This window comes from Kogia breviceps, chromosome 12 (assembly GCF_026419965.1).
Source record: "Kogia breviceps isolate mKogBre1 chromosome 12, mKogBre1 haplotype 1, whole genome shotgun sequence".
NCBI lineage: Eukaryota > Metazoa > Chordata > Mammalia > Artiodactyla > Physeteridae > Kogia > Kogia breviceps.
In genome coordinates, this window is record NC_081321.1 from 69,546,240 (window position 1) to 69,618,328 (window position 72,089).

Genomic DNA, 72,089 nt, shown 5'->3' on the forward strand with positions numbered 1-72,089 from the left:
AGATTCCTTCAAGTGTGTACAGTGGAAGTTTTTTTTTTTTTTTTCACTTATTTATAGAGCATTTTAAAAGTGAAAAAATTCAGGGGGAAAACTAGCAAAAGTTTGAAAATGTTATTGCTTAAAAGTAAGCATCAGCTTACGTTTTAAAATAAGCTTCAAATGCTATGCTTTTGCTAGATTTTCATCTCGAAACACTTTCTATTTGGTTGATCTTTATGTGGTGTTTCATATTTCCTGCCCCTAAGAAATGTTTTTGGGTGTATTGGTACATTACCTTGTGCAACACCATTACAAGTGTGTTTAAAGAAAAAAAAGAATAAAACAATCTAGCAGGTTAGCATATTAACATTTCGGTGTTAGAAATAGAAGCTCAAATTTCAAACTGTTGAATGGGTTTGGTGCTAGGAGGTCATTCATCCACTTCACAAAGATAGTACAAAATTGACAGCTTCGTATTAGGTGAACAAAATCATAGAATGCAAAGGAGACATAGTCTTCAGAATAAATCCTTTGTGTGGGTCCTTTCAAATGGTGCTGCACTATCATTTATATTAGATGAATTTTCTGACATTTTCCAGTTCACAAAGGTACATTCTCAAGTTTTCCTGAAGATGCCTCCATGTATTTCAAAGCTATTTTTAAATTTACATAATTAAAATAAAATAAAGGAATCTCATTTCCCCTCCATGTTTCTAATAGTTATGTTAAAACCTAAGGTATTTTAGTCTTTTCAAAAAATATTGCAGCCAGGGCTTCCCTGGTGGCGCAGTGGTTGAGAGTCCGGCTATCGATGCAGGGGACACGGGTTCGTGCCCCGGTCCGGGAAGATCCCACATGCCGCAGAGAGGCTGGGCCCGTGAGCCATGGCAGCTGAGCCTGTGCGTCCGGAGCCTGTGCTCCGCAACGGGAGAGGCCACAACAGTGAGAGGCCCGCATACCGCATTAAAAAAAAAAATTAATAAAAATTTAAAAAATAAAATAAAAATGGAAAAAAAATACCTGTGGTTTCTTCACAGAGGTTTCTAAATATATATATATATATATATATATATATATATATATATATATATTGCAGCCTTAATGCAAGATAATTTGTCTCCTCAGAGAGCTTTTGATACTTTTAAAAATTAATTATGGTACTCTGATATATTCTTATTATTTCAGGTTGAATACTTTGCTACAATTTCTGTTAACATCAAATAGTGAAGTATAAGATGGTGCAAAAAGGTGCTACGGAAGATATTCTACAGAGAGGAATAAATTAAAGTAAGTATTAGATTTTCTAAATGTTAATTTTTAGCTAAAATAACGGTCAGAAGTTTTTATGCTAATCATACAGTTTTTTCTCTTGTGAATCTTAAATTCAAAAGACAAATTGTAAGTGCCAAACAAACTGCATGACAGAAAATAATCTTCTAGAGTTGAGTGTGCCTGCGGTTATATCTGCAAGAGAGTCCAAAGACGAGATTGACATCAATGAAAAGAACCTATAGTCAAGTTTCAAAGCATAATGCATCTCTTTTTAGTTGAAAAAGTGAGACACAAGAGGAGATGGAGGGTATTTTCCCCACTATAATGAGAAATATGATGGAGAAAAACAATAAAGTGTTGATTATGTGTCATAAGTGACAAAGGTCACTATCAAAGGATGCGAGGACCCCAGAAATGTGGATACGAAAATATTTGGTGATCCTCCCAATTGGAGGATTAGGCATGTTTAACAAAACCTGTTAAACTCAAGCATGACCATATGACTTGCTTTGGCCAGGAAATGTGAGTGAGAGTGACATGTTCCATACCTAGTCTGAAGGTTGAAATGTGTCTTACTACATTTTCTTGTCACTGACAGCAATTCTGGAAGCATGCATCATAATAGAGTTTTCATCAGCCCATACCCTAGATAACTGTGATGAGCATAACCTCCTTGCTTGCCCACAATAGAGATGAAACATGTGTAAGAAATAAACTTTGCTGTTTTAAGTAAGTAAAAATTTCAGTTTGTCTTCACTGTACCATAGTTTATGCTATTCTGACTGATACATTAAGCCATGTGGCCTATGAGGTCATCATTGGAAGTTATAGAAGAGAAAGATGCTCCCTGGTGGCTTGAAGGATTCTGAAGGATAGTGGCACATTTAAGATACTTCATTAATTTCATCAGAAAAAAAAAATGTATCGGGACTGGATTTCTGTAATTCCATTGTGGATATCTGTCATTCAAGAAGTTCACAGACATATATCACTAGCACCACACAGTGCAAATATAACATAGACTTTATGGGGGAAAAACTTATAAGCAGAGAAGTAGTAGAAAACATGCAGGCCTGTGGTCCATACAGGTACATATAAAATGCTAGGGTCTTGAGGGAGCCCAACAGTTCATACCCTGAGTCTACATAAGAGAAATTCCCAGTGATAGACCTACTGATCTGAGTGGAGGAGTTTGAGAGAGAGCAAATTCCCCTCACATAGGAACTTCTAAAAGATTATCTACACTCAATCAAGAAATTTCAATCATGATGTCAACTCACTCATTTTTCTTCTGTGAGTACGAGTAAGAAGTAAGACAAGAGAGCAAGAGTATTTAGAGAAAAATCTCTTTTTATAGAAACTAATTGTAAGGGAAAAACCCTTTCTTCTTAAGGAACATTTTACTGTCTTAACCATTTGAGTTTAACCATAAGGTCATTGGTTATCCAGAAGTATGGCTGGATGTGTTAGAAGACATCAGTGATCTCTCAGAACAATCCTGATCCAGGCTTCTGGAGGCAACTCTCCAATGTCAGCCATGTTGATGGCATAGATTAAGGCCCTAAAAGATTTGAAATGAATAAAAATAGTGCACTGAGTAAAGTCATCCCAAGGCCACGTTTTACTCAGGACTAAAAATAAATTCTCTATTCCCTTTCCCTCCTAAGTTATGGCTGGTTATTTTGTGCAATATAGCCTATGAGACCATGAAATCAAAGTGACGTTACAATAAACCTCATGAAGACCTGCCATTTGATAACTTGCTGATACTGTCCCTTATCAAATTCCCAAGGACAAATTAAATATCAGAAATAACATTGTTTTTACTATAAAGGGAATTAAGGCCAAATATTAAATTATTTTACTTTGTGAATTCAGAGAAATTGAAAGCTAAAATCTACCCACCCCCACCCCCTACTTTGTATTGTGCTTAGTCTCATCTGGAAAGTTTCTCAAAACCAAGTGGAGGGACTTCCCTGCTGGCGCAGTGGTTGAGAGTCCACCCACCAATGCAGGGGACATGAGTTCAAGCCCTGGTGTGGGAGGCTTGAAGATCCCACATGCCACGGAGCAACTAAGCCCTTGTGCCACAACTCCTGAGCCTGCACTCTAGAGCCCGTGAGCCACAACTACTGAGCCTGCCTGCCACAACTACTGAAACCTGCATGCCTAGAACCCATGCTCCACAGCAAGAGAAGCCACTGCAATGAGAAGCCTGTGCAACACAACAGAGAGTAGCCCCCACTCGCCGCAAGTAAAGAAAGCCCACCTGCAGCAATGAAGACCCAATGCAGCCAAAAATAAATAAATAAATAAATTTATTTTTAAAAACAAGTGGAGTTGTGGCTTTTCTCAGCAGCTGCAGCCTGTGCTATCTCTCCCTCCAATTGCTTGTGGTTCCATGTCATGAATTTAATGCCAAGTATTTCACGGGCTGAACATTTAAAGATTCTAAAGAATTAATCATCCTCACAAGATTATCACTGCACTGAGCAACATCCACTAAATTCAGAAAACAAGCCAGTCTGCATTTCCTACCCCAGTCAGTCCAGACAGCAAAATGTTTTCCCCAGAATACAATTAGGGTTGCCACAGACTCACTGCTATGTCGGTGATAGAGGGTAGGCAGACAAAGCCTTTGGCTTTAGCCTCAGCAATATCTCAGTTAATCTATAACCATTGAATGGGATTTACGACTTTGAAGTTATCCATTGAGAGTAATATCCCAAGAGCAGTTCATTTCCATACTCTGCCTATATCATACTTTTGAAAAGGAACAAATCCTGTCATCTTCCCTCGGAAAGTGGCATTTAAGTCCCTACTGCTTTCTCAATTAGTCGAGACCTTCGTAGGCGTGGAGACACTGGTTTGCAGTTCTAATCTGTGGTGCATTTCCCCCCTCTTTACTGAGATCTTAATTTCTGTTTCCCTCTTTAACTCTTTTTGGCATTTCAGTACTGAGTAGAATGCAAATTCTTTGTGTGTGCATGTGTTCATTAAATAATTCAGAACTAGGAGAATTGCTGCTAAAAAAGTGGCCATCGCATCTTCAATTTGTTTCTGGATTTGTTTCAGCAGATTCTGAACTGAAGCTGCTGTAGAAACTTTTGAATCTGTTTCGCTAGAGAGGTGGCGAAAACCAATATCTCGACCATTCAGTCCTCATGATGTCTTTTCCTCAGTGTTCTAATGTTCTAGCCCTTGAGTGGGTTTTCACTGTTTTCTCCACACACTAGATGGAGAGAATTCCGGAGGGTTATTTCCAGATACTGTTCCTCTACTGGCTTCAGGAAGGCTCAGCTAATGTGTACAGTTAAACCTACCTAATTTTGACTCTTTCCTTACTATCCATGGTGAGCACTCTTTGCTGAGTCAGGTAGCCTTTTTTAGGTTTTTGGTCCAGTTATATTTTTATTAGCATTTTCTAGTCGAATCCATCTTGTTGTGTCCCCCCAGTGAGAGATTTGAAGCCATGAGTTTGGGGACTGCCAAAGGCATCAACTCTTCCAACATCGTGACCAGTTTCAGATTCTTGATTGGATAATCCTTCCCAGGAGATATTCTCCCATGTACATTATATTTAGCCAAATCTCAGACTTAAGCTAACATTGTCATCATTTCCATGTCTTTCCTTCAAGTCCGATTTCCACACATTTTTATAGTATATTTTCTTGAGACCCAAATATTACCTGGGTACTTTGCTATACTATACCACTTGGAATCTCAAAAAAAAAAATTATTTGATTATATTTAACTGACATTCAAGGTCTTCTTTTCTCAAATATGTTCATATTTTTTTTCATATAGATAGTACTCCAATTTTCAAAGGTGCATTCCCAATTTCTCTGATTATGGATATTATTAATACTGTTAAGAAGTCAACTTTAAATGTTTCTCTGGTTTTCCTTTTCTGTTTTGTTGTTTTGATGATCAAGTGCCTAAAACAGTGAATGCCTGGCACAGGGTTGTTCCTCAATTAGTGTTGACTGAATGAATGACTGATTATTTTTCAGCCTTTATTCAAGATTAGTCTCTCCATGGGTTTAGTCTAGATGGAGTCAAATTAAAGGCAACCAATGTACTGTCACTCTTCTAGGTCCACAGCTAAAATTTTCCACAAATACCAAGGCGGAAAGGGATGGGGTGGGAGGAATTGGGAGATTGGGACTGACATATATACACTACAATGTATAAAATAGATAACTAATGATAACCTACTGTGTAGCACAGGGAACTCTACTTAATGCACTGTGGTGTCCTAAATGGGAGGGAAATCCAAAAGGGAGGAGATATATGTATATGTATGGCTGATTCATTTTGCTGTTCAGTAGAAGCTAACACAACATCATAAAGCAACTATACTCCAATAAAAATTAATTAAAGAAAGAAAAGAGTGGAGAGACAATAAAACATAGTGGTTAAGAGTAAAAAACATTTTTTTTTTCCTCAGAATCACTGATATACAAGATACAATACAGCAAATAAGTGCTTTGCCTTCCTTATGGCTGTAAGGGAGTGAGTACAAAAAATTCTCTTTTCCCTAGATTCTTCAATCCAGCCATGCTTGTATTCTTGATGCTTGTTAAAGCTTCACGCCTTGCTTAAGGCCAGGGGATTGTCTATAGATATGGACACTCACCTCCATAAAAAAGGACACATACCTCAATATGGGCAAAGCCACCCACAAAGTCTTCATTCAGAAAGTGGCATTTAAGATTGTTTTTCTATTAATTTAGGCTCTGGGAAACACCAATTGCCAGCTCTAATTTAAGGTGGGTTTTTTTCCCCTTCTATATACAAATCTTAATTTTTGTTTCTTTTTTGAGCTCCTTGTTTTGGCTATCCAGGGCCAGGATAGTTGGAACCTAATAAAGTACCAACAACATTCAGAGCCACTCTCCTCAGCAAGCCAGAATCCTTAACTGTCTACATCCATTTGTCTATAAAATTGTCCCCTGCCTTGTTTATTCCCAATGATTGTTCCCTTTGCAACCAGGTAACACACTTATTCATTATATATTTTCCTTACCATACTGAAATTAAGCATTGTTTTACTATTCTGGAAAGAGGAAGAAAGAGTATAAGATAGGAGACTGGGAATACTTAGAGAAAATCCATAATGGAAACCAGGTTTAGGCAAGTGGATCCTATAGGATAATCCCCTTAGTTATGTCAGTATCTTGTTTGATCACCAAAATCCATCAAGTTTGCTTTATTTTCTCCATTTTTTAAAGATAAGGAATATGAGCTTTAAAACAGTAAGATAGTTTTGCAAAATCACACAGCCTATCATCAGCCATAGTTTCTAAGTCTCTTATTCTCTCACTACTGAAATGCTATCTGGATCTATAATTATATATAAGACCTCAATATCCCAAATACAATTCCAAAAAGCTTTTGAAATTCTGTTTATATCATCTCATCATTCTAGAGTTTTTCATGTAGGTGCTTTACCTTTAGATTATACAAACAAAGGCAAGGCTAGTATCACTAGAAACTGGAAAGAGAGCTTGCCACCCTCTCCCTACACCCTCTGCTTCGAGTGCTATTTTCAAATGAACTTGGGCTATTTTAAAGTTACGGTTTTTCACTTTGTACTTTGATATTAAACTATAGACTGCTCTGAATTATCATATTAAATGAAGGAGAGAAAAAGAAGAAAAACCAAAAGTATCTAGAACTGAAAAAAAAATAGGTACTAAAATATGAGGAAACAAAAATAATAGATTCTAGGTTGGGAGAGGATCCCTGAGATACCATGATTTGCTCCCTTTATACTCACTCTCTCCCTATTTTAACTTTCTCTTTTTTTTCTCATTTTTTCTCTCTTTACCCTGCCATATCAAGCTCCATAATGCACAAAATAACTATAGGAAACACGTGGAAATTCTAGAAGGATTTTGATGACATGTAGATAGCAAGGTGAATATAGATACAAAAATTAGATATAGTTTGGGATGTGCTTCTTTGTGAATCTCAGGGTGCAATTTGTTTTCAGGTAATTGGGCTCTCATATGCTTTATTAGAGGAAAACCCAACATCTCCCTCTTGAATTTCCCTCCTCTCTCTAACTATCTAAGGGCTAGTAATCTAGAAAGGATTTAGTTCCAACTTCTAGACCCAAGAGGGAGACTACTAGTTTGGAATGATTCTCCATTGATCTGGCCCCTCCACACTGAATTGAAGCTGACATTCGATACTATTCTGTTGCTGAGATGAGACCAACTTGACCCAGATCCCTATACAGGCCATGTGGCTCTTTGACAGAGAGCAGCATTATTCCTCAGTCTCAACTTGACCAAAGATACTAGATGCTTGTGCTCCTATGATTTCAGTCCTTATTACTGACTTCTTCAAGTTCATACACCTTAAAAATTCTGAACCACCATACTCTACTTCTCTTGGGGGTTCCACGTAATATTTGTCATCTTGTAAGGAAAATATAGTGTTACACTTTGTCTCGACAAAGGGGCTATTCACTCACCTCCTGAGGAGCTACAATAGGGGATATAACAAGAAATGAAAAAAATTAAAATAAATTATTACCCAAGCCTGTGCAATATGTGAATATATGTCTTCTTTGTAGCCTAATAAAATTTTAATAGAAGTGGAAGTAAAATGAATACACCCACTTCAATGAGGAATATGTCTGAGGAAAGTAGAATGATGGAGTGGCACATGTAAAGGTCAAAAACTGGGAAAGGGGGCTTCCCTGGTGGCGCAGTGGTTGAGAATCCGCCTGCCGATGCAGGGGACACGGGTTCGTGCCCTGGTCCGGGAAGATCCCACATGCCGCGGAGCAACTAAGCCCGTGAGCCATGGCCGCTAGGCCTGCGCGTCCGGAGCCTGTGCTCCGCAACGGGAGAGGCCACAGCAGTGAGAGGCCCGCATACCACAAAAAAAAAAAAAAAAAAAAAAAAAAAAAAAAAAAACTGGGAAAGGATTTCAGCAAACTGGGCATCAGCTATACAAGAAACTTCAACAAAAACTCAACAATAGAAGCTTAAGAACCATAAAACCGTTATTGGAAATGGTGGAAGAAAAGAATGCTGCTAATGACAAGGATTCCCTCGCAGGCCTTTCTAAGGGAGCTAACTTCAAGAATTCCAAGATAATATATGCTTCTAAGGGAAATCTGTATGTTTTCCGCCTTGCAGAAAAAAATTGTCTGTTTTCAGTGATTTCAAACTGAATTTTGAGGGTTTTTTTTTTTCATTTTTGTAGGTAAAAAGAAAACTAGAAATTTATTCTTTGATGAGGCTTTTTGTTACATTGGAAATTAGTTTTAATTTTTGGTAATAACCTAAACTCATTAAGAACTGAGTATATTAAATGGGAGGGATATTTAAGCTGTATAATACTGGTTTGGGTGAAAAATGATCTGTAACTCTATTTGGGAAATGGGTGATGGTAATAGCTGTACAACAATATAAATGTACGTAATTTCACTGAACTGTACACTTAAAAATGGTTAAGATAGTCAGTTTTATGTTATGTGTATTTTACCACAATAAAAATAAAATAAAATGAAATGATCTATAACTATAAATTAAGGACCAAGTAACTGACAAACTGGTTCTGGCAGTATTTTATGTCTATAGTCCTAGTATGTTTGCTTTTATAAAGATTTTGACTTTATAGTTACTCCTCATAAAGACAGATAATTTTACCAAAAAAAAAAAAAAAAGAAACATAATGTTTAACACCCCAAGAGCTAAAAAAAATTCATTCAATGGTTTAACTTTTGGAAACAAATTTTTAAACTAATAAATAAAAAGATGTGAAAATATACTTTTTGAAAAATTAAAGTGTGACTTTCATACAAGTCTAACATGAAAATCTGTCAAAGATTATACTCAGTTTTATTATTCAAGAGGTAGCCAGTAGGACAAGACTAATTAAAAGAAGAATTTGAGAACCAAGGGTTTATATAGTTAGTCAACAGAATGCTGAAATGAATTGTCTAATGGATACAAAACTGGCTTATGTCCTATAAGGCCACAAAACTGTAACATTGTGTTTATATATTTCTACCAAAGAAAAATCTAAAGTTCACATGTAACAGTTAACAGTTTTCAGGACTCAAATAAAATATTAAATATTATGTCAAGCACAGTGTTTTCTCTTATAAAATTAAATAAGTTTTGGGTAAGCCTGTTTTCTAGACCTTAAAATATATGCAAAATTTGTAAGGAGGAAAGTCCATTCACCTGTTACATTTCAAATTTGGATAATTTTTCTTAACAAAAAAGCAAAGCACAAAGAGAAGTTCTGTAGAGAAGAATTAACATTAGGTTAACAGTTTAATTTGAGATTTATTTTTCTCTTTATAATTGAACTGAGATACTAAGAAAGAACAAGGATGTTTATTATAAGTAGCAACACATCGTTTTTGCCAAATGCAAGCACAGATTTTAAGAAGACATTAACTCAAATAGAAATAGCGTTCAACTCTATGACATAAATCACAACAATATCCTTTTGACCCACCTTCCAGAGAAATGGAAATAAAAACAAAAATAAACAAATGGGACCTAATGAAACTTAAAAGCTTTTGCATGGCAAAGGATACCATAAACAAGACCAAAAGACAACCCGCAGAGTGGGAGAAAATAGTTGCAAATGAAGCAACTGACAAAGGATTAATCTACAAAATGTATAAGCAACTCATGCAGGTCAATAACAAAAAAACAAACAACCCAATCCAAAAATGGGCAGAAGAGCTAGACATTTCTCCAAAGAAGATATACAGATTGCCAACAAACACATGAAAGAATGCTGAACATCATTAATCATTAGAGAAATGCAAATCAAAACTACAATGAGATATCATCTCACACCCGTCAGAATGGCCATCATCAAGAACTCTAGAAACAATAAATGCTGGAGAGGGTGTGGAGAAAAGGGAACACTCTTTCACTGTTGGTGTGAATGTAAATTGATACAGCCAGTTTGGAGAACAGTATGGAGGTTCCTTAGAAAACTACAAATAGAACTACCATACGACCCAGCAATCCCACTACTGGGCATATACCCTGAGAAAAGCATAATTCAAAAAGAGTCATGTACCAAAATGTTCATTGCAGCTCTGTTTACAATAGCCAGGACATGGAAGCAACCTAAGTGTCCATCAACAGATGAATGGATAAAGAAGATGTGGCACATATATACAATGGAATATTACTCAGCCATAAAATGAAACGAAACTGAGTCATTTGTAGTGAGATGGATGGACCTGGAGTCTGTCATACAGAGTGAAGTAAGTCAGAAGGAGAAAAACAAATACCGTATGCTAACACATATATATGGAATCTAAGAAAAAAAACGTCATGAAGAGACTAGGGGTAGAACGGGAATAAAACACAGACCTACTAGAACATGGCCTTGAGGATATGGGGAAGGGGAAGGGTAGGCTGTGACAAAGTGAGAAAGTGGCATGGACATATATACACTACTAAACGTAGGATGGATAGCTAGTGGGAAGCAGCCGCATCTCACAGGGAGATCAACTAGGTGGTTTGTGACCACATAGAGGGGTGGGATAGGGAGGGTGGGAGGGAGGGAGACGCAAGAGGGAGGAAATATGGGAACGTATGTATACGTATAACTGATTCACTTTGTTGTAAAGCAGAAACTAACACACCATTGTAAAGCAATTATACTCCAATAAAGATGTTAAAAAAAAAAAAAGAGCGTTCAATTCAGAATAGCACATATTCAATTCAAGCACTGGAAGTAAAAGAAGGCTAAAATTAGAAGGATATGGATAACTTTACTTTTTTAAAGTGGATGTCACTCAGTAAAGCCTTTTTTGTTTAATTCTCAAAGTTTCCCTTAGAGGTTTGCCCCATACAGAAAATCATTCAATATCAATTTGGCTCATCAGGATATAAGATTCAGCGTACAGGGAGCAGACAACCATGTCTTTAATTTGGTAGTTCCATGTCAGGAAATAGTTTTTTTCCCTTTTATATTTTTGTTTTCATTCCACTGAAGACTCATTTTAAATAATTACAATACCAGCCTCAGCACACAAGTAGGACCAGCTAGCCAGTCATGAACATATGTGGGCATGACTTATATGTGTTTTATAACTTACCATCACTTATTTAACAGAGTAACAGAGTACTGTGTTTTTCTCAGTGGGTTTTATAAAATATTTTCAGTCTTTATCCCTAGGGCAAAGTATGTCTTTATCCACAGGATCATCCAAATATTTGTCCACAGAAAAGTGAGCACAATTTGAAAGCAAAATGAAATTTGAGAATGTAAGCATCAAACAATCATCATTGAAAAGTAATTCTTTAATAAAAGAAAAAGTTCTAGAATAATTAGCAACATACTTATATATATAGTGACAACTCATTGCCATAAACTTACATAAAATAATTTTAAAGTATCAGTGTATTTATTTAATAAAGATATATCAAGTTTCTCAGCAGCATTTGATCTGTAATAGACATATTGCTAGACATTTAGCTGTGTATATAGAAAATTCATTAGTACAAATTACTGCTCACATATCATCAATTACATGAAGGGTCATATAAAATATTTGAGTTAAAACTTTTAAGCATATACTTAATAGTTTCCTCCCATTTCCCCTAAGCCAACTATTCATATAATTAAATAACAAATACAAAATATATACTATCATTATTATAGCCTACATCCTCCACTTACTAACTGTATTGTTTCACCTTAAGCAAATTATTTATCCCCCTCATGCTTCATTTGCCCATCTGTGTAGTGAGATGATGTTAATAGTACCTACCTAATAACAGTGGTGTGAAGTTAAAATGATTTAACAATACATATAAAACGCTTAGTAAAGAGTCCAGTATGCTGTAATCACACAAAAATATTAGGTGATTGTATTATAATTGTAATTATTATTAATAGTAATAGAAGTAGCATGTTCTTCTTTAAAGTCTCCTATTCACATTGATCAAACTGGAACATTGAACTTGTTCAAGAACATTGAACTTGTTCTCTTAGTCCAGTTCTTTTGATAGGATTACAGAAATTCAAAGCCATTGGTGATACAGGGTAGAAAAGTGATTTTGGTTGATTTATTTTCTAGAAGAAGGATGTGTGTGTGTGTGTGTGTGTGTGTGTGTGTGTGTAAACCAAAGCACATATGTATTTGAAATTTGTATCACTGGTACCATCTTAGCTTTACTTTTTTGTCTTTCCTCTGTTAGCTAAAAAGAAACTTGTCTTTAAATGAAGTTCTCAACTATGTACTCTGCAGTGTACATCCCACACTACCAAGTTAAGTGCTCTGGAAATCCTATGAGGCCTATATCTAACCTAGAACAATTTTTTTATCAAATAAGGAAGAACAAATTCACATTAAGGTATGCATTTCCTAACTTAAATCGCTGGCATATTTAACACATCTTGTTAGAAAGAAATATTTTGTTACAGAATATGTTTCTATTAAACCACCTAACTGATATATCTATTTTGTTTTACTTTTAAAAATAAATATTAGTATTATATTTTAATAATAATAATTACTACAATTGATTAAGTGCCTACTCTGTGAAAATTCCTAAGTCTTATGTATTTTGTAATATCGTACCAATTTTACAAATGAGAAAATTGTGACTTAGAGAGGCATAGAACTTGACAAAATCCACCTGAAAGTAAAAAGTAGAGCAAGGAATTTACATCATATCAGAATGTATCCAAAGCCTAAGAATTGTCTGCACTAATATTAAGAATGAACTAATTTGGGAAGGGGGGAGATATATGTTCTATGAAAGAAAAAGAATGGCCAAGAGGGGTTAAATCTACTCTATAGTGATAAGTGCTCTATTTATTTTTTTTTTCTTTAGATACAAAATGTTCCTGTAGGGGAATAGGATATTTAAAATATTTTATTGCAAATTTACTTTTAGTTCTACTCAATGTAAGAAAAAATTAGTATAATACGAAGTTTTAACAGTCTGTATGATTTTTTTAACATTGACAGATCAGAGAGTCTCAGAGACTACAGGTATTATTTTTAATCATTTGTAACATTAAAGCTACTCAGCATCTGGAAAAAAACTTGGTTATAAAATAATGTATATATCTGCATGGTTAGTACATCTGCCACTGAGTTGTTCTGTGGGTTTTTTTTAATCACAGCTGGAAAAAATATATAAAATATTTCCATTAATATTAAAATTCCTACTTTATACATTTGGGATGTATCAGTCTACACACTAAAAATAGATTGTTAAGATGAAAAAAATCAAGGAAAAAACCTGATAATAAATATTCAGTTATCTCTGTGTCAAGTCTAAGGATTACTTTCATGTCTTAGTTATCCAATGAGATTCCCATACATTGCCATTGGTTCTGCAATAGAAAATAAATAATTATGAATGAACTTAATAAATTTCTAGAATTTCAGTTATCTACATCTAAACTTTGAATCTATCCAATATATAAGTAAATGTTTCTGGAAAGAATCACAAAGAGGAATCTAATACGAAGTTGAAAGGTTGAAAAAATGCAGTCTCCCAATGTTGTATCTACATTATGTTTCTCCCTAGTGTTCTATTGCTGCTGTAACAAATTGTCATGTACTTGGTGATTTCAAAATTACAAACACGTATTTTCGTACAGTTCTGTAGGTTGGAAGTCCAACACAGGTCTCATTGGGCTAAGATGAAGGTGTCGACATAATTGCATTCCATTCTATAGTCTCTAGGGGAGAATCTATTTCCTTGCATTTTCCAGCTTCTAGAGGCTGACCACAGTCCTTGGCTAGAGTCCCCTCCCTCCATCTTCAAAGCCTGCAACCTTGCATCTCTAGCAACATTCTTCGTAGATACATCACTATCTGATTCTCTTCTGCTGCCTCCCTCTTGCACTGATAATGACTGTTGTGATTATAGGGGGTCCACCAGGATAGTCTATCTTAAGGTCAACAGGTTAGCAATCTGAAATCCATCTGCAATCTTTATTCTTCTTTGTCATGTAAACTAGCATATTTATAAGTTCCACAGTAATCTCTGGAGGCAGCTATTCCTCTGCTTACCAAACTCCCCCACTGTTTTTACTGCATTCTCTTTAAAATTATCAGCTACATTATTTCAGCAATATATTTACATCTTCAAGAAACTCTTGTGAAGAAGATACTATTCACTGGCTTAGCAAACAAAAATCCCCAAACCCCATTCTCCTTGAAGGCTCCACTGTGGAGAATGACATAGTTTGAACTTGCTTCCCCAGCCAGAATCCTGGCTAGGAGTGGCTATGTGACAGAGTTATGGCTACTGAGCCTGCTGAGGGCTTCTAGTTTCCCTTTGCTTTTAAAAGGGTCAGACCTAGCTGCTCTCATGTATTATTTCTTCTCTCTACCTTGGTTGCAGATATGATTCCTGAAGATAGAAGAACCATGTGGTCTGCAGGAGGAAAAGGCCAAGAGAATCACAGATATGGCAGCCTGTAAATGGATGGTCCACCAAACTAATGCTTGAAGCTGCTTATGTCAAGTTTCTGTCATGTGAGAAAAATCAGTACTTATCTGTTTATGTGACTATTAGTAGTTTATCTTGTTGCTTGCAGCTAAGTTGAGTATTCTGCAGTTAGTAACCCAAAGTACTCATATCAAATTTACCTTGAAACGAGAAGCAGCATTTTGAGACTTTTTCTGAAAAAAAATCTTCTTAATCACTTTGACTGTTCCTATTGTTTATAAGAAAACCAAAATTTTGGAGGAAATCCTAATGTCTGGAGAATGTCCTCAAAGTAAACAAAGAATACAGAACACAAGAATTTATTTTCTTCTAAATTTCATAATTTTAAGTGCCAGTTATCAACTTAATGTCTCTCACCTCGAAATTTACCCTTCTTTACCTGCTTTGCAAAAACAAATCTGGCACTTTAAATATATTTTTTCCTTGCCAGTTGTCAGTAAGCTTTGTCAATAGCTTTGCAGGAGAGAGGGCTTTTCCTCCTGGTTATAGCACTGACTTGGAAGCCTCATGCATTACACTTGTATATTTGGCCTCTCCAGCACTGCGTTAACTGTGGTGTGGGTAGCTTCTCGGCTGCTCCAGTGTCTGGCTCTTAGAGCACACACTGCTTCTCCAGCATCAGGCTCCTACAGCTCTTGCAAACTTGTCTATCGCCCCAATTTTTGCCATGTATAGCATCCAGCAGTACTCAGCAGCAAGCAGCTTCCCCCAGAATCCCCTCAGGAAGTTCCACAGCAGAATGTTTCCATGAGACATCTTTCTGTGAATGGCTTTCTTCTATACCCTAGAGAATTTATTTCCAGCAAGTGCTAGAGGGAAGAGTTCCAGCAAGTTCCACCAGCATCTCATCACAGTGATGCCTCTGCCTTTCAGTGAGAAATGGCCATGCCTTCTCCAAAAAGGTGTAGCTTTCAGCCCTGTCAGGATGGAGGATGGGCTCTTCCATCGGTGTTCTGGTAGTGGCCAACACATATCTGCTATTCCCATATTCTTTAGAGTTCTCTAACATTTTACCAGCTTATCTATCATTAATCTAATCCCCACTATGCTTAAAAACTCTTTATATTAAATGTTCCGTGTTCAAATTACTGCATGGTTCTATCTCCTGAGCAGACTGACATTCTTTGAAATACTGTTATATTCAGTTACAATGACATTTCAGAAGTAATTGTAGAATTTACCTTAATGCAGCTTCTCTCAAAAATGTTTCTCAGAACCCGCTACATGATGTGCTCCAGGAAAAATGGGTTCCAAAGTCCAACAGCTTAAATAATTCTAATTTCAATTAGAGATTCATAGAAACTATATTAATTCTCCCAGAGATTTTTCAGCAAATATAATCTAATTTTAAGCTAGCATTTCCTGAACCTAAATGACTTTGAAACAGTTTATTAAACAAAAACAACTGTAGCAATTTGTGAAACATCAGAGTGGGAAAGAGTCTTGGAAAATATTTTCCTAAAAATATCAGTGTAAAACACTAGCCTGTCAATGATAAAAAAGCTTTTGAAGTGTATGGAAAATGAACCCTCCTGGCATTGTGTGCCATTTTTGGACTCTTCTTCTGCAAATGTTAGGAAAATTTTGACTGTAAGATGTGTTTCCCATTTTTCCATAAATGCATTCCTATTCAGAGTGGGTATAATCTGGCATAATTTTAAATAGATCTTTAAATTGTGAATAGCTGGGGAAAAAACAGAGCTTTCAGTTCATGTTATCTCATACCAGTCTTCTCCATGTGTGATATTGGTCACTTTATTTGTTATGAGCCTTGCTCTTGATCAAAAGTAAATTCCTAACTGAAGTCTGGCAGCCTCTCTCTCATCCAAAGAAGATTTAAATAGAAGAGTAGCTCTCTAACACTCAGTATCTGTGGCTAGCCACTGCTGAGTGAGCTTAGCTGAAAAAAATCAACACTAACTGCTGTAACAGGGAAAGTGACACTGTGTAATGGTGATGTGATCATTATTTATTTAGACTAAAACTGCAAAATTTGCCATTCTTTTCCAAAGTCATAACTTGATTATAACAAAATATCCAGTCTCACTGTTCCCTTTATATAGCTCTGTGATGACAGATTACATTAAAGAATTCAAATTGATTCTTCAGAAAGAAGAAATATTTTTTACAATTTTACTGATTAAAAAGTCTGAGTCCCTTGGCAGCCAATAGTAATTGTTATGAGACTACTATTGGAATTTTTTCATGGTTTCTTGACATGCTGGCAACTTATAAAGTTCATGAGAGCAACATTATGCCTTATCTTTCTTTTGTTGCCCTGTGTACATAAGTAAATTAATAACATATAGTGAATCTCCAATAAATGATGAAGTCAGAAATCATATGATAAGTAATAAAGTGCCTAAGGTCTACAATTAAATGTTCAAAATGGCATTAATAAACTTCTTTTTTTGAAAGTTCTATGTCTGAATTATTCCAGTCTCACCCTGTCCTCTTTACTAGTTTATCATCCGCTATCTGCTGTGAGTACTGAAATGTATGGCTTATAATTGTGGCCTTCTCAGAAGAACTGCCCCTGGCTGAAGGGAACCAACCTGCCTGGAAACACTTGGGCAGTTTCCCCACCCCCTTTCCATTTACCGACTAATAAAATTATACAAAATTCTGTCCCTTAGTCTCAAGGTGTACAACTCTATAGGGTAATTCACTCTTTAGGAATATCCTCTACTCCCTCTCTGTACCACACCAAAACTAGTTTGCATCCTTGCTCAGATTTTTCCCCTCCCCTACTTGACTTCCTTCATTCTCTTACAGGATTTTCCTGCAGAGCACTCACTCAGTACATTGTGCACGCCTGAATCTTTGTCTCAACCTCTACTTCTAGGTTGTAAGAAGTGATCCCTAGAAAGTTGACTCTAGAATGGGATTGTGGAGTTGAAAATATGGTGGCCAGCTGAAATGAAGACCCCATCTCAGATGGTAGGTGGAAAATTGACAGTCACTGGTCTACTGTGAAACTGCAATTTTTAAACTTTCACCTCTAGTGAATTTGAATTATCTGCACTGACATTTGATATCTGATCAATAAAATATCTCTGGTCTTTGAGAAATATGTCTATTATAGTAATGATAATAGTTGAGAAATTAGATAGCTGTTGGTAAGCAACACTGGTACTTTGAAAAGAAAAAGTGGGAGACTTGGGGTGATCAAACATCAATTCCAATAATTTAAATAAAAATGTGAGAGTCAGTGCTTGCTTCAGCAGTACATACAATAAAATTGGAAAGATACAGAGAAGAATAGCATGGCCCCTGTGCAAGGATGACATGCAAATTCATGAAGCATTCCATATTAAAATAAAAATGTGAGTCAGAGTCTTCCTTAGTTGCATCTGATAAAACAATCATTTCCTCTAATGGGAGGGCTGATCATGTTAAGAGACTGGCATATAAGTTTATTTAAAGAACAGAAAAATATAGAAGAAGGTTGAGTACTCATCTTGGCAAATCTCTTCCATGAAATTTAGATTATAGTTATGAAGGATCCTGAGACTTGGGATGGGAACATTAGGTAGATGAACTAGAATACCTTGAGGGCCCAAGTCCCCTGAAATTTCTAGACCTAGAAAAGTAGCACTATATTTTATCCTCTTGCTAACAGATAAAATATAGCCCCTTGCTTTAGGACTATATGGAACCTTCAGATGTGCTTTCCCAGGCAATCCCCCCCCCCACCACCGGACGAAAAATACACAAGTTTTATTGACATGCGTGTGGGAGCATTCAGATGAAGAGGCTCACTGAACATCTCAAAATAGGGGTTTATATACCAGCTTAACAGGGGAAAGGGAAAGGGGAGAGAGGGCTTCTATGGGAAGAACAAATGAGCCTTTTTTAGGGAAGACAAATGGATGGTATGAAAGTTTGTGATAATGTTCGTTTATGCAATTTCTCATCCAGTGAGAATAATTGGTCTTCTCCTGGGAGCGAAGCTTTCTGAAAGAGGGGATTTATGGCAACTTCCCTTCCAAAGTTTCTGCCTTTTAGTCAGATAAGGGAAGCTCCAAGCTTTCTATATCTGCTGTATCTCAAAAGTCTGTAGTTTAAAATAATGTTCATAAAAACTCTGGGGGCTGAGTGGGTCCCTACAAAGGAAAATGGGCTCTAAGTGAGGATCAAAAAAATGTATGAGCTTTAGTGACATCTATGGTGACACTTCAGAGTCATTTAAAAAAATGTTCTATTTCTTAGCTGTGCTCTGGGCAGGTGAGTCCCAGGCAATTTTTGTCTCCTTCAACATAGGCTCCCATAACCCCACCTGCTTAACAAATCAAATCATAAGATAACCAACTGGAGAAGTGCTAGGCCTGCTAAGAGAGGAAAGGCTACATGACAAAGGAGCTGCCATAAGTCACATAGCAACAGGAAGTGGGAGGATATGACTGGGAGCAGATCCTGAGGGAGCTGAATCAAGGGGCACAGAATATAAAGGTGAACAACAAATAGTTTGTCAATATGGAAACTGTTTCATGACACAAAATTTAAACCTTGACTTAGGTCCTAGTAACCAATTCGAAAATGTTTCTGAGATGTCCCTTGGACACATTGAAATAGATTGACCACACAAAGTAAAGAAGATGCTAGAACTGCCATGGCAGATTGTGGAGAAAAATGGTCATGCCTGAAGTGGGTATTGTAGAATGGATCTGTTATGAAAGATGATAAACTACACCAGCTGTCTTTCCTCAGAAGGCCTGTGACTTGATATTTAAAGATAAAAAGGAATGCACTGTGAGTGGGCAGCAGCACAGATAAAATGTTCAGCCATGTCTCTTCATTTTTAGACTAGGATTCTTGTTACAAGATGCTATTATAGGACTGAAATCCCTAGTAACAATGAGGATGATTAATTTCTGAATAGCAGAGGCCAAGTGCAAGCAAGGTGAGTATAGTTGCAATTAATAGGAGAGCAAGGTTGAAATGGTAGTCTGTGGAGCATGTCCATGCATGGCCATATATAAAGATGTATGTGGAGATGACTAAGCGAATATGGTGGTTTAGCGGCAAGAGACATAGGCAGCAAACGAGGATATATATATATATATTCCAAGGAAAGTCAAAACAGTTACATTAGGTTTCAAAAGAACAACATAACAATAGTATAATTAAGTCTAGACTCTTCACTGGTAACAACCTAGCAACAACTTAAAACAAAATAAGATAGTTTGAAACCAAGGAATAATAGATAAATCAATAATAAGCAAGTGCAAACAAAAAGAAATACTAATATTAGCTAAGATTGAATTTAAGTGTAATAATAATAAAGAGGATACATAAAATATGCAAGTGTCTAATAAAATATACAATAAAACTTTATTTTTATGTACCATATATCATAGAAACTAATAAATTATGCAAAAATTACCAAAAAGAAAAAAAGACCTTTATAACAATATAATTGTACTAAGAGACAAATTTTTCCAAATTGGAAAAATATAATAGACAGGAAAGTAAAATAAGTAAAATCATAGCAGAATTGGGAAATATGATAAAAATTATTGACTCTATCTAGTACTCGTTAATAAGTAAATAAAGAATATGCATTATTTTTGGTATGAACATGTAATATTTATAATAGATTATCACAAAAATTATACATATTTAAAACAAATCATGAGGAGATTAGTGGTAGGACGGGAATAAAACACAGACCTACTAGAGCATGGACTTGAGGGTATGGGGAGGGGGAAGGATAAGCGGTGACAATGTGAGAGAGTGGCAGGGACATATACACACTACCAAATGTAAATTAGATAGCTGGTGGGAAGCTGCCGCATAGCACAGGGAGTTCACCTCTGTCCTTTGTGACCACCTACAGGGGTGGGATAGGGAGGGTGGGAGGGAGGGTGATGCAAGAGGGAAGAGATATGGGAACATATATATATATGTATAGCTGATTCACTTTGTTGTAGAGGAGAAACTAACACACTATTGTAAAACAGTTATACTCAAAGATGTTAGAAAGAATAAAAAATTAAAAAAAATAAAACGTGTCATGCTGTTATCAGGTAACTATATTAACAGTTATCTGATAATGATCTGATAAAATTGAAAATAAATCATAAAAAGATCTTAACAATTTAGAAATGATGAAATTTATACCTATGTAATCCTTGTATCCAAAAGCTGTATTTTAATACTTTTAAGATTCAGAAAAACTGAATTCAAAAGTAAATGTATAGGCTTAATGAATTTGATAATAAATAATTGAATGAAGAAAAGGAGGAAGAAAGGAACTTCTTACTCAGCCTATAGAACATTTGAGAAAGAGATATAAAATAAACCAAAAACATCAGAGGAAGAAATTAATATAGTAAAAAGAAAAATTAATAAATAGAAAATATAAGAAATAAAATTTTTAAATATCTACAGGATTTCTTTATTAAAAATAATTAGATTATCACTGTCCAATAGAACTATTGATGATAGAAATATTCTACTGTCTAAAAAGCAGGTACATGGGACACTTGAAATGTGGTCAGTGAAACTGAGGAACTAAATTTTCAATTTTATTTAATTTTAATTAATATAAATTTAAATCTAAAGGACAGGTGACTAGTTGTTATAATGTTAGCACAAATTTAGATGAATAATTTTTCTCAAGGAAAAAGATAAAACTTTAAAATATTTTTTATGGATTAAAAAATCTATAAATAAAGTCAATGTACAAATAATAGATTTGATTTGGAAAAAAATATATTTGATGAAGAATAAAGACAAAGGATAATATCTATAGTATATAGGAGCTTTTACAAATTGGCCAGAAAGGAATAAACAACCATACAGGAAAAAAATAGATATGAAGAAACAATTTACAAAGAATAAATAAATAAGGCCAACTATGACACTCAAAATTCTAAGGTGGCCTCCATAATTCCCCAGCATCCATTCTCTTGAGTATAGGTGGAAAGGTGACTTTTTTCTAACAAATAGAATATGGCAAATGTAAAGGGATTTTTTTCATTTGGGTTAAGGTTCTTAAACGGTTAACTTTGAGTTAATGATGTAAAAGATAGTCCTGGCTGGATCTGACCTAACTTTGAAGCAGTAGAGACTAACTCTCTTCACTGCTGGTTTTGAAGAAAAAAGCTGCCATGAGGAAATGAATTCTACCAACACCTAGAGGATGCTTGAAAACAGACCCTTCCTTAGTCAAGCCTCCAGATGAGATTGCAGCCTTGCCAACACCTAGATTTCAGCCTTATAAGATTCTAAGCAGAGAATCCTTTTGAGCCATGCCTGAACTTCTGAATGAGATGGGTATTGTTTTCAGTTGCAAAGCTCCTGGTAATCTGTTATTCTGCAATAGAAAACTGATACATGAACAAACAAAAAGATGCTGAAAATAAGTAGTGAGAAAAACGAAAACTAAAGAAACAATGAATTATTTCTATTGTGATGGTTTCATGACTGAAAATTCTTTGAAATTCTTCCCAAAGGTGGAGTCCAATTCTCCATGCTATAAACTAGCCTTAGTGACTGACTTCTAATGAATATAATGAGGTAGAAGTGATATTAATGACTCTCCTGTGCTGAGAGTTCTCCCCTGGAATGCTTGCCCTGGAGCTAGCCACCATACTATGAAGAAGCCAAAGAGCTCTTGGAAAAGCCACATGTATGTATTCTGGCCACTAACCACAGCTGAAATCTTAGCCAACAACCATCGTCAACTTTGCCAGATCGTGAGTGAGCAAGGTTTTGCATGATTCCGTGCACAGCCTTTAAGCAAGCCCAGCTGAAGCTGAATGAGGCAGAGAAGAACAGATTCTATCAAATCAACCCACACTGCATATTCCGCAGCAGACGTTGTCAGTATTTTAAGCCACTAATTTGGGGTGGTTTGTTACATAACAAAACAATAACAGAACATCTTTGTACTCATCTGACAGCTGAAACTTTAAAAGAACAATAACACCTACGGCCGGTAAGGATGTTGGGAAAAAGCTAACTGTGGGGCAACAGGCAGAATTGTTCGACAATGATTCTGAGTGCTCACTCTAATGAATGGTGAGGCAATGCCTGCACCCAAACCCTGCTTCCCATGGGCTTAAAGTTTTCCAGGTGCTGGGCAGCTGGTTTTCCCAAACAAGCATAAACATCTGAAAAGGAAAATTGACCTTGCCCGGGCAAAACTAGAAAATATATTCCTCCATTTACAAGGCTGCAACAGTGAATTGCATCCCTCTCTTGGAACATTTATAGACTGTGTGTGTATTCAGCAAGCTGCTCTAGTCCTGGCAGGAGTCTCTATAGGAAATAATGAGGATGGAGGATCCGTGCCTTCTCCTCCTACTGAAGTCTGGTTTGGAAGTTTTCTGAAGTGTTCCTATGTGATATTGTAGAAAATGTCCTGAAGTCTAGAGCAGGGCTGGTAGCAAACATAGAGGGGCCCACCTGTATGATACGTAGTGGCAATAAAAGGTTTTCACCTTGCATAATATTTACTCAAATATTGCTGGTGATTGTTTAAAGCAGAGGTTCAACAGTAGATAGAAAACAAACAAATGTACATAGAAAACAAATATAAATACAATGAAAAACAAAAAAAGGAATTAAAATAATTTTAATATCTATTGATAAAAGAATAGTTGAATATATTATTGTATATCAAGAACATGGAAAATAAGAACTCCCATATATAAACATATGCATATAAATTAATTATATATCATATATATGCTTTTGGTGAAAATGAGAAATATGAAGGACTCTACACTAGGTTGTTCATATGAAGAGGGTAGGTTCAGAGGAAAGGAAAATAAAAGTTGATTATTCTTTAAAAAATAAAAAGACATCTGAGTCACCGTGTGTCAAACTAAATAGGCATCAGTAATTTAGCAGGCCAGAGTTTATTACCTCGAGAATATGTCATATCATGGAATATTTCAGCCTTTCCTTAAGTACTTCATAATTCCATAGCTCAAGATGGAAATAGTCACATTTTACTCATTCTATCTTTTTTTATTTCTGACAAAAACTTTCCATTTTTGATGTTCAAACCAATCAGTAGAATAAAAGGCTGAATAATAGCATATTTTCTTCTAAGTCCAGGAGTCTGCATTATTCTATAACAGACGCTATTTCAGAAAAGCAATGTCCTGATCAAACAATTGCTTGGTTACTGCAGTTTCAAGCCCCCTGGGAAGCTGCTGGAAAGAGAGAGGAATATATTTTATCGCAATCTTTGCATCTTCCTTGCATCACAAGTGCAAGTAGAGTAAGTAAATCCCGTGAATGGTATGAAAGGAGAGAACAAATGGGGGGAGAGCTGGATGGTTGAGAGCAAGGCTTTGAAACCCTGCTACTGGATTCCCAACTCTGCTCCACCATTTATTAGCTCTGTAAATTTAGGCCATTCTTTGTAAAATAGAGGTAATAATAGTACCTATTTCATAGTATTTCATAGTATTGTAATGAGGTTTAAATGTGTTAATGCCTTTAATGTTCTTAGAAATGAACTTGGCATGCTGTAAGAGCTCAATGGATGTCAGCTGATATTATTATAATTATCATTCTTGACAACTGAGCAGTCTAGTTCCAAAAGCAGCAAATAACTAGTTCCTGTTATTTCTAAATGGCTAAGGTGTTTTATGCCACCAATAATGACATTGTAGCAAATGCTGTAGATGCCCCATCCATATCCCCTGGACCTCACCACTTCTACGCACTCCAGCACCCTCCTGTTACTTGACGTCACACAGACTTGAAGAACTAGAGAACTAAACTCCCACTCCAAGAACAGCTCTCAACCAATGACTTGACAGGAGTTGGTGTCTAAATACTCTAGAGCCCTTTCCCCTCAGAGAAGTAATTTTGAGACATATTTTACACCTTCACTAGAGCTCCTATGCTTTGATTAAGGTGCATCACATAGGTTTATTGGCTGTCATCCTTTCACTATCTCATGGTCCCCCGCCCTACCAGGAATGCAGTGGAATCCTTGTTTCAGGGTTGGCTCCTGGAGGAACTGAAACTGAAACAGACTTCTAGTTCAGAAACACAGTAACATACACTGGACCTTTGAAATATGGAAAATATATTAAGAAATCCCTCAACTGATAAATAGCATTACCTTTGCCTATGAAGTGCTATAAAATATAACTGAAAAAATAATTAAATGAATAATGGTTAAGAGCAGTGTCAGTCTGCTCCAACTCTCGCTCCACCTTGACAATGTCACTTAATCTCTCTGTAACTAAATGTCTTCGTCTATAAAATGAGTATTACAATATTACCATCCATATAGGGTTGTTATGAAGAACTTATATAACATGCAAAGCACTTAGAATGTGATCACTGTTATTAATAAAACTGAGTTGATATGCAGAAGCTAGATTGCCATAGTACAAGGTAAAATATTGATCTAAGTCTCCCCACCTCTCTCTCTCTCTCTCTCTCTCTCTCTCTCTCTCTCTCTCTCTCTCTCCCCTCGCCTCTCAGTCTAATGCCTTCAATGCCATCCTACTCCCTGGAATACAGCTGACCTCTCTGCTGATCCGCAACCCACTCCTGGCACTGTGGCCTGCCCCAGCCACTCACAACCAAAAGCAACTTTGGCACAAATCTTGTCCTGCAATCTCCTTCATAACCATCGCCCTTGTTTCCAAACCCAACCCTAAAATGTGATTGAAAATTGGGCTTGGACATTCTGACAGGTCTGAAGTGATATCTCTGTGGTTTTGATTTGCATTTCCCTGATGACTAGTGATGTTGAGCATCTTTTCACATGCCTGTTGGCTATCTGTATGCTTTCTTTGGAAAAATGCCTATTCAGGTCCTCTGCCCATTTTTAATGTTTTTTTAAAATACTGAGTTGTATGAGTTCTCTATATATTTTGGATGTTAACCCCTTATCAGACATATCATTTGCAAATATCTTCTCCCATTCAGTTGGTGGCCTTTTTGTCTTGTTGATGGCTTCCTTTGCTATGCAAAATCATGAAACCATAAAACTCCTAGAAGAGAAAAAGAGAACATAGGCGAAACACTCTTTGACATAAATCATAGCAATATTTTCTTGGATCAGTCTCCCAAGGCAAAAGAAATAAAGAAATAAAAGCAAAAATAAACATACGGGACCAAATTAAGTTTTTGCTTTTATACATATATATATATATAAAATGGAGTATTACTATCATATTTACTATATATAATATATATATGTGATGGAATATTAGTCATAAAAAAGAATGAAATATTGCCATATACAGCAATATGGATGGACTTAGAGAATATTATGCTTAGTGAAATAAGTCAGACAAAGACAGATACTATATGATATCACTTATATGTGGAATTTAAAAAATAATATAAAGGAATGCATATACAAAACAGAAATAGACAGACATAGGAAACAAACCTGTGGTTGCCAAAGGGGAGAGGGCGTGGGGAGGGACAAATTGTTGGATATGGGATTAGCAGATATAAACTACTATAGATAAACAACAAGGATTCACTGTATAGCACAGGGAATTATATCAATACCTTGTAATAACCTATAATGGAGTAGAATGTGCAAAAAATACTGAATCACTATGCAGTACACCTGAAGCTAACACAATATTGTAAATCAACTATTCTTCAGTTTAAAAAAACTTTCAAGTTTGAATAGGTCCCTTTTGTTTATTTTTGCCCTTGTTTCCCTTGCCTGAGGAGACAGATCCAAAAAAATATTGCTAAGACCTAAACTACTAGGTATAAAACAACGAAGATACAAAGATATAATGTTCAGCACAGGAAATATAGCCAGTGTTTCATAACTACTTTATATGCAACATAATCTATAAAATATCAAATTGTTGTACATCTGAAACTAATATAATACTATAAGTCAACTATACTTCAATTTTAAAAAATTGAAAAAATTTCCAAATTGGTACCCATCGTAAATTCTATGTATAAAACTATGAACACAAATTCCAAATATTGAAGACCTAGTGTATATCTTCATAGTCATTAAGTTTCTAACCAAATTATTTTACTCTCAATTAAATATTCTTCTCATTTGAACTTGAGAAAGCATCCAATGTCAGTAATGACAAGTTATATTAACTAAAATTGAGGCTAAATGATAGGTCCCTATCCCCTGTCCAACTGGTACTGTCTCCTGCAGAAGCTCCTGTGGAGGCTGAGTAACCTCTGGAAGCTGACTTTTTCTGCTACAGTCTTTGCAGTTCTTGTATTTGCATCCAAATCTTAACCCAGCTCTGCTCAGCGTCAGAGCCATCCATTTTCACCTACCTTCCCTCTGTCCTAGCTGAGAAATGGTCTTTCTTCATCATGCATTCTTCCAAATTTCTGTCCTCTGCCAAGTTCTTGCCTTCCTCTCCTGAAGTCCAGACTTTTACAATTCAATTACCTGTTCCTACTTTTCTGCAATAATGACCTTCATCTCAGGAAATGGATACCAAATGCCTAGTTGTTTACTGATTTGGGGGTCTCAGGAGACAGAGCAGTGTGGGTTATGTACGTTTGTAATTGAAAAGTTATATTCCATCAAAGTTATTTAAGGATTGTGTACACAGTCATCATTTGTTAATCTGTTTTGTTAACTATTATAAACTGCTTAAGGTCAGAAGCCGTCTCAAACACCTTTGGATACTTAAGCCTTAGCATGTTGCCTGATATATTAGAAGACCTCAGCATATGTTGGCTCTTTGTTGGTGGCTGATTAAATTTATGAGATGCCAAACTGTGAAGACACAGAGAGATGCATGTTAGGTGGGTGGTATTTGAAATTTGATCACAGACCTAGGGTGGACCACATACCTTTACACTCAGAGGAAATTCCATTTTAGCTGGTTAGCATCAATACAAAATAAAAGGCAGCTCTCTTAGACCATAGAAAACTAGACCTGTTTTACCCAAAAGGGAAAGATGATGACCATTCCTATGCCAATACACACACACCTAGAAAGAAAATCCCACTGAGAATAAAGTTTGATTTAAAAGGAGGGAAAAATAAGGCATTCGTTGAAATAAGTTGTAATAAGGCAGTTTATTAAGGGCTTAATTATCCGCACCCCCAGAGGAGGGTATGATGTTATGGTGGAGGAAGAAATCATAAAACTTAGCATCAGGGATTCATCTTCTTAGATATTAAATAGGTAATTAATCTTCACTGCAGGAGGCAATTAAGCCTCACTCAGTAAGGTGAGGATTTTTAGGCTCACAGTCAAAGGAAAACTTCAAGCCAAAGCAGAAATGGAAAAGGCAGGAGAGCAAAATAAATGACACCTGTGAGTACTTTTCTTTTGCAAAGTACATCAATCTTCACATTGTTTCTGTATTAATCTGTATCGTTTTGGAGAAATTTAAGTTATACCTGAGATAAAATTTTATTTTCTTTTATTTAGAAAAGTACTCTGAATTTTCTCTTATTTTGGTAATTTTTGTTTTTCTGCAGTTGCTGTAGGCATAATACCATAGATGCCAAGAGCGCACCTTTGAACATTCTACATGTTATAGAAATGAAATTTGACAATAAATCTATAGAAATACAGGCTGGGGGAAGCATGATTAGTAGGATCCTTTATACATACCTTAAAAAGTACATAAATTCTAAAAGAAAGTTTTTATTAAAATAAAAGAACATTAATTTTTGCCCTACATACAATATTAAGTAAATAAATTTGAAAACATTTTAACTAATACTGTAACTTTAGGAGTAAGGAGGATAGCATGAATTTGCTAGGGTAGCCATTACAAAATGCAGCACTATTTAAATCTATTTAAACCATAGACTGACTGGTTGGTTTAAACAACAAAAATGTATTTTCTCATGGGTCTGGAGGCTGGAAGTCCACGATCAAAGTATCAGCAGGTTTGATTTCTCCTGAAGCCTGTCTCCTTGGCTTACAGATCTCCATTTTCTTGCTGGGTCCTCAGGGACTTCTCTCTGTACACACAGGCTGCTGGTGCCTCTCTGTAAATCCTAATCTCCCCTTCTTAGAAGGATACCAGTTAGGTTGGATTAAGACCCAGCCTAACAGCCTCATTTTAAAATAATTATCTTTTTAAAGTCCTATCTCTAAATACAGTCACATTCTGAGGTACTGGAGGTTAAGACTTTAATAAATAAATTTTTGCAGAACACAGTTCCATTCATAATATATACATATAGCCCCCCCCAAAAAGCATAAACCTTTGAGATAAAGAGAATTCTACTCTTGCTTCATGATTTGAAGCCAACTATTTCAATCCACTGAGGCTTGGATTCTTAAGTATATGTGATTGGATAAAAGTATTCATGTGGATGTTCTCCCTGACTTCTGCCAGCCCCACAGTAGAATCCTGTACTTGGATTTCAGCTCTCTTCTCACTACGACACACCTACATACTCTTATCGCCCCAGGTGAGTCTGTCTTTGCAAGACCAATTTCTGGATTTCTTGTCTGTAAAATGGGGAACTATAGAGTACTTACTTCAGAAGTTGTGACGATTAAACAATTGAATACAAGAAAACTTCATACAAAAATGCCTAGCCAAGAGAAAGCACTACATATAAAAGATAGGAATTACTATTATGGCTGTTAAATACCAGAGATAATATATACAAAGTACATGTTCCAGAGCTTGGTGCACAGTAAGGTTACATTACAAAATAGTTACTTGTATTATTACTAGTGTTTACTACAAGTGTCTGTTTATAACTACTGCTACTATTATAGTCATTATTATTATTTTAATTACTGCTATTACTATTATCATCCACTGCTGTTAATATTTTTACTGAAATGACTGATCTTTGTAAAATTCTAAAATTCAAGTTGGAAAAATGTTACTCCCCTGATTTAAACATTTTAGTGACTGCCAATTGCTTTTAGGACAAAGCACAAAGTCTTTATGGCTCATAATTTTCTGAAGACTCTAACCCCTCTGAGCCTCATCCCTAACCACTGCCTACCTGCCACAATGTAGCCACGCAAATAACATTTCATTTCCTTCCACGGCAGCAAAAGCACTTACCATGGGCTTGCCTACTGTGATAGAAGCACAGGGACTATAGCTGTGGGGAAAACAAGATCCCTGTAATCAGGAAGCATGTATTCAGGAAGGAGGGGATTGTGGAGTCAAATAATAAGCAAGTAAACATATTAGCCAGTGAAAGATGCTTTGAAGAAAGTCAAATACAAATACAAGAGAGAGACTGAATGGTGGACAGCTTGGGATGGATTGCATAGGAAAGATTTCGCTGAGGAAATTATATTTAAGGTGAGATATGAATGAGAAAAAGAAGCAAGGTGAACATTCCAGGAAGAGGGAGGACCACATGTAAAAGCTCGAAGATGGGAATGCACTTTGTGAATTCATGAAACTGACAAAAACATGGAGTGACTAGGGCCCACTGTGCACAGTTGAGAGAATCAAAACATGAGATCTAGAGGTTGGGAGCAGCCAGATCCTTCAGGAGCTAACCTGTGTGAGGAGATGGGCTTCATTTTTTTTTTTTTTTTTTTTTTTTTTTTTGCGGTACGTGGGCCTCTCACTGCTGTGGCATCTCCCGTTGTGGAGCACAGGCTCCGGACGTGCAGGCTCAGCAGCCATGGCTCATGGGCCCAGCCGCTCCGCGGCATGTGGGATCTTCCCCGACCGGGGCACAAACCCACGTCCCCTGCATCAGCAGGCGGACTCTCAACCACTGCGCCACCGGGGAAGCCCTCTTTTCTTTTGTATAATATGTATTTATTTATTTGACTGCGCCGGGTCTTAGTTGCCGCATGCAGGATCTTCACTGTCGTGTGCAGGATCTTTAGTTGCAGCAAGTGGTGTCTTTAGGTGGCCCAGTGGCTAAGACTCTGCGCTCCCAATGCAGGGGGCCCAGGGTTTGATCCCTCATCAGGGAACTAGATCCCACATGCTGCAACTAAGAGTTTGAGTGCCACAACTAAGGAGATTGGCTTTTATTATAAGGGCAGTGAAAGCCATTAGAAGAACTTGGGCCTAATAAAACACTATCTGATTTCCATTTTCATAAGACAACTTCAACTTCTTTATTTAGAACTAATTGGGAAAATACAATCATGGAGACCAATTAGAGGGCAATAAAGATAGTCCAGGTGAGGAGTGATGGTTCTTGGCTTTGAGCAACTAGACAGATGATGCAAAAGGCTGGATGAGAAAGTTTTAGAGGGTAACACTGAGACCTATATCACATATTATGGCAGATACTGTTATCCTCTCATATCTGTTCTTTCCTTCCTCCTTACTTGCAGAGCTAGTTGATTTTTATCTGGACATGTGTCTGCCTAGAATAAAGACCGCATTTCCTTACTGAAAGGAACACAGACTAAGTTCTGAACAGTGAAACATAGAAGGGGTGTGTGTAACATCACAAAGCATGCTTAAAGGCAAATTTCTCTTTCACAGTTCTTGTTCCTTCTGGTAGAAAGTAGACCAGGAGTGACCATCTTAGCTTATTTACCGAGCATGGTGGAGCACATGGTACCAAGGAACATGGGTTACTGAGAATTAATCCTCAATATGGATGAGAGAAAAATTAATCTTTATCTTTTTTAAACCACTGGTATATAGTTAGATATACAAGTCTGGAACTTAGAGAAGTTGTCAGGGAAAGATACATGAATTTAGAAATCATTCGCTTAAAGATGCTATCTAAAGCTTAAAACTGACTAGAATCACTGAGGAAGAAAATTTAGCCAGAGAAGTCCACAAACTGAGCCCTGGGGCACTAGAGTTAGGGAAGAAGAGGAAGCTTCATTAAAATAGGATAAGAAGGAGCAACCAGTGAGACTGTGCTATCTTAGAAACCCAGAGGACAAGACTTCAAAGAAGGCAGGCATGGTTAAATAATAGGTCAATCAATGAGGACATAGAAAAAAACAGTGAATTTTCAGCAGCATGGTTGGTGACCTTGACAGGAACAATTTCAATTGTGTTGTGTGGACTGAAGCCCAAATTTAGTGGGTTGAAGAGAGAACAAGAGGGAAAAACATAAACACAAGGAAGACCATAGGCCACACATCTGAGTTTTTGAGTTTGTTTTGTTTTTGTTTGTTTGTTTTACCCTAACAGAGTGCAGTGAAAAGATGCAAAAGAGGAGGAGAATGAAGGTGAGTCAAGGAAGAGGAATTTTCCTTTGTTTTGCTTTGTTTCATGGCAAATAATAGATCTATTTATTCTTTAAAACATCCCCAGGCATAGTTTTTCTCATGGGCTTTTTCACATGTGTTCTCTGCCTAGAATAAACAATTTTCATTCACAATTTTCTCCTGACTTTTCCACCCAGCCAAAATTAAATATATCCCTTTTTTTGTGCTGACAGTGAAATTCAGGCTAGAGAGAAAGAAGTCTCCTCTTTCAGAAATTTTTACAGTAGAAAAAGCAGGACCTGTGAGTCAAATGGACCTTCTAAATATAAGTTGTCTAATATTGAAATAGCTGCTTAACGATTCTGTCTTAATTTTCCTATCACTAAAAAAGTATGCTTTTTTAAAAAAAATTACTGCAAGTCTGCTGTAAAACCTCAATGAGATAACATGTAAAAGGCTTTGCATAGAGCCTGTCACATACTTGGCCACCAATAAAAGTGATTCTTTTTATTGTGAGCCTGTCTGGGTCCCTCTTTCCCTCTTGTCACTCAATTTCTAGATTCTTTTCTGTGCTTCATCCTATTTTTGTCCATTTCTAGACTGAGCTAGAATATTGACTCCTTTTTCGGTAGTTTTAATTGCAAGGCACAGAGATACATTCAAGTCCCCTCAACTTAAATAAATTTAAATATAGGAATGATTGGGAATAATGGATCTAATTCAGTAATTTAAATCTGATTGCAAAGAGACTCAGTAATTGGGGCAGAAGCATAAAGAGCAATGTCAATCTGCAGATGCCAAGAGGCAGAAACTGTGAATGGGTGTCTTTTGAAAGACTATTACAGTAGAAAGGAGATGGTTGACTTGCAGCAACAGGGGAAATAGAAATCAGAATCGGTTGAATCTGAGTCAGCACTGTGGCGAGATTACTCATACACAGATGAATAGTGGCTGCTAAAGGCCAAAGATGAAACCCAGTCCTCAGAACCATGTCAGTCCTGAGTGACCTTCTGTTTCCTGAACTATAGTCCAGTCTCCTGCAGCCATGCTATCCTTGTTGCTATTTCTTCCATGATGTCGGTAGGATGTCTTTTCCTGATTCCAGTGAGGTGCCAGTCTTTTGTCTTACTTGATAAGACAAAAAACAAAACAAACAAAAAGCAACAACAACAAATAGAGTTGACCCTAACTGTATCAGAAATAGAGTCTTATGGTACAACAAAAACAAAAATACTCAGGAGTATATCTACCAACACCTCTAATGCAAAGCAAAACAAAACTTAAAACAGGGAACTGAAATATATTTCAGAAAGGAAAAAATAGGAGAAAACTTAAACTATTGTGCATAAAAGGCTGTCACTCAATGGTACAATATTGTACATTTCCAAATCTTTCATAGCCTAAAACCATCCATATATGTTTTTTCTTAACTGCAGCAGCAAACCTTTCCATCTGACTACCTTCTATATGGTGAGAGTACAGCAAAATGACTAAGAGGATAGATTCTAGAGGCAGAAGGAGTTTATTGGAGGCCCAGATCCAACTCTTACAAGCTGTGTGATTAATCTTCCTGATCCCCAAACTTGACTTCCCTCTTTCATAAAGTTAAAACTGTTCACCAGAACTCTCTCTTTGGGTGTCCCGTAGGTATTCGTCATTTTCTTCCTCTAAACACCCTACGTCTTCAATAATACTGAACAAATGCAATTCCATGACAGTAATTTAGGGGAATTTCTGACCAAAGATCACCCTTAACTTTCCAGGCCACTGATTAACTAAAAGGTTGTCATTTGTTTTCTTTTTTGTTTTAAGGCAGTGAGTCAAAGTTCAGAACAGCATGAGACAGGCATCATTCAGAAATCTTTTGTTGTTGCTGGGGGGGGTGTTTGTTTTTGTTTTTAAATTTATTTATTTTATTTATTTATTTTTGGCTGCATTGGGTCTTCGTTGCTGTACGCGGCTTTCTCCAGTTGCGGCGATAAGGGGCTTCTCATTGCAGTGGCTTCTCTTGTCACGGAGCATGGGCTCCAGGTGCGCATGCTTCAGTAGTTGTGGCATGTGGGCTCAGTAGTTGTGGCACACGGGCTTAGTTGCTCCGCGGCATGTGGGATCTTCCCGGACCAGTGCTCGAACGTGTGCCCCCTGCATTGGCAGGCAGATTCTTAACCACTGTGCCACCAGGGAAGCCCCTGGTTTGTGTTTGTTTTTGTTGTTTTAATGTTCCTTTATTCTGTACTCAAGATATGGAATATCAGATTATCAGCTCTTACTATGGACATTGTTTTCTCAAGTGATGGTAGACCTTTCATATTTCTGAGAAATGAGGTCACGCTATTTTATGAGGGTAGGCAGGAGAAGACATCCAGATAAATCACATATTCATGACTTGTCATTGTATTTCTCCTTGACAAAGTAACTTCCCTCCCTCCTTTATACCAAGATGATTAACAATATAAGAATACTCAATTATACCAGTTTCTTTCATTGGGATATGAAAATTAACCAGCATGTAGTGTTTTCATGATATAGCACAAGATGTATGTACTGTATCACATACCATGCTTTGTAATTCTTCCACTTGGAAATTCTATACATTGTCCATTGGGAATGGAATAGCCTAATCCATGTGGTCCCATCCTCTCTGATTGCAGTTTGTTAAGTCCATGTATTCCTGCAAGGAGGAAGCACTGTCACATTACAAATGACCCAAGGTCTTGGGTACCCAAGTGAGAATGTCTCGGGTCCTCCTACTCTTGCCTTTGTGACGTTGTACATGCTACTCTCTTTTCCTAGAATGGCTTCCCACTTCTGCCCCTTTCTTCATCTGGTTACCTCTTCACCATGGATAACTGCTTTTCTTATATATTTATTTTTATTTCTTTACATCTGTACACATAACTTTCCTGATATTTAGCACAATGGATTGCACTTGTGTAAACTCCTTGAGGAAAGAATCAATCTTAGTATGGGCTTGTCACATAGTAGATACTCAAATATTTGACAGAGTGAATAAATTGATGGTTTACAAATTGATTTTATTTACTATTTGGCAAGCACATTGCAAGGTATAATGTGATCAAAAGTGGGGAGAAGGGATTGAACTAATGATAGCGTGGTGTGGAAAATGGTATCTAGGGACAGAATTTGGGATAAGAAATTCACTACTTACATGAAAACAGATATGTTTGTGTGTGTGTGTGTGTGTGTGTATATATATATATATATATATATATATATGAAACAGTCTCTTCTAAAAAGAAATCATAAAAAATAAGATTAAAATAAATGTACTCAAATAAAATCCCACTTCTCAGAATCTTTTAGTATGGCCTTTCAATTGAACCAACTAAATTGGGGAAAAAAACTTATTCTGTCTTTATTTTCTGCTTTGGTATCATAGCTGAAAATATCAATGGTCAAGGTAGGATTGAATTTCTCAAAAGACAAAAAATAGCTTTTAAAATAAGCACTTGTAAAAATTTTAAAGTTGCTACATTTTAAAACATAGTGGAGATAAAGCTATACCTGGTTTTTATGTTAAGTACTTAGTGTATTTGTTGCATGAATTAACTACCTAATTGATATAGCTTTATATTTCTTTAGTATGTGGCTTGAGGATTTTAACTGTAAATACAAAAGTCTAAAAATATAAAAGTTCATATCAAGAGTTAAGAGTTAACATCCCACACTGGCAAAGACATTAAAATGGCAGACCTATAATCCCTTCAGACGAACAGGTTCTATGAGAAGAATAGAGCAGTAAAAGTATTTTTGTTTCCTCCACTGACCTGAATTATGCAACCACTATCCCTTTCATCTCTTTAAAAGGCAGAAATGACTAAGATGAAATTCAGTTTTACATTATTTTTTTTATGTCCCTCTCCATGACTAACTTTTACTTTTTATAAAGATATGTGCATTTCTTGAAGGAATTAACATTTTGGAATAAAATTGAAGACAAGAAAATTCTCTCAGAATTTAGATTGAAATCAATTACTACAATATGTAAAGTGAATGCTTTGAATATTTCAACAACTTTTCTAGTGAGGAAATTTTGCATTTTAATTACATATTTTTATCTTAATTTGGAGGAAGAAATAGGTGTATCATCCATTAAAAATGTCGCTTTAAGTCATTAATGAAAATTTTCTCTATATTAGAATTGCATATTTTAACTCCACTCCTGACTAAAGTTCATATATCCTCCACTTACACAGCTTTGATAGAACATCATTCTCCAATCTTTTCATTCCATGACAGATCATTCAAATTTTATGTGTGTAGAATTCAGGAAAGAAAGTGAAGGTTAGTGAATTTCAATAGACTAATGAGTTTCTTTGATTAAATTTTTCTTAAAATAAAATCAACATTGTACATCAACTGTACTTCAATATAAACAAACAAATGAATATATAAATAAATAAAATTAAGACAATTTCATGTATAGGACAATCTTGAAGAAAACCACATAATGTTGTCATACTCCAATGTAATTATTAGCGCTAAAATGTAAGTTTTTGCTTTCAGTCACCCCAAAGCTCTATCCCACGGTTACATCAGCTCTCTCACATCTAGTGATGACCTGGAAAGCAGGTCTGTTCCAAAGGGTTACTGGAAATATTAGACGTAGATACCAAGTCCCCATGTGGAATAGCCCTAGCCTTATGCCATGCATCTTTTTGTTTTAAAATAAATAAACTATGTTCAGTAGGAATCTGAGATCAGATTGTTCCATACTGCTGAAACATATTCTTATTTTATACTGAATCTCCATATTCTCTTCTCTCTTTTATAGAACATCATTTGGGAGGGAAAAAAATCAATGATGTAGTAGCTGCTTTCTGAAATTATGTGTCTTAGACACATGGATTGCTTGGGTCATTGCTTTTCTTCACTAGAGGAAAATATAATGAAAACTGCATAATGAACACTCCCAATGAGAGCAGGTTAAACTGGTGCAGAATTTTAAACTTGAAATGTGAGCTATGGAATAAGTAATAAGTTGTCATCTTTGCAAAATAATAGTTTCTTCATATGGAATACCACCAGATTTTTAAAAACTCTTTCTGAGATTAGAATCTTCTTTCTCTATAATCAAAAGATTTATTTTCATCTTTTTAAAAATAGATCTTTATTGAAGTATAATTGCTTCACAATACTGTGTTAGTTTCTGTTGTCCACCAAAGTGAATCAGCCATTGGCATACACATGTCCCCATATTCCCTCCTTCTTGAGCCTCCCTCCCACCCTCCCTATCCCACCCCTCTAGGTGGTCACAAAGCACGGAGCTCATCTCCCTGTGCTATGCGACTGCTTCCCACTAGCTATTTTACATTCGGTAGTGTATATATGTCGATGCTACTCTCACTTCGCCCCAGCTTCCCCCTCCCACTCCTGTCCTCAAGTCCATTCTCTATGTCTACACCTTTATTCCTGCCCTAAAACTAGGTTCATCCGTACCTTTTTTTTTTTGATTCCATATATATGTGTTAGCATACGGTATTTGTTTTTCTCTTTCTGACTTACTTCACTCTGTATGACAGACTCTAGGTCCATCCACCTCACTACAAATAACTCAATTTCATTTCTTTTTATGGCTGAGTAATATTCCATTGCATATGTGTGCCACATCTTTTTTATCCATTCATCTGTCGATAGACATTTAGGTTGGTTCCATGTCTGGCTATTGTAAATAGTGCTTCAGTGAACATTGTGGTACACGTCTCTTTTTGAATTACGGTTTTCTCAGTGTATATGCCCATTAGTGAGATTGCTGGGTCATATGGTAGTTCTATTTTTAGTTTTTTAAGGAACCTCCATACTGTTTTCCATAGTGATTGTATCAATTTACATTCCCACCAACAGTGCAGGAGGGTTCCCTTTTCACCACACCCTTTCCAGAATTTATTGTTTCTAGATTTTTTGATAACGGCCACTCTGAGTGGTGTGAGGTGATACCTCATTGTTGTTTTGATTTGCATTTCTCTAATAATTAGTGATGTTGAGCATCTTTTCATGTACCTCTTGGCCATCTTTTGCACAGCAAAAGAAACCATAAACAAGACAAAAAGACAACCCTCAGAATGGGAGAAAATATTTGCAAATGAAACAACAGACAAAGTATTAATCTCCAAAGTATACAAACAGCTCATGGAACTCAATATCAAAGAAACAAACAATCCAATTTAAAAATGGGCAGAAGACCTAAACAGACATTTCACCAAGGAAGATATTTTAATCTTTAGTGAAGTTAACATCCCTAATGAACCTAGAGCTAGGACACAGAAATTAAAAGGGCCTGGCATGTTGAACAGGCAAGCAATCCTGGAAAGTGCACCCCCGAGGAAGTATCATTTAGGTATTATTTACATGAGCAAATCCCTGAAGGGAGCTGAGAAAGGAGCAAGTGTACTTGTCAGAGTTTTAATTAGACTATATATACATGGAAATGACAAGAATATTGACTATAAACTTGTTAAAGAACACTATCTCAGAACAACTGTAAACTAGGACATGTTTAATAACATAAATACAAGAAGTGGCATGATATTCTTATTTCTTCCAAATGAAGGAAATCACCCCTGTATCCAGCCTGAATTGGGAATTTCTTCTATATTTCCCCACTCCCCCCCAAAAAAACTTGAATTCATCATCACATTATTACATATAAAACAAAGTGAATCAGGCTAAATTCAGAGAACTGTGAGAGAATAAATTTCTGTTGTTTAAGCAATTCAGTTTGTGATACTTTGTTAAGATAGCCCTAGGAAGCAAACACAATGTGAGTAATAACCAATTTTGGTATGAGAGATCTATTATGAGGCTGCTTTGACAATTCACCATTCTGCATCATGCAGATTAGTGGCAGAAGTAAGATTGTCATCAGACCACAAATTATAATGGCCAAAGCATTTTCGGGTATGAAAAAAGAAGGCAGAAGAAAAGCTTAATAAAAACTTGATAATGGAATGTCTCTGCATATCCTTTGTATGAAGAGGTGATAGCCTTGAGGTAAATTACAGAGGACAACCTTACAAATGAAATACAAAAGAAATACACTTCAACTTAAGGGAAGTGGATCAGAGGATGGACAGAAAGGACCAAGCAGAGGGAAAGTCAACTAAAAGTGCTATTCCTGGCCATTACAGAAGCACTGGTGAAAGTTAAACCCCTAAAGGAGGAAACTAGAATAGGAAAGTTGTTTTCTCCACTCCAATGGATTGTTAAGCCAGAAATTAAAAATTAACATCAAAACCTTATAATATGTCAGTGGTTAAATCCTGTATATATGCTTATTAACTGAATAATTAACTGAATAAATCAGTCCATAATATGGCTTCCTCAAATATTTATGTATGATCTTTATAGAACACTGAGGCAAGGAAACCCTCGGGGTATTATTATGGATAGACATCAGATATATGTACATCCTAAATGGCTATTTCTTTTTATTTGGTTTCTCAGAGTGGGAAATGCTTGGTTGTTGCCTTAAATGTTTATAATTTTTAAAAGTTAAAGTTAAAGCTAAATGGATAGTGAGTAAGGTATTACTAATGTAACAATTCATGAATCAATTTATATAAAAGTAAACAAATTATGATGCAAAGTGAATGAAGATTTAATAAAATGAAACATCAGGTGAATTGACAGATCACACAAAGAGAAATAATTTCATGTTAAAAGAATACACTGCAGTTATATTTTACTTATTACTAATTAATACTAATCCATTTAATTCTAATATTGTAAATTGCAATATGATGAATGGGTTGGTTCTTCTCAGCATTTTAGTAGTAAAATGAATATTATTTTATCATCCTTGTCAGAGACACTTATGAAATTAGAGTTGGAATATGTTACACCGTATGCTTATTGAACAATTACCAAATAATTGAGTTTATGCACAATGGATACCATAATCATACTAAATATAAAGAGAAATGTATACTGAATAAATGAACTATATATCTTATCTCATGCCCAATATTCACCATAGGACTTGATTTTAGATGTTATTGCTCATGATAATGATGATGATCTTTCACAAACTGAAAAAGACAATGTATTTATTAGCCATACTCAGATAAGGTTTTTGAAAACAAATGGAGTACAAAAATGACACCCTAATTCTATTATATTTATTTTGCCGAATGAGAACTTTTGAATACCTAACCTTTCAAGACAGAATGGGTAATTCAGGATCCTATTCAAAGATGGAAGTTGTCAATGAGTCATATTTATTCATTTAACAAAGAATCCATTTAATCAACAAACGACTTGTGAATAATGCTTGAAAATTAACCAATTTATTTCTCAGAAATTCTTGAAATACTTCAGTATATAAAATCCTTTATAAGGAAGAAATCTAAGTAATGAGATATTCTATACTTACATTTGGGGTAAGTAATTTATAATGGCTTTGTTGATTCTGGAGCCTGTCAGTCTAATTTCCAGCAATTATAATACTGTATATATATAATTATTAAAATGTGAGTAAAAGCTGTTTTGCTCTTTAAGTAAAAACCATGATTGTTGCACTACAAATATATCCTGGTAAAAAGCCATTTTGACATGAGATGAAAAAGTAGAGCTATAAATAATTACCATAGGAGAAAATTCTTAATTTAAGTATACCCATCAAAACTACAACAGCTTACTGACAATTTAATTTAATTATAATACTTCATGATTAATGTGTGATTGTTCATTCAATAAATCCTTATCCATCACTCCATCCATTTCATTACACTCATCAACATAAGTAATATTTTTATGTCTATCTTGCAACTATATGTATTACTATCTATAATTTTTTTAATTCAATATTATTGATTTTTATTTCCAAAATATTTCCCCCCTTTCCTGCAATCAAGATTTCCTGATAAAAGAACAGAATTCAAAATTGTTCTGGCTGGAGTGTACACCAACTCTATCTCAGGAAAAGCAACAATTCCCAAGAGAACTGGGTTGTTCATGGGCTTTAGAGCTGACTCAGCTGCATTGCTAAAAGCTGACTCTTGCTCCCTTGCAGCAAAATTAAGGGAACCTCTCCTGGGAGTCTGCTCTGGCAGACCTTTCAACATTTCCCCTGGAAAATGTTACCAAAATCAGAAAGCCATATAGAGAGCCACGAAAGACATTAAGCCCATCAAAATCCTGAATCTACTTATTTTCTGCAGAACTTTGTTTTGGCATGCAAGAGTTGTAATGGAAATTTTAGCGTGAATGCATATATTTCTCTCTCTCTTCTCCTTCGGGAACCCCTATAATGCAAATGTTGTTGCATTTAATGTTGTCCCAAAGGTCTCTTAGGCTGCCTTCATTTCTTTTCCTTCTTTTTTCTTTACTCTGTTCAGGGGCAGTGAATTCCACCATTCTGTCTTCCAGGTCACTTATCTGTTCTTCTGCCTCAGTTTTTCTGCTATTCATTCCTTTTAGTGTAGTTTTCATTTCAGTTATTGTATTGTTCATCTCTGTTTGTTCTTTAATTCTCCTGGTGTTTGTTCTTTAATTCTTCTAGGTCTTTGTCAAACATTTCTTGCATCTTCTCGATCTTTGCCTCCATTCTTTTTCCAAGGTCCTGGATCAATTTCACAATCATTATTCTGAATTCTTTTTCTGGAAGGTTTCCCCTCTCCACTTCATTTAGTTGTTTTTCTGGGGTTTTATCTTGTTCCTTCATCTGGTATATAGCCCTCTGTCTTTTCAATCTTGTGTATCTTTCTGTGAATGTGGTTTTTGTTCCATGGGCGGCAGGATTGTAGTTCTTCTTGCTTCTGCTATCTGCCCTCTCTCCTTTTATTATTCTTATACAGTCTGCCATTGTAATATTCATAATAGTTGTGAAAACGGTGTGCAGTTTACCAGAAAGAAACAACAATGCCTAAAGAGCTTCTCAAGGTAAATCTTATTGGTGTTCTGGCAGAGTATATATAAGACATTATTTAGGGATTTTAACATCTTTCCTTACCCACTTTAGAAAGGCTGACAATCGTTTAGTTGTGGAATTGAATACCTTTGTCAGGGGCTGGAATATGCACTCAGCTGATACATGGATATAAACATGTGATCCCCCTTCCCAAGTCCAGAGTGGAAATGTACTTATATGAGTTGCCATTTACAACATTTAGTGATAAATCCTGAGGGTGGGGGGACAGACAAGGTGCACTGGCAACAATGTCAGCTTAGTGGAATAGAAAATATCTGAGCTCACTTTTAATAAAGGAATGGTAATTTGCTAAGAAAATAATGAAAAAGAGTTCCCTAACAGGAAGAACTGTAAGAGCAATGATAAAAAGACCAGGGTATGTGTGGCATATTTGAGAGGTAAAAACGATTTAGTGTTCCTGAAGTATAAACAGAACATTTGTAGAGTCAAGATAGAAAGCAAGATAAGAAAAGCAGTCCTTAAACTTAAGTGGTCCTGAATCTATGCCAAGCAATTTAAATTTAATTTTGTAGGTAATGGGGAGTCATTAAGGAATTTTGAAAAGGAGCACAAGGCAGATAAAACAAGGTAACAGAGGAAGGTTAAAGAAATAAAGCTTTCATTTATTATTTAAGCAACTGCATGAGAAGATTTACAAGGATGGACAAGTCTGCATGATTTTCAAGTTTCTAGCTTGTGAGACTAGGTGAATTTATATGCTGGTTTTTTTCATAGAATATAATAGATTCAAAGAAAGTCAGTGTATTTAGTTTTGAGGTAACTGATGGGCCTGACGAAATTTCCAGAAGAGACTTAAACAAAAAATAATGTTGGCTCTTAGGAGAGGAAAGAGATACTGACTGCAAATAAAGTTGTTGGTGTATATGTAGCAACTAATGCCACAGGGTTAAATTCACTAATAATTTGACTCATCAATAAGTATTCATATATATTACAAGGTTATTAACTTTATGTATTACAAAATGTATAATGAATGTGAAAATAAACATAAATCAACACCACAATCAATTTTACAATACAACCTCTATTCATTTATCATGCATCCAACCCATGATGTCTCATATACTGTCCATTTCTCAACACATATGAAGTCAGAAATATTTAACAAATCATTTAAGCACTTTGCAGACTTACAGTAATTCATATAGAACACAAATATCTAATTACAGTCAACAAAATCTGACTGTTTCTGTAAACCACAAAGAGATGTTTTTGACCTGCACATCAGTTGTTAGGGAGCTATTATAATGTTCCTAACAAATAACATTATGGTCTTGCAGTAATGCAGTGACATGGATATAGGAAAAAGAGCTCAGACTAAAAGCACTTCTGTGTTTAAGAAAGAAGTTAGAAGTTAATTGAATACAATAGTAGCCAACAATTAATTTTTATTTAACACCTGCTAGTCACCATTCTAAGCACTTTACATGTGTTGACTCATTTAATCCTCACTACAATCCTATGAGATAAATACTAATATTGCTTCCATTTTATGGATAAAAAACTGAAGTAAAAAAAGGAATCAAATTTAGGCCAGAATTTATACTATAATAAACACCTTTTAAAGACTGGCAGTCTGGGTTCAAATACATGCTGTAATCTTCTACACTAGATTTGTAGTTGTCCCTAGCCTTTTGATATACTCTATTACATTCCATGAAGTAGTATCATACATATTTATAATAATAACTTTATCACAAATGAAAAAGCTTAATCCATTCATGAATCCAAATTGGTAAACCTACACAGAGATGGTCAAGAAGTATGTATTTTTTATCCTGTCATGTGAATGTAAGCTCAATAAACATAGGTAGAGATTTTTGCTTATAACCCTGTCGTATCCACAGCACCTAGAACTAAAGCACTTAGTGAGCCCTTAAAAAAAACCTTTAAATTAACAAATGAATAAACAAATCAATTAAGCCATAATCGTCTAAAATATGGGAGAATAGTCTATTTTAATTGAAGAATATATATTGGCAAATAAAAGGCTTTTCCTTTAAGAGATTACTGCATAGGAAATTTGTTTAATATTAACAAGTGGTTAGAGAAAAAATAATACAATTTATTTGCAATATGCCCAAATACTAATGAAAAGCACTGACATAATTTTAATATAGGGGTTTGATTTCCAACTCCTCTTTAAAAATAACTTTGTGATTGGTATGACTATACATATTTTTGAAGAAAATATGTACAGTAAAAGAAGATATAAATACAAAATTGAAAAGAACTTATAATGCATCATCCAGGGATAACCACTGTTAAACATTCAGGGTCTGAGTATCTAATATCCACTCTATGAATGTGATTAACTTTCAATTAAAAAATTAGACTTAAACTATGTATATTGTTTTATTATCTTCTTTTTTCTCTTAAGAGTGTACCATCAGAATTTCCACATGCCATTAAATATTATTTGAAAACTTAGTTTTAGGGATACATAGCATTCCATTTTCTGAATATATCACAATAAATCTGACTTTTGTGATTCCTAGTACAGTAAGTCTCCTACATATGAACCTTCAAGTTGCAAACTTTCAAAGATGCAAACGTGTGTTCGCATGTCCAATCATGTAAGTTAGTTCATGTGTCTGTAATACGTTGTCACGTGCGTGCATCCTCTACAAGTGGTTGTACTTTTGTGTACTTTACTGTACAGTACTGTATAGAGTATAGTAGTACAGCATCTTTATTTGAAGCCCAGGATGTCCAGAAGCAAGAGTAAAAGCAGTGGTGATGTAGCTGGTACTGCTAAGAAGTGCCAGGAATTGGATGCCCAGAGAAAGGACAAAGAAAGACAAGAGGAAGAACTAACTGTAGAACTGAAGAGATTTATGATGCAGGAAAGGGAAAAGGGATTTTCTTTATTTGAGGAGACACTGTTAGTTTTGTTTTGTTTTGTTTTGTGATACGTGGGCCTCTCACCATTGTGGCCTCTCCCATTGCGGGGCACAGGCTCCGGACGCACAGGCCCAGCGGCCATGGCTCATGGGCTTATCCGCTCCGTGGCATGTGGTATCCTCCCAGACCGGGGCACGAACCCACGTCCCCAGCATCGGCAGGCAGACTCACAACCAGTGCGCCACCAGGGAAACCCGACACTGTTAGTTTTTGAGGCACAGGACCCAAACGTAGAAAGGTACACGAAGGTTGCAGCAGTGCTACTGTGTCATCTATGACTAGAGAAAAAGAGCTACTACCCAGACATCACTGGATCATTTTTTCAAGAGGGTAGATAGAATTGAATCCAGCAAGGAACCAGCACCTGTGCCATCAACGTCAGGCGTGAGTGAAATTGCAGGTTGCCCTCTATCTCCTATTGCTGACGATCCTTCAGCTCTACCATCTCCCACCTCCTCTCCCTCCCCCAGTCAGTAACTCTTCTTGCATGTTCACTCGATGCCAGCTGTTGTACTGTACTACTGTACTTTTCAAGGTGCTGTACTATAAGATTAAAAATGTTTTCTTTATTTTTTTGTTTGTTTTTTATGTATTATTTGTGTGAAAAGTATTATAAACCTATTACAGTATAGTACTATATAGCTGACTGTGTTAGTTGCATACCTAGGCTAATTTTGTTGGACTTATGAACAAACGACTTACAAACGCACTCAGAACGGAACTCATTCCTATGTAGGGGACTTACTGTGTATTTCATTTTACTGATTTCTGTAAATAACACTGTGTAGACATTCTTACATGTAAATACTTGAGCACATCTCTAATTATATTTAAGAATAAATTAGGAAAGCTTAAATTTAAGAGGTCAGAGTTGATTTAATGATTGTTAGAGCTTTAAGAATGCTAAGTTATAATAGAAAATGATACATTTGTGTATAATGTTTATCTATTAAGTAAAAAATGGCTTGCATTATTTTATATAAATATCATCAGGTATAATCTCTAAGCCTTCTTTATTTCTTTCATTATTTAGTATTTATAAAGAAGTCTACTATGGATCAAGCAAATTGCTGGTCATAAGATATAAAATTAAACAGCAATTATGTGATAGGTTTTCATGTGTTTATTGTCTTCATCTATTCATGCTTAAAATTGAGGAACTATTGATTTATGGAAGTGTTTGAAATAAAATTGGATCATTATTAAAAAAGAATAAATTTCTAGATTTGGAATCTATCATTATTTTTCAGTTGAAATGACTATCAACTCACTAATCATTAAATGTAGATTTCAGTGTCATATAGAATTGCCTGTTTCCCTCAAATGTTCTCTAATTTAATATGTTTTCCTTTAATCAATAAAACAATTACAGGCTTTATTGGCACAACTTAGAGTAATAGGAATTATCACAATAAAAGTTAAGTAAATAGAAGTTAATGATTATGATCAAATATTATTCTGCTAAGAATAATAAACCTCTGCCTAGAGGTTTAAATTCTCTTTCATAACTGTTTGTTTACATTTATTTTAATTTTATAGTGTTAAATTAATTTAGACATGATTTTTGATCCAAAATAAAATTTTGCAACTAGACAAGCTTGCAAAATCAAGAGATCTTAAATCACGAATCTATGAAAAGCCTGATAGCTTCCCGAATAGATGGCGGAGATGACAATTTTAAAGAGAACCTACAAGAATAAACCCACTTATAAATTCTCATGTAAAATTCGACCGAATATTAACATCTTCACATTCCTTAAATTTAAAAGCAACACTTTTATTCACATTTTTAACCTAGAAATCATGATAAAATCAGACAAGATTTCATCTCAGGAAATAGTGTATTCACTGTAGGCACACATGCTTTTATATTAGGAGCAGAGAGCAGAGATTTTTTTGCATGGTAGGAAAATTAAAGTCTGTCTGTAACACTCAACTAATATCTAATGTATTATTTTCTATTCCATTTGCCTGGTTTCTTATCTCTTCAGGTGTGTGGAGCATTTTGAGAACTACTTATATAAATAATTTAATATTGACCCCTAAGTCATCTACCATTGACCACTTTTATCAGATATGTACATGACTCAGTGTAAATGATTAACCCTCACATATGTCGGCATAAAATGGCCTTTTAAAACTTTTTTTACTGAAACTATGAGAACTGAGGATGTTTGTAGCAGGGACAGGAAAGGGGAAAAATGAGTACTTTAAGAAAAAATACATAATAAACCTGAATCAAAAGATTAGTCAAATAATTATTTCAAAGAAAATAGAAACAATAAAAACATCACTACTTTGTATTCCTGGTAAACTATCCATTCAATGTTACTATTATTTCTGAATTCTACAGGAGTTTCCAAAATGTGCTCTACAGACTATTAAAGCAGATATGTAGCTGTTAATATTTTAAAACAAAAACCAAGGAGAGACAAAGTTCTGTAGCCAAATAATTTGAGGAAAGTTCGTTAAACAGAACTGTATACTCTTAATTGTTGTTTTGCTTCTGTAGTTTCTTTTCTTATAGTTAATATGTTTATGGGTACTGTAAATTCTTAGGATATTTGTATCATTTATTTACTGATACATAACAAACCACCCAAAAGCTTTGAATCCATGAATTTTTGAACAGCTCTGCTGACCTGGACCAGGCTCCACTGACCTCTGTGTTCTCTCATACTTCTCTCATCAGCAAGCAGGTCAGGTAGGGATGGTCTACTGTCCTCAGCTGGGGCAACTTTACTCTGCTTCACATGGTCTTTCATCCTCCAATAGGCTAGCCTGAGCTTGCTCTCCTAGCAGAGGCAGAGTACAAAAGAGAGAATGGAAGCATGCCAGATCTCCTGAACCTACACTTAAAAATGGCAAACATCACTTTCCCTGTATTCTATGGGCCGAAGCAAGTCACAGGTGCAGCACAAATTTAGGGGGTAGAGAAATAAATTCCACCTTTTGATAAAAACACCTCTTGGTAAGAGTTATACTGCAAAAGATATGTACAAAGAGAGAAATGGAATATGGGGAATAATACTGTAACCAATGTACTATACACTTTGGGGAACCCCATTTTTTTCACATAATGCCTTTCAAGATTGAATTTGTAGCTCATATCTCAAAATGCTAACATATAAGGATTTTATAATCCACCTTATTCAATAAATATTAATTGAGCACTGAGTCCAGTTAGCAACTAAATTTTGGGTACACAAGGTGAGTTGAGAGCATGTTCTCTATCAAGATAATTCAGGGACTTCCCTGGTGGTCCAGTAGCTAAGACTGTGTGCTCCCAGGGCGGGGGGCCCGGGTTTGATCCCTGCTCAGGGAACTAGATCCCACGTGCTGCAACTAAAGATCCCGCATGCCAAAACTAAGACCCGGAACAGCCAAATATATGTATATAAATATAAATATAAATATAAATATTAAAAAATATATATATATATATAAAAGATAATTCAGTGCAGCTTTCAGTGGTTGCCCATGTACGTGAAGCAAACTGTTGCATTGGTGTTTTCCAGTAAACTACACTTAGTGTTATTTACATACCTGTATTCCTCTTCAGTGCTGAAGCTTGGCCATGTAATTTGCCTATCAATGGGACATTAGTAAGTGTGATGAAAGCAGAGGCTTGATAAGTGCTAGCAAAGAGGTTTGTCCTCTTGCAATATTACCTCTTGAGCCTCAGAGACCACTATCTATGAGAAAACTCAAGCTAGTCACATGGAAAAGCTAATGCAGAAGAACCAAGAAATTGAATGGATATCCAGATCCGAGACCCCAGATATATGGTCCCAGTCGATGTACTTTAATCAGCTCCAGCCATTCAAGCCACAACATTTTAGGCTACAGTCATTATGGAACTGATACCAGCTGTCTCCGCTTTCCTAGCCTGAAATTCTGACCCACAGAATTATGAACAAATAAAGTGTTTCTTATTTTAATATACTAAGTTTGGGGTGGTTTGCTATGTACCAAGAGATAACTGTGAGAGAAATTGATACCAGAAGAGTAGTGCTGCAGTAACAAAAACCTAAATGCAATATTGGCCTTGGGACTTGAAAGCAGGCAAAGATTTACATGTACATGGCATTTCTAATGGAAAACAAAGATAGACTCGGAAGGAAAAAACCCAGAGACCACAACTCTATGGAAAACTAGCCTATAATCAAGGACCATGTCCTGTCTCCCAAAAAAGGATACCTGGCTATATGGAGCTGGTTGGATTTTAGAATTGTTATGGACCAGTGACTGCTATGTGTTATACTTTTTTAATAGGAATGTGTGCTTCAGTTTTCCTATTATTATCTCATCATTAAATAGTGGGTATGTAAAGGCAGAAAACTTCCCTTTTTAGTTCACAGATTTCTGGATTAAGAAGAGTCATACCTGAGCAGCTGCATCCAAAGAACTATGTCTAAAGATCCTCATTTGTACCTGAACCTGATTCAAATGACAAGAGCCTAACTAAGCCTGATACCATAACGAAATATGATGTTGAGGATCTTGGGAGGAGGGAAGTGTACTTTGCATATGGGAGGGCTGTGAATTATTAGACACCAAAGTATGGACTGAGGTAAACAGTTGCATCAGTTGCTGCTGCAAACCCATACCTTTCAATATTCACACCTTTATATAGTCTCCTCTTATTCCAGCTGACTCTGGAATCAGCTGTGTATCTTGCTTTGGCCAATGGGACATTAGAAATACACTTGATAGGCACCAACACATTGGTTTAGTCCTCATGTAATGCACCCTCTTTGGACTCTGAGACCACCTTTTTATGAGAAAGTACAAGCTACCTACCTGGAGAGATCACATGCAGGAGAACTGAAGAACCCAGTTAGTCACTAAAACTGAATCTCCAGACATCTGGCCTCAACTGAGCTGTGGTAGTCAGCCCCCACCTGTTCAAGGCAGCCCACATGAGATCCCAACAACACGGAGCAAGATGAGTTACTTCCACTGTTGCCTGCTCAATTTCTGACTGTAGAATCACGGTCCAAGATGTTACTGTAAGTCACTAAGTTTTAGAATTGTTATGGAGAAATAGATAACTGAAACAACGGAGTACACTGCAGGTTGGTAGAAGAGTGAACATCATTGAGGAATCAGATGAATCCACAAGTATCAGCAGGTATAGCAGAAATATTATATAATGAAGAGTGTGGCTGCCTCACAGAGACAATAGATAGATGATAGATAGATAGATAGTAGATAGATAGCCAGCCATTGGTCTCTTCCTTTTATTGAGATAACTAGATGATTGAAACCTAGCTCTATGACTTAGAGATTAAACTGTTCAAGTGCACATAACCCACCAGGTCCTTTCACATTATATTGTAAAATTTAATCACATTCTTACTTGATTAGCATAGGCTTTATAAAATCTAGACAGTCATATTGTAAGCAAGTTACATATGCCTACTTTTCATTTTAATTAGGTTTACGATCCTAAAGCAATTTAATGAAAATGGCAAATAAAGGGAGATGGTCTTATTCCAAAGAAGTAGATGTAAAGAGAGACTACACAAGAAAGAAAATTTTCCTAAAGAATTCTTTATTAAGAATATCTGTTATAAGGCACAGTGTTTTATATTTGGATATTCTAAGTTGCATCTAACCCTATCTCGATCTGAGAACATTTTAATATGAAATATTATATATCTAATAATTTGAGGATTACTTAAAATGCCAATGAGTTTTACATTTTTCTCTGATTTTATATTTTCTATTTATTAAAAAAAATTTAACGTGAAATTTTAATATTTTTCTCTATATAACTTACTATGAAGCTATATATATTTGTTAAATGATACACCTGTAATAGAAGGGAGGAAACGCATTAACATGTTTTCACTGAATACAAATTAGAAATCCCCATGTATAAAAATATTAAACAATTAGTTCATAATATATAATATTTCTGTGATCTATGCTGATTGAAGGGAGGTTTAATGAGTATGTTTGTTTGTTTGAAACAGTCCTATGGCCAATTGGCTAAGGACAACAACTTCAGAGCTCAGTTTGCCAAGGTTCAAATCCTCACTCTGTCACTTCTTAACTGTATGATCTGTGTCTCTGATTCCACAATGTTAAAATGGAGACAGTATTAGTAACTTTTTCAGAGCGTTGGTATGAGAATTAAATAAGGTAATATACATAAGGAAATCAAAGCAGTACCAGAAACAATATCACATGCAGTACCTGAGTGTAAGCTGTTGTTATTCTTAGCAGTTTAGTTGCTAAATTTCTCTTCAATTTAGGTAAATTGTCCATCCCAGTCATTTGTATTTCTTTGGGAATTGTTAATAATTTCTTTAAAAGGAAAAAGAAATTAACACTTACTGACTGCCAAGAAATCTTTTAACAGCTTTACTATTAGAAGTAATGTATTGATTGATTTGATCATTACAACCACCTCTATGAAGCAGAAACTATCATCATCCTCACTTTAGAAATGCAAAAACAGAGCTTCAAACAGTTTAAAGAGGCTGCCCATGATACGCCCCTAGTAAATGATGAAGTCAGCACTCAACGTATTAGAGCTCCAGAACCTGCAATCTTAATTATTATATTAAATGACCTCTGAACCACTCTAGATTACATAATTTCCATTTTTTTTCTGTCAAAATCGGACCCTATGAAAATTATTGCCTCTAACAGTCTTCTTTCAACATCTTTATCTTTGCAGAAAACACAGAGAAGAAAGTAATAGTGCATGAAAGAATCAACAGGAAATTCTGATTGGTGAGAGAGGAGAAAAGAACAAAGGGGTCCATAAACGATGGCAGTGAGCACCTGTGCTGTTCTCGGAACTGTGGATACCGGAATAAAAAAAACGGACACTGAGAAGTTCTTCGCCTGTGAGGAGTTTGCATTGATTCCAGAGAAGTCTCGTAATGAAATGCTGGCAAAATTAAAGAATCAATACAAGTTAAATGAGTAATAAGAACTAGATAAAAGGTAAGGGAAAATCAGGATATGCCACACCAAAATATGCCACTTTGGCATATTGATTAATTTGAGCTGAAAGCAATTGAGAAACAGCAGATGCAGGGAAAGCTCTCTACCTTTCCTCTATCTGCCTAAAGCAGGACATAAATTTCCCGTGAAAAAGGTGCCCTCCCTGTACCAAGAGAAGAGAGCACTCTTTATCACTGGAGACAAAGAGTCGATGCCAAGATGATTCTGCATAAGCAAGCATTTCTAAAATAACCCTTATCTTCCATTAGTTTCCTCCATATATTTCTTAGTCACTTTCCCACAATTTATTGGCCCTAGAAGCCCAAATACCCTTTCTTTTCCCTAGTCACTTCCCTACAAGTTAATACCCTCTGTTTAAATTGGTACATAAGCTGTTCATTTGCCTTTTGTCAGTTTAATTCGCAGGTCCCAGTGACTTAACCTAAAAAGGCAGAGGAAAAGTTTTTCCTCCCTTACAAGGGTAATGACATAGAGAGGTCAGGGCATGCTATTTTGGAGACTGTACCAAGCAAAGCCTCTCTGAGTAAACATCATTTGTATTAAGACTTGAGAAACTAAAAACGTGTGTTGCAGGTAGAGGGAACAGCAATAGCTGTGGCCTGAAGTGAAAGGAATGGTGGTCTGTTCAAAGCACAATAATAAGAAGGAGACCAATGAGGAGAGAGTATAGTGAGCAAGGAGGAGATATGAAGAAGATAAGTTTCTAGAAGACAGAGTCCCAGGGAGGGATTTGTGTACCAGGCTAAGGAGTTTATTTTAATTAAAATAGAAAGCCACTGAACAACTTTAAGCAGGAGACTGACTCCATTTGATAAAAGAATATTTTGTGTCATTCATTCATGGAGGTCACCATGCATACCCCTCTGTGACAGAAATGCAAGCCAGTATATGGAATCGTGTTTGTTATCTATTTTGTTAGGTGTAGAAAGGAAGCCTCTTATTGAAACGGATCCATGTGTCCAACATAATATAGAACACATCTTCTGCATTGCGTTAGGTCTTTAATTGCCATGCAAACGTTAATAAACCTTAAATTTATTCTTTTCCTGAACTATTTTTTTCTTTTTGTTTAAAACTGTACCCAAATGTGGTTTAGTCTTAATGATTTTAAAATGTAACAAGTGTAGTAAATGTGAAAATTATACTTGAGACATTTTTATTAGCAAACAGTAAATATTTATACCATTACAGAGTAGGGTTTTTTTTTAAGATCTGACTTTTAAGGTTGAATTAATAACAGATTGAAGCAGTTAGAATAAAGATAAAAATCATAAACTCCTAAGGTTTTTATTAAATCTCTATAGCCCTCTAAGTATATTTTAGTTTTTCTCTCGCTAATTAGCATGCAATTGGGACACAAAATGAAGGATTTTTCTCTGAGCCACTGTGGTCCCTCTGAAGCTGCTACAAAAATTGAATAGTTCAGAAATAAACCAAAGTAGCTTTCAGTTCATTTTCTTGTAAAGGTCTTGCCTGAGGGGGTAGTTAGAGGTGTGCCATAATGTTTGATTTTAATGCTAAAGAGAAGTTATTTGATTTGCCCAAGGTCATCAATTGCCACTACAAGAACTGAGAAAAAATTCCAGCTCTTTACATCATTCAATTTATCAATGATTTATATCATTTTGGTATGAAACTGGAAAACAACAAAACTTCCTGTTGGGTAAGTGATTTTTTTATTTTTTTAACTGAGATATGATTGACATACAACATTATATTAGTTTCAGATGTACAACATAATAACTCAATATTTGTATATAAATTGCAAAATGATCACCACAATTTGTCTAGGTAATATCCATCACCATACATAGTTACAGCATTGAATTTTCACTTCTAACATGACTTTTTCCATTTTGGTGTACTATCCAGTGTAGTGTACTAGAAAAAGCACAAAATTTGGGGACAGGTAATCAGAAGACTTTAAGTATAGTCTCAGGTACACTTACTAGTTCTTCCACTTACTATTGCAATAGAACATATCATCCCGATGCTTAGTGACTTAAAACAACAACAGCCATTGTGCTATTATCACTCCCAGTTGCAGGGGGTTGATTGAACTCTCATCTGGAATTTCTTACATGGTTGCTGTCAGATTGTAGCTGAGAATGGAGTCATCTCTAATACTTCTTCCCTCATGTGCCTGTTGATTGAGGCTAGCTGTTGGCCGTATGGCCTACAGGAGGCCTTTTCGCAAGGCTTGAGCTGCCCTCACAGTGTGGTAGCTTTCATAACCTAACTTCAGAAGTTGCATAGCTTCAATTCCAGTCTAGCCAAGGGCCTGCCCTGCTTTGGGGGAGTGAACATGGGCACTTGCATCTCTCAGTGGGAAGAATGTCAATGTCACTGTGTAAGAAGAGCATCTGGAACTGGACAGCTTGTTACAGCCATCATGGAAAATACACTCTGCATACTAGCTATGCTATGTTAATCAAGTTTCTGAATGCCTCTGATTCCATTCTTCCATCTATAAAATAGAAATAGTAACTGCTTGACTTATTCCAAACTGGGGTTATGAAAGTCAGATATTAGGAAGTATAAGAAAAGATGGAATAAACTTTCAAACACAATAGCTGAAAGCTGTTATTAGGATATACATATTCTCTAACTTCTGTGACAAGGAGGAGAGGATTGAAATCTTAGATTCCAGCTACTCGTCTAGAGTTATTTCTAGCTTGGCAATGAATTGCCCATATGAGATATGCAATCGAATTAACTAAATATTAAAACAAAAAAATCAAGCCCTATAAAGCTGATTCCAAAAATTCTGTACATGTACAAACTTAAAAATGAATTGTCATAAGAATTAAAATGCTTTATTTATGATAAAATAATGATTCAATATGCTGTGCAATTGTCAAAATCTTGGGAACTTTAAATTTAATTTTTCTAATGAAACAGTGCTTTTGCATATAATTTTCTATGCTTCAGTTGTCTTCATCAGTAAAATTAAAATACTAGCACTTTTAAAATATATATTAAATAATCAATTAGATAAAGTTTAGAATACCAACATCAGTGGTAAATATAATCTGGTATAAAAATTATCGTTGGAATTTGATTCTGAGTTACGCTTGATCACCCCCCCTGCCAGATATCCTACTCATATCAAGGGTATATATTTAAGCATATCAAGGGTCATATATTTGGATTTTTCTTTGCCTATGAAATCTGATGATAACACTTTTTAGTTCTGGCTTTCACTAAAGCTGTTTTATAATGATTCAAATACAGAAAAACATGACAAATACTATTTAACTAAGAAACTCAGAGAGTAGGATCATGGATCAGTATGGGTGTACCTGCCTAAGAAAGTAAACTGAAGACTATATAGTTTAGTAATTCATTGTCATTATTTTAGTGAACAATGATAGAAGGAAAAGAATTAATTTTTTAATTAAAATCCAAACAATTATAATTTTAAAAATAATTTTGACTCAGCTATAAAGTGATTTATTTTTTCTCTAAATAAGTAAGCACATATCATTCTAAAATAGGGAGACTGACTGCATATTCCATCACTTTTTTCAACTAAAATTTATACAATACCAGCCATACTAACTTTGAAGATTTTAAGGAATGTAAGTGGTACAGTGGAGTGTGATTAAAGGCAGCAATTTTCACAGTCATCTAAAAATATCACCCCTCACCAACAGTGATTCATTTAAGAAATATTTACTGGGCACCATAGTTTCTATGTGCATGACATTTTTCCTAGATCTAAGAAGACAGAAATGGAAGAGACACAAGCACTGTCCCTAAGGGCCTTCAAACAAAGCAACATGATGATTTTCTATAAAGAAATCATGTGATTTAATTGTATAATTGTATTTTCAACAATTATCTTCCTATGGCAGAGACTAGTTTACTGTTTATCAAACTAGTTGCATATTCTTTTTGGATACACAATTATCCACATCTTTCCCAGCCTCATTTGGAATTGAATGTGACCTTATGTCTGAGATTTAGCCAGTGGAATAATAGTGACAGTGAAAAGTACCACTTTCAGGACTAGACCATGAACTTCCTAGGGTATCATTCACTGTCATTCCCCACACAACCTCTATGATATTGAAAAACAATGAAAACTTCAGAGGTATGTGAAGATGATGCAAAACTCAAGAAGTGACCAAAATCACTTTGTTTCCCTCAGCTTGACTAAACTTTAAACAGGTTTATTATTGACTGTAGACCCCTGACCTCCCTTTTCTTAGAGCATTTACTAGAATATTTGCAATCCAATACTTCTCCACTAGCTGACCCTAGCACTTAAAAAAAATCTCCCATCCTATGTTGAGTTCAACCTCTCCCTCCGATTGCAATAGACTTGACACCTATTGCCATAGTCTTGAATAGTCTTCTTTGCCAGTTTAACTTTTCTGATGCATTTTCTTTGGATATAGGAAAACTGGGTCTCTATATCACCTCATGGATTCCAACACAAGCTATACAGTAATACCTGTTTTGGACTTATCATAAATGAAAAAATCAATTATCTTGATTGAGCTATAAATTTTGGGGTTTGTTTAGCTTTCCCTTTGTTAACATAATCCCCACAATAATGCGAGCCTCTGAGGACAAATATCCTTTTTTTCTTATTCACCATTGTTTTCCTATAACTGTGAGAACATAGAAGAAGGGACAAGATCTAATTGGGATGATTCAGGAAAATCTTCATATAAGATAACATTGATTTGAAACATTAGTGAGAAGGAATTTTCTGAGAGTTGATGCTCTCCAAAGAGTGATCAACATATATGAAACCCTGGCCATAGAAGTAAGCATAATATATAGAAACTAGTCCTTAGCTATAATTAGGTTATATAAGGCAAGAAGTTTGCATCTGTATTAGATGAATAAATAGGGAGGGGATTTTAATATCAGAATCTCTCTGTCACTGAGTGATGAATTTTAAGGTTCACCAGGGCAATGGGTTTTCTTTGGACCAAGGTTGAGAGAAAAAGGCAAAGATTCAGAGGACATGAAAATCAAAGGACTGAACAAATCCAGGAAGCTATTTGGGAACTTAATTTAAAAACCTGAAGAAATAGTTAGGCCAGAAGCAAATACCAAAGCCAAGCTTATAGAGCCAAGAATGTACTAATCACAGATATTAGCCAGAAGAATGTAGTTGGTTACTGCAACAGTACAGGAGAAATCTAAAGACCTAAATTTGTGGCATCATGGTAGAAGAAAGAAACCAGACAGAAGATACGAAATCTGTAGAATTCTGTGATCAACAGACTTTGAGAAATTATATAGAGGAAAATCCACTGGGCTTTGGTTTATGGCTTCTGGCCTAGGAAAGTAAAAGATAATGTAGTCATTCACTGAAAGTGATTTAAAAGGGAGCAACTATTTTTGAAGTAAAAAAAAAGAATTACAAGATCATTTAGGATAAAGTAAATTTTGAAACCCTTATGGGCTATCCAGGTGGAGTCCAATCTTCTTAAGTTGTCTGAAACTTGAATCATCACCTAGATACCCCATAAGAGTTTCAAAAAGAAGATGAAGGATGCCAAGAGTTGAGGAGTTTGGAAGTTTTTTTTATTATTAAATAGGGGTGGTAGAGCACACAGTAGATTATAAAGGGGGTCATCAGTTGCAAATGAGTCAGTGACAGAGTGACAGAGCAAAAGTAAAACACTCTGAACTTCAGTAATGAGAAAAAAACTGATGGCTGCAGGTGCTTGTCAGGATCTGTGGATATTTGTTTTAGATAAAAATAAGTCATGTACTACACAGACTAGGATGCATGACACCTACTGGCATGGCTAGTGCAGTGAGGAAATTAGTCTTCAGATGCTATCCTTTTCACTGCCAAAAACCATCCTCAACAAAGTTACATGTTGGATTAGCCCAAGCTGAAAATAAATATGATATTGAAAGTAGGATTTATTAGATTATCTGTTTGATTCCTGCAATCAACAGCAGGTAATAAGCAGATTTTTAGTGAATAACGCAAAAAATAGTATTTTTGATTAACTGAGAATTTAAGGGCAGTTGGCATTGGAGCACCAGCTATCTGAACCAGAAAGTGGTTGCCAGTGATTAATACGAAAGTTATTTTCCACACTTGAAGATGTAGTAGGAGTGAACATATGATGTAGTAAGTGGGGTGGTCATTGAACATACAGTACACACTTGACTTTTGTTAAGTTTGTTAAGTAAATATTGCACTCGTTTTAGAAGGGTTTTCACATGATTATTTTTTCCTAAAATTTAAAGAAATTTTTTTTGTAAGTTTTACAACTGTCAGGGAGATTATCAAACATTGAGCTGTCTGTAAAATTTTTTCAGCTCTCTTTCACTAGACTGATTATACAGTCTTCTAATTAAAGTGGTTTTTTTTCCTTTTTCCATTATTAAAAAGCAGTCAAAACCTTGAGATTGAGAACTTGTATGTGAACTGTAAGATTCTCTAGCATTACATCTTCAGACAACAGACTATTTATGGGCCTCTACAGAGTTACATATAACTTGTTTGAAGTTTTTAATTGGAAAAATGGTAAGAATATTTTGGAGTCTCAGTCATCACAGCACCTTGTCAATAGACAGTGCTCTCTCTCTCTCTCTCTTTAAAGCTATCCATTGTTCTTCATTCAGGTCAAGATTTTAAAAGCAGGGTAAAATACAAAGTATATGCGCTAGAAAACTATCATTTATTCTTGACACTACAGTGCTTTTTTTTTTTTTTTGTGGTACGCGGGCCTCTCACTGTCGTGGCCTCTCCCGTTGCGGAGCACAGGCTCCGGACGCACAGCCTCAGCAGCCATGGCTCACGGGCCCAGCCGCTCCGCGGCATGTGAGATCTTCCCGGACCGGGGCACGAACCCGTGACCCCTGCATCAGCAGGCGGATTCTCAACCACTGCGCCACCAGGGAAGCCCTATTCTTGACACTACAGTGCAGTGCTTTGTGAGGTGCTGTCAATTTGGGAATGGGTTACACTATCAGGAACTCTGGGAAATATTGCGATGTCATTTTATTTAGGAACAGTTGACTTACAAAGTAGCTAATTTATTTTTAAATACAGCTGTGCTAAGGCATCAAATAAAACTAAATAGGCAACAAGATAATGTTTATTGCTCAGGCTCTAAAGACAAGCCGACTGGTTTCAAATTAAGTTTCTGTCACTTACTAGCATGTGACTTTGTTCAGGCTATTAAACTACTGAAGCCTCAGTTTTTTCACCTTTAACAGTAAAATAACAATACCTACTACACCCTACTTATATGGGGGTTTTATAAAATAATGTATATAAAATGCTTTAAATTACATATTGTTTTTTAAATAAATAATTGAAGCTTTCATTGGAAGATGAATATAAAAGGGCAGAGGTGTGGGCTAGGAGCACAATTAAAGTACTGTGGAGAGCACTTTAATCACTGGATAAAATTATTTCCTTTATCCTAAACAATATGGTCTAATTTATAGCACTATATTATTAACTGACTCATGACCAGATAATTTTGTTATTAATTGTGAAGTTCTGCTCAAATTGCACCATGAGGAAAACTCTTTTACTTTCTTACATATTTTCCACAGATAGTAAGCATCCCCTTCACTGTACTTTCTTAATGTGTACCTAGTGAATTCCAAAAAGAGAAATCGATTCAGCAGCATAATATTACGGTGATATCTGCCATCAAAGAACAGGTGCTATTTTGACAGCAGTTCCCCTGGTGGTTGATCATTTATCCCTGGTGACACTAGAAATGCGAAGCCATCAGCAGCCACCACTTAAGTGAAAATATTAGTAGAGCACATGTTCAACAAATAGATTTACTCTAGATAGATACATTTGAGTCCTTATTTGATTTTACACTTTCTCTATAAATTGTAGCTTTATTGATTCAAGAAGCTACATTGATTGAATAAAAATAACTAAACATAATTTCTTCCATTTATATATTAGCAGTCAAAGAAAATTCTGTTTGAAGCATGTAAGAATATTGAGTTTATCCAGATGCAAGGTGTTAACGAGGCTTTAAGATGAATGTATCAATGCTAAATGTGTGGAAATGGAGTGAGAGTGGGAAAGTATGGAGTCCAATTAGACAGCAAGTGCTAGAAGTAAAGGAAGGTCATAATAAAGCAGTGACCATTCATTGTTCAGCTTTTTTAATTTCTAAAACTAGCTATAGAGAATATAATGGGAAAGCCCTTCAGAGACTGAGAAGTGGAGTTTGTACTATAACAAATGAAGCAAAAAACAGAGTAAGAGAGTGTTACAGGCTGAATCGTGTCCCTCCAAAATGTGTATGTTGAAGTCCTAACCCGCCAGCACCTCAGAATGTAAACATACCTGGAGATAAGGTTTTTAAAGATGTGATTAATTAAATATTGAGGTCTTTAGTATGGGTCCTGATCCAATATGACTGGTATCTTAGTAAGAGGAAATTTGAATACAGACATGGACACCCACAGATGCCTTGATCTCAGACTTACAGCCTCCAGAACAATGAGAAAGTAAATGTTTAAGCCACCTAGTCTGTAGTGTTTTGTTATGGCAGCACTATAAAACTAATACAGAGAGAAAAAGAAGAGGGCAAGATTGGGGAAGGCAGATATTCCAGGTCCTCCAAGGTCATACTATGCCATCATCATCTCCTTCCTGCTAAGGTGACCCTTATTCAGTCTCTAAGAGCCTAGATCTTCAAGAGGGTACTTGAGGTATAAACCTTTTCCTTGATCTCCTTGGTGGTCCTTATTTAAAATTCTTTGTACATTATGTTGGAACTAATCATTAACTATTCCTGTTTCTTGGAAAGTTTTCTGTAATAATTCTCAGTCAAAGGTGGAAACCTTTGACCAGTTGAGTGTTGGCACAAGAAATCATGGAAGTTGACGCATAGATTGACTTTCTGAGATATATAATATTACCCTTGGACACAAAATATTCAAGTCTATATATTAGTAAAAATTTTCAGTTGTAAGTTAACTCAGTATCCAAGAACATTAATAAATCAAGATAACTTATGGAAATATTAATGTCTGCTTGTTCTTTCTTTTTTCTTTTTTGCTTCTCTGCCACTCTCACTGTCTTCCACCAAAGTAGGTAGCCAGACTTTGTAAGTCCAGGGACTTTTGGTGGAGTGGAAAACTTCAGAAGCAAGTGATGTAATAAATTCTTTTTGTCTTTTGAAAAAAAAGATGTTTAACTGGGAGCTGAAACAGGCCAGCAGGAGTGTCAATATTGTCAAAAATATGAAATTTGCAACAAGTTTCACCATTCTTTATTATAGTCAGTCTGATTCTAGGAGACAAGTCAGCTTGAAATCCCTGAGCCCTAAACCAATTAAAAAAAAGATTATGTTAGGTGTATGGGCAGAGTTTGGAAGAAAGAGTATCTTTAAGAATCAAGGAGGCAGAGAAAATGGATTATGGAATGGAAGATAGTATTTTGAGTTCCACAGGTAATGGGCATCTAAGTACGCCTCCATGCAGCACCAGGGAAGATGACTCAGTCTTTAAAGAGATGGCTGAATGATCTATCTTAAGGAGATGCTATATCTGTTACAAAAAGACAGAAAAACAGATCCAAGAGCTTGAAGAAAGGCAGTTTATTGGCTTACATGGCTGAAAATTTCAGGAGTTATTTGATCAGCTGTTGAAATGATGTCCCAGGATTCAGTTTCCTGTCCTCTACCTTGCAGTTCTAGTCACCTTAACATCAGTGCTATTCTCCAGCAAACTCTCCCCTCTTGGTTTTAAGACAGCTTAAGTAGCTCCAAACTATACATGATCTGAGCTTCATATTGTAAAGGAAAAATGAGATTCTCTTATGCAGGATCCCCTCCCTGAGGTAAGGTATCATTCATTTCATTAGCCCTGAATGTGTCACATGTCATCTATGAACCAATCATTGTAGCCAGAGGAATGCACTGTGCTGATTGGCCAGGCTAAGGTAGTATGCATACTTCTGGGTCTTGAGATTAAAATCAACTTTACCCAAACCACATAGGATGAGATTGAAAGAAATGACAGCTTTCAAGGACAAAAATGGTTTCCAAAAATAGAATAATTAGACAAAGATTTCTACAGCCCACATCTAACATGAAAACACAAAACTGCAGGACACCAAGGGAACACTGCAGACTTAGACAAAAAAGATACCAGCATTAAATAGTAAACAAGAGCTTACAACTCATTATCTCATTTGGGGGGTAGTGTCTAGATCTCCTGATTTCTGAGTGAAACTGGAAGAGGAAGGTTCCTTTAATGACTGAGAAGAAATTCTCATCCAGCACAGGAAAAGCACAACTTTGAGACCAATCTGAATTGATTTAATAGTATGTACAAAGTAATATTTCTTTTACTCTTGGACTTGTGGAATAAGTTTAATATCCTTTCATAAGGGTCTTAGACTTCCTTTTAAATGCTGACCCAGCCAGGTTACTGAACTTGTAAGGTTAAATAATATCACTGAAATCATGAAAAGTCACCACAGAAATGCCAACATATGATAACTATATATGACTTGGGATAATTTCATTATGACATATTCATGAATTAATGAATATGTAAAACTATAACCATCCATTTACTGATGAAGCCTATCTTAAAAACTATACCATTTATTCCAAAGTTATCAAATGAATTTAAGAAAAATAAATAGAGTGGACAGAGGGGAATGTTTTACTTAAAGACAAAGCCTCTTTAAATAAATAAAATCAAAGAAGAAAACAAAATCCATGTATCACATTCCTCTTGATACCTCTCTAATTTAATTCCTTTTTCTGGAAATATTAAAAATGTATGTCTGTACTTCAGAAAGAGGAGACCCTTTTGTTACCAGTGTTAGGGTTGGGTTTTAATTAAAGAAAAAAAAATGAAAAACTATAATATGGATCCAACCATAAATATATACGGAAATATTTCAAGTCCTAAAAACCTACATTTTTGCCCACACGGTCCAGCAAAATAAATAATGAAACCAGATGACCTCCAGTGGTGACAGATGGTCTCAGTTTTTGACAATGTGATTCTTATATTTTGCCCTAAGCTAGAACATCTTTAAACTTGATGAGGAATAAAATGAGAATTTTATTGCACAATTTAAAATAAGACTCAGTCATATAAATTGAGCATGAACCTGGAACATTAATTTGCAATAACTTGAGCTACATATAATTATACAAACATTTATTCTAAGTCAGTAAAGCAGAAGCAATTTTACAATATAGTAGTTCAGTTTACCAGGATGGTGCAGGGTTGATAGTTAACTAGTTTTTTCCTTTATTTCGCAAGAATATTTGAAAATTAATTTGTTTTCTTTCTCTTGGTTACTTGGTTAATTTAGTGATATGTTTCCCCAAGAGATATCTTCATGCCAAAAGTCAATACCTTCAAAAGCCTAAGAAATTGTCTTCATTTGATTACCTGTATGTCTATGATTTAGAAACCAGTTGTTCTCTATAGAAAGTTTGTTTTATTAGTTATTAGGTTATATAGCTTTCTTTCCTCCCTCTGGTACCCAAAACATTTATTTTAGAAAAATAGGTTTTCTTTTTATTATTCATAATATTTTGAGTCAATAAATAAGAAAAAATCCAAAGAAACTTAAAGTTTGAGATTTTACATAAGGTTTCAGTACCCCTCAGTATACTGAGATAAACTACCTGCCAAAATATTTATGTGTTTATTTCATGCAAGATACCAAAATTTCCTCTTCTTTTTCCAAGTTATAGTTAGCTAGGAATCTTTTCATTTTGGTCTTAAATTGAATCAATGAGGGGCAAGTATGCATGCATTTTAGAATATATAACAGAATGATTTTCCACTATAACTTTCCTATGGGAGCAGTCTGCTACTAGACAAGTGTTTTAGCTGCTTTCCATCAGATCATTCCAGTTATGGAATGCATAACTACTTTGAATCCTGCTTTTTATTAGGTTTGGTTGTTGACATTAATATCTAGGGTGCATTAAAAAAAAACAAGTATAGGTAAATCAAGTAGTTAGGTAAAGGAGAGAGCTTCCTTTTTGACTCATTTGAACCAATATATGTGTGAAACAAAAATTTTTGTTTGATTAATTGAAATATTTAAGGCAAACTGACAAATCAGCCTTCTTAATTCTCCTCTCCTTTGCTTTTGCTTGTCAAGGGGAAGCTATAGGCAATGGTGAGTGACAATACAGATTCTTCAGTCAGATTATTATACAGGTAATCAGAAATACTAAAATGATTTTTTTTCAAAATGCAAAACTACTGAATGTCCACAGGGCAATAATTACTGTGTTCCACTTGACAGAATTCATTTATATTTCTATGGATATGAATTATTTAGTTTTCTATCAATATTCTACACCTTGGAGTGGTAAAATACCAAGAACCAAAGTCACAGATAACCCAGCAGGCTGAGTTAAACAGGTCTTCCAGGAATCTTTTTTACCCATTTCAAAGTCTCCCACATTTTTTCTTGACAAAAAAATGGATAAGAAGCGGAAGCATATTAGTTGTTGGATGAGAATAGCATGATACATCTTCCAGATAAAGAAAAAAAAGGAAAGGAAGAGAGCAAGGAAGAGAGAGGATGGATGGGAAGAGAGAAGGCAGACAAATAGAAACTTCACAAAGAAAAAGAGTCTACTAAAACAGTAGTCCAAATAGGACACAGCTAAAATGTGACATAATGACCGAGGGATGTAAGAAAATATAATCCATTTGACCTTGACTATAAGAACATTCTCTTTCAAAGAGCAATCCAGAACGTACCAGATATTATCTGCAGTGGCTAAAATTCACAGTCATAATAATGGAAATGGAATTTATTTGTTTTCACCCTTTGGAATCTGTTAAAACAAAAGTGAAAGAATAATTTATGAGATAGCTAGTGGGAAGCAGCTGCACAACACAGGGAGATCAGCTAGGTGCTTTGTGACCACCTAGAGGGGTGGGATAGGGAGGGTGGGAGAGAGATGCAAGAGGGGGGGTTATGGGGATACATGTATATGTATAGCTGATTCACTTTGTTATACAGCAGAAACTAACACAACAATGTCAAGCAATTATACTCCAGTAAAGATGTTAAAAAAAGAATAGTTTATGGTTTACACAAAAATATATAAATATGAAAGATATAAAATACACTGCAGAAGGATCCAAATGTGTCTCAGCATTCAAAACAGAAAATAAAAGCAAACAATATTTCATCATTAAGCAGTAAAAAATAGCTAACATTTATTGAAAATGTGAAAGACACCTTAGTAAGCAGTTTACATTTATCATCTCCTTTATTCCTCACAAAACCACTATCAGTAAGGTGCATTTTTATTGCCAGTTTACTACTAAGGAAAATGAGGTACAGAGAAACTTTGTAGCTGGTGATCAGATTACACAATGGAGTGTCAGAATCTGGACTTAAACCAGGCAGTTTGACACCTAGGTTAACAAAGGAGAAATTGGAAACTAAGATTTCTCAAGAAAATACTACAAATACACTGAAAACCAAACATCTGTATTTTAACTCTTTCTGTAGTGAGTATCAGAAAATAGAATCCAAACTGGATTGGGCAAAAGGAGAATTTATGGGTTAACAGATCTGACAGGCCCAAGAGTATAAATAACTTCAAGAACAGCTTGATTCAAGGGCATACACAATGCCATCTCTCTCCGTTTGCAGTTATGTTTTCCATGGCTTCTATATTTAGGTTTCATTTGGTATCAAGATGGTTCTCAGCAGCTCTAAGTCCACATCTGCCAGGTTAAATTCCAAAGAGGAAAGGAAAGAGGGAGGGGGGAGAAGGAAGAGATATAGTTCCACAGATGTCCTAGCCTGTGTCTCTGTTGAATTGTTATAAAACCAGCCTGAACCAATCAATGTGACCAGCACCATGTGATGTTGTGCTTGGCTTGGTCTGATATGCATATCTATTCTGGACCTAGAATCTGAGCTAAAGCAACCAAATCATCACAGACTGATCTTGGGACATGTTTCATTTCCTGCAGAAAAATTGGGTTGCTAATACCTAAAGGATGGAAACAGTACTAGTCAGTAAAAATGAGATATCTAATATACATATATATGCAGTCCTTCTTCAATTTGTAGGAATTACAACTCTCTCCTTATATATAAGCCTGTGTCCAGAAAAATGTTCAGAGCTCACAAAAATAGAATGATAGCTTGATATATGATAGAATATTGGATTTTTGTTCTCAAAAACTCTAGCAGTATTGTAACTTCATTGTATGAATACAGTGTGAGTAACTCTTAATAACTCAGCTGATTACTCATAAGAAATTATTGCTTATACCTAAAAATAAAAGACAATGGGATAATATATCATTTGACTGTAAGAACTAAATAAGGGAATAGACTTATTTTTATCAGTTCCTCCCCATGAGGCAGATACTCCAACTCCACAGTTTGGGAACACCTGGCCTAGAGTACTGAAACACTTACCATGACATACAACATACTACAAAAGTTAATGTAACTTACCTTCGTGGTACACTGCTGCATCCCACAACTCTCACCCTCTCACATATGAAACATGTCATCACTTTTGAAACAATCTGTACCTTCATGCCTTTATGTTTTGATGTTTTCTCCTTATTTTTTTTAGACAGCTCTTTCCTGTCTACCTGTCTTCTCAACCAGGTGAATTGATAATCACCCTTCATAACTAAATATATATCACTTCTTCTTGGAAATTTTCCCGGAAAAGTCCACATAAGTTTAGATGCTTCTACAGAGTAGACTCACATGACACAATTATATTACTGATTATATTTGTGTAACTGGTATATTTCCTTCCCCAAATTTTCACTTTTCAATGACAGGGATTGTGTTTTATTCATCAGTCTCTTTCTAGCACCTACTGTAGCATGGTGTTGAGAACACAGAAGGAACTCATAAATACCATATTTCATTAAATCTAAAATGTCATCTGATGTAAGATGCACTGTCATACTATATACCATTAAGAAAGAACATAATAACTTTAGCAATTAGAGTTCTTATTTTATAATTCCTGAGAGGCTTTATCATACATTCCTGAAACTTCTTGAGTCTGACTTCTCGGAATTCTTTTTCAACTCTGAGAGATTGATACCTATTTTTTCCACACAATATCCGCCTCTGTGCTATTACCAACATCAATGATGCAGCATTTCATTAAAAGGTTCTTAACAATTATTCAGAATTTTCTTTCAAAATGCTGACATGTTTTTATACTGGGCTTCCTTGGTATTGATAGACCAAGGACTCACTTGCCACTTCAACTGTACTTAAATGTACTTCAGTACTTTAGCAATTAAATGTTTACTGATGAAAATGTCAATAGTTTACAGTTGTCTTGTTTTATCGCCAATAAGAAAAATCAAGTTAGTGTATGCCTTAGGCTGAAGTATGTTAAAAATGAATAAATAACTAAAAGAAAATTTATACCCTATATGTATTTTTTCTAAGATATTATAATAAAAACTTTCCAACATGGAAAAAACTTGAAAGGTTTTTTCAGTAAAGACCTAGTTCATAGGGGACACAATTAATACTTTGTTATGTTTGCTTTATCATATATCTATTCATTAATTAATTCCTCTACTAATCCATCAACTTATATTACTTTTGGTATACTACAAGATTATTTGCAGACATCAGTACACTTCCCTATAAAGACTTCAGGATATATATATATAATTACCTACCAGTTAAGCTTTGTTTCTTTTGAGATAAAACTTACAAACAATTAAATGCATAAATATTTGTGTACCATTTAATGAGTTCTCACAAATGCATACACCTGTGCAACCTAGTAAAAATATAGAATATTACCATCACCCCAGAAAGTTCCCTCACACCTCTTCATAGTAAATCACTGCACCAACTCCCCAGAGAAAAATACTATTTTGATTTTATTTTTGCCTATTCTAGAACCTCTTTTAAATGAAATCATACAGTATTTATTCTTCTGTACAATCTTTCACATCTATATTGTTTGAGGTTCATTCATGTATGAATAGCTCATTCTTTTTATTGCTGAGTAGTATTTCATTTTATGAATATATCACAATTTGTTTATCAGTTCTGTTACTGATGGACACCTGGAATAGTTCCAGAAAGTTTGGACTGTTATGAATATAACCGATATGAATATTTTTATAGGTATTTTTTGTGGACATGTTTTTAATTCTATTGGATAAATACCTAGACTTGGAATTTCTGGTTTATGGGTAAATATGTGTTTGGGTTTTTGTTGTTGTTGTTGTTGTTGTTGTTTTTCGGTACGCGGGCCTCTCACTGTTGTGGCCTCTTCTCTTGCGGAGCACAGGCTTCAGATTCACAGGCCCAGCGGCCATGGCTCACGGGCCCAGCTGCTCCGCAGCATGTGGGATCTTCCCGGACCGGGGCACAAACCCATGTCCCCTGCATCGGCAGGCGGATTCTCAACCCCTGCGCCACCAGGGAAGCCCTGTGTTTGGTTTTTTAATAAACATCCAGATAGTTTCCAAATTGTAACATTTTAAACTTGCACTAATAATTTTTGAGTTCCAGTTCTACATTCTTGCCAATATTTGGTGTTGTCTGTCTTTTTCATTTTAGCCTTTCTGGAACTTATGTAGTGGTTTCTTGTTGTAGTTTTTTTTTTTTTTTTTTTTGCGGTACACGGGCCTCTCACTGCTGTGGGCTCTCCCGTTGCAGAGCACAGGCTCCTGACGCCCAGGCTCAGCGGCCATGGCTCACGGGCCTAGCCGCTCCACGGCATGTGGTATCTTCCCGGACCGGGCCATGAACCCGTATCCCCTGCATCGGCAGGCGGACTCTCAACCACTGCGCCACCAGGGAAGCCCCTCTTGTTGTAGTTTTAGTATGATTTTTTCATAATGACTAATGATATTGCACACTTTTTCATGTGTTTATTGTCCATCCATATATGTTTCATTTGTGAAACATTTTTTAAATGTTTTGACAATTTATATTGTGTTGTTTATACTTTTTTATTTTTTGAGTTGTAGAAGATTTACAGTATTTCCTGGATACCAGTCCTTTGTCAGATATAGATTTTGCAAATTTTTCAAATATTTTTTCCGTAACTGTGGTTTGTATATTTATTTCCTTAATGGCATTCTTTATTAAACAAAAGTTTTACTTGAGGTCTAATTTATCATCTTTTTCTTTTCGTTTTTCTTTTTCTTTTATGGTAATTTCTTTTTATATCCTACCCACAAGTTGTGAAGAATGTCTCCCTCCTCAAGTTTTTTTTTTTGTGATTCATCACATCGTAAGTATTCTCAGACTGTGTCTTGAACATTGTGAATGAAATGTTGTAGAAGTTCTAACTATTATATTCCTCCAAACCTTTTTTTTTTTAACCAAGACTAAATTTACACTTCAAACTGCAAGTTCTTGTTTCCCCTTTAGTGGAAGATAGCTTAAAGCACAGGTCAGTTCATTTAGCATTTTCTGGACTGCTTGGAGTCTTTTCCATGCATACGTATTCAGGGGTCAACCAAGATATAGGCAGAGTTTATACATAGAACATGAGTTTCTCTCTCTGACTTTCCTCCTCCTAGGATTTAACTTCTAGCTTTCCAGGAAGTTTGGCCCTGAACCCTGTCCTGTTCTTCATGACAGCAAGAAACAAGGTTTTCCATTGAAGTTTTAGCTGACCCACAAAGTGTTGTCTGGGACCTGCCCTTCTGGTAAAAGCTGTAAAAATAGGATATTCACCTAGTGTCATTCTCTCCTTCCAAATGTCACCTCGTCTTCGGAATCTACCTACTTCTGTCTACTCTCCAGGCTTCAGGTAGTTGTTTTATACATAGCTTCCAGAGTTTGTAGTTATTATCTATGGTATGGTTGGTCCAACAAGTGCTACACAGCCATAGCTGAAGTAGAACTCCTACATTCATTCTTTACTTACAATTATATGTAATTAATTTCTTCCACCAATAAAACACATTGTGGTACATTGTGATTTTTCAATAGGATTGGTGATAATTTTACTCCATCTTTATAAGACTAATGGAAAATACTGGGTTAATAAAGTATGAACTAGTAGTGAAAAGATAAAAGTCATTTAGAAAAAAAACAAAGATAATATTAAGCTTTCTCTTTTTGTTTGATAAGTTTTTGCCAAATGCATAAAAAATCCCAGAACAAAACTATTCCTTTGTCTTTTCTTTTTTGGAAATAGAAACATTTCATATGCCTAATAAACAGCTTTTATGTTAACTTTTATGTTACTGAGAGATAACCACTTTAAGGCCAATGCCTTAAAACAAGACACCAAATTTATCAGAAAATTCTGAATAAAATAATTTTTTATTCCTCTAATACTCCTAAATACAAAATGATACCTTCAAGCCCTTTATATATAAATGTGTAACTCTGTAAATGTAATAGGAAAATTGTAGAATATTGTTACAGTGAAATCAATAAAAAACACAAAAGCCAGCTAATCTGCCACTATAGATTTTAAGATCTAGCCTCTTAGCAATTTTGAATACAGTACTATTGACTATAGTCATTATGCTATGCATTAGATCTTCAGAATTTACTCATCTTCTAGAGGCAAGATTATACTCTTTAACATCTCCCCAACTCCCCACCATTATTGATTTTAGTACGTTGTATGAAAACACTGGAATAAATGTGAATCTATCAATCATGTCTCTATGAATTTACCAAAAATAATCCAAATTACCTAAATAAGTGTCTGAATGTTTTTAACATACTATACAAAAGATGTTTTGGATTAGTTTTTGCCATAATTCCATGAAGCAGTCAATGTTTTTGAGTACTTACCTGTGCAGACCTGTACAAAGAAGAGTTATTAAAAATGAAAAAAGTTAAAGAATGATAGACAGAGAAACAGAGCACAACCATAAGAAAGAAAAACACAAATGGCATTATTAAAAAAAAAACGATTGAGACCTGCGTTTGGAAAGAATTAGAAAGAGAAAATAGGAAGTTATGAGATTAAAAAGTTTGAAAGGTAAAAACAATGAAATCCAAATTAGAACCAGCTTTTCCAGAGTGAAATGAAATCCAAGTTACAAGAGGGAAAGAAAATTATGAAACATGTTTATAACAAACTGAAGTCGATCATAGGGCACTTAAATGTGAAGTCCAGTTGACCTAAGTGTTTAGTAGACAGATGACTGTAGTTAAAATTGGAAAAAATAATTAAGATTGAATTTCGTTAGAATATAAGTGTAAATAGACTCATAAAATAAAATCAAAGGTAAAGGGTCTATAACAAGTTGAAATAGATGGGGCTTGAAATATACCACTTCCAAAAAGCACAGATTGGTATTTGACAGTGTAAAAATATTTCTCACTAGACAGATGAAAGAATACCATTTGACATTTGTTACTTTCCAAAGTTCATCCTTATTATAACATATTTCCCTAGTCTCATGTATAAAACTTAAATAAAACACACACACTTTTTTTTTCATTTTCTATGAGAACTTGTGATTCATATATATTTAGAATGGAGTTATAATTTTTTTAGCCTGTGATGTTAAAGTCTTCATTCCAAGTCCTAAGAGAATTGAATGAAATTTTTTATCTTGAACATGCAGAAATGAATAGTCAAATGATAAAAACAATAAAATGAAATGTGTTCCATTTTGAAAGAATCTTAGAGAGGTCTTGGTTCTCACACACAAAAAAAATTATTGGCATTTATATGTGCTCCTAATATCTCCTAGTTACTACTGTCTACATTTGATTCATGGACCTGCCTTAGATTCCATTATCTAGAGTAGATAAACTATGTAATAAATGACTTAGCTTCATTTTTCAGTATGATTTTTAGATAAGAGCAATGTTGCAAAGAAAGATGGTAAGGGAGAAACTTTCAGAGATAAAAATGAAAGTTATATTTACTCTAAATGTTTCTTTTTTTATAATAACTGAAGTAAGTTATCACTATTCTAGGAAATAATAATAAAAATAATAAGTGTTTGCATTTAAATTAGTAACTAGACTAAGAGATATTATTGCATATGTAGTATATCTTATATAGTACCCTATGCTGCTAAAGAGGCTGAGCTCTGGGGACAGATGTTTTGTTCAAATCCTGTCTTCAAATGTTTTGTCAAATTATTTAGTTTCCTTATGTCGCAGCTTTATATCTGTACTATGGGGATCGTGATGTTACCATTCAGGTTTATTGTAAAGTTAGTATATAAAAAGTGCTTATAATAGTGCTTCCTATGTTATTACTATTATAGTTATTTGTATATAATACACAAGAAAGTGGAACTCAAAATTAAAAACTGTGAATATTACAAACTATTGAGTGTTTACTTATCAACCTTTTCTGGTCTCATTATCAGCATGTGATCTTTGAAGCCAAGAGTAAGAGATGAGGCATGTGGAGGGATATCTGCAACCACAGAGGATTTTTTTTTTTTCTCAAAATAGATCTGCCTTAAAGCTATATAAAGCTACAAAATTAGAATTCAGGACACAGTGAAATTGAGAGGAGAGGT

At 35.4% G+C, this 72,089-nt stretch overlaps 1 long non-coding RNA gene and 1 other non-coding gene across 2 annotated transcripts; both read left to right on the forward strand.

Annotated features, from left to right (window-relative positions):
- The first annotated feature begins 14,621 nt into the window (after positions 1-14,621).
- LOC136792213 (uncharacterized) lies at positions 14,622-51,617 on the forward strand. The gene is made up of 3 exons (XR_010835680.1): positions 14,622-14,755; positions 17,575-17,669; positions 51,346-51,617. It is a non-coding gene; the product is annotated as an uncharacterized lncRNA (long non-coding RNA).
- Positions 17,941-18,047, forward strand: LOC131767572 (U6 spliceosomal RNA). The gene has a single exon (XR_009338775.1). It is a non-coding gene; the product is annotated as a U6 spliceosomal RNA (small nuclear RNA).
- Positions 51,618-72,089: the final 20,472 nt, after the last annotated feature.